This window comes from Oratosquilla oratoria, chromosome 1 (genome assembly GCF_046742065.1).
Source record: "Oratosquilla oratoria isolate Oo_2021 chromosome 1, ASM4674206v1, whole genome shotgun sequence".
NCBI lineage: Eukaryota > Metazoa > Arthropoda > Malacostraca > Stomatopoda > Squillidae > Oratosquilla > Oratosquilla oratoria.
In genome coordinates, this window is record NC_134777.1 from 56,925,186 (window position 1) to 56,985,185 (window position 60,000).

At 40.7% G+C, this 60,000-nt stretch overlaps 2 protein-coding genes across 2 annotated transcripts in view; both read right to left on the reverse strand.

Moving 5' to 3' along the window:
* Positions 1–20,642: 20,642 nt before the first annotated feature.
* On the reverse strand, positions 20,643–48,205 carry LOC143028280 (uncharacterized). The gene is made up of 9 exons (XM_076190146.1): positions 48,201–48,205; positions 47,772–47,982; positions 47,042–47,124; positions 42,762–42,899; positions 42,549–42,630; positions 26,698–27,001; positions 25,286–25,603; positions 24,920–25,039; positions 20,643–24,724 (listed from the first exon to the last, which is right to left on the reverse strand). The coding sequence occupies exons 1-9, from the start codon at positions 48,203–48,205 to the stop codon at positions 24,627–24,629; spliced, it is 1,359 nt and encodes a 452-aa protein (XP_076046261.1). The 3' UTR covers positions 20,643–24,626.
* A 3,870-nt stretch (positions 48,206–52,075) lies between these two features.
* The window catches only part of LOC143028287 (uncharacterized), a 21,865-nt gene continuing 13,940 nt past the window's right edge, over positions 52,076–60,000 (reverse strand). The window contains exons 3-5 of the mRNA XM_076190159.1: positions 56,011–56,160; positions 54,987–55,070; positions 52,076–52,256 (exon numbers count right to left, since the gene is read on the reverse strand). Coding sequence (XP_076046274.1) covers positions 52,076–52,256; positions 54,987–55,070; positions 56,011–56,160 — 415 coding nt within the window. The remainder of the gene's footprint in view (positions 52,257–54,986; positions 55,071–56,010; positions 56,161–60,000) is intronic.

Consider the following 60,000-nt stretch of genomic DNA (forward strand, 5'->3'; position numbering starts at 1 on the left):
CCTTCGACTACATGGATAAAGAGATGATTAAGAAAATAATTACTACATTGATAAGACCGAAACTAGAATATGCTATATCAATGTGGGCACCAAGCACAAAGAAAAACAAAGAAATTAGAAAGAATCTAAAGAGCGGCGACAAAGATGGCACCCACACTATCAAATTTGACATATGAACAAAGATTGGAGAAATTACAGCTGTCAACATTGGAGCAGAGAAGGGAAAGAGGCAACTTGTTGACCATCTTCAGTATCATGAAAGGGATGGAAGTTCTCAATAGAGATGACCTATTGAAATGGGTCTAGAGAAACAAGAGCACATGATAAGAAGCTAAAGAAGGACAGTTACAGAAGAGACCTGAAAAAGAACAGTTTCTCGCACAGAGTGACCGATGTCTGGAACAAACTAAACAGTGAAACGGTGAATGCCAGAACTATACAAGAGTTCAAGAATAAACTGGTTGTGGAGAGATATGAAAGTCACAACGAGCATAACTCCCGTCCCGTAAAATACAACTAACTAACTGACAAGACCTAAACTAGAATATGTCGCAACATTTTGGGCACCCAGCACAAAGAAGAACATATGAAAATTAGAAAGAGTCCAAAGAGCAACAACAAAAATGGCACCTACACTGTCAAATCTGACATGTGAACAAAGATTGGAGAAATTACATCTGTCAACACTGGAACAGAGAAGAGAAAGAGGTGATTTATTGACCATTTACAGAATTATGAAAGGAATGGAAATCCTCGATAGAGATGACTTATTAAAGTGGGACAGAAGAGAAACAAGAGGACACAAAAAGAAATTAAAGAAGGACACTTATAGAAGAGACCTGAAAAAGAATAGCTTTCCACATAGTGATTGATGTCTGGAACAAACTGAACGGAGAAACAGTGAATGCCAAAACTATACACAATTTTAAGGATAAACTGGATGCAGAGATACGAAAACAGGTCACTATGAGCATAGCTCTTGTCCTATAAAATACAACTAGGTAAATGCACACAACTCAAAAAGGATAACTACAGAAGAGACCTGAAAAAAAAATAGCTTCCCACATAGAGTGATAGATGTATGGAACAAATTGGATGAGGAAATAGTGTGTGCAAACACTGCAACAATTTAAGAACAAACTTGATCTTGCAAGATACAAAAACTGGTCACCACGAGAATAGCTCCCCTTCCCGTATAATACAACTAGGTAAATACACACACAGGCTTAGCTTCCCTTTACCGTACACATACACGGGCTTAGCTCCCCTTTACCGTAAGATACACCTAGGTAAATATACACACAAATACTTTTCAAGAATTTAAGAACAAACTTGATGCTGAAAGATACAAAGATGGGTCACTATAAGCATAGCTCCCTTCCCGTATAATACAACTAGGTAAATGCACATACACACACATGCATCCATACATACACATGCATAAAGATATGTTGTCTGTATGTGTACAGTTAATGACACAAGTACTTGTATACTGTATGTATGACTATATATGTATGTATATTTCTTGGAAAGAAGCTATTTTGCAAACAAGATCTGAGAAAGTTAAGTGAAGGTAACATTATCAAGCTTGTTCTAGAAATTATGTTTTTTTGCAAAACTCTTTAAAGAGTGAAGGTCTTTAACATGCCTGAAGTATTGGAGTTTTAGTTATTGCCTTAATTTCTACCTACTGAAGACCCATGGTCTCAACAAAAGCCAGTGACACCCCTCAGCCCTTCCAATAGAGTCCCCCGAAAAGAAATATTGGGACTGTTGTCTGTACATGATTAGTGTAATTTTGTTTCCATCACCAGCTGGTAAGAGATGGGGAGCAGCCAGTCATCAGCTTTTGTTCTTTGAAATAATGGAAGGAAAACTATGAAATTTAAAGAACTTGGGCCCAACCCAGAGACCAAATACAGCACTAAGGCTGCACTTCTGCAGTCAGTCAGTCAGTCTGTTGCTGTTGGTCTGTCTTGTTAGAGACCTGCAGGTCTCCTGCATTTCTGCATGGAATGGTGGATTACAGGGAGACTGTTGTCTCTGATGCCTGTCATGCAGGGCCACCACTTACAGGCACCCAGTGTTGGACTTTAGCTATTTTCAAAGAATTTTACAACTTTTTACCCTTTATATCAGTCGGTGAATATATATCTTTGTATATCCACAATTTTGTGATTTTTCCAACCTAGAGGATGATTAAAGGTGAAACATGCAGAATAAAAGTATGTTAAGTGCCCTCACACCTTTGAAAGGTAGTGCAGATTTTGTACAAGCTTGATGATGCACTGTCACTGTATACATATATAAAGCATATGTGTAAAAGTGTGCATACATACATGTAAGTAATGTATGTATAAAAGATATGTTTGTATCCATAAGTGCTAAGATAGGAGGAGGCATGAACAGATATGGGATGGTGGTATACTTAGCCAGCTCTCTTGTATGAGGGGTGGCCATGTCAGAACATACCATCTCACACCCACATTGCCCCTTCTATCTATGCTCCTATGGATATCTACATGAAAAAACTTTGTTTTTGTGTGTATGTAGATGTGTGTGATTCACCATGGTTTTGGATCACATGTTGGACTTGTGATCGACACTGTGTGTGTGTGTAGAATGGATATATGCATATGTGTGTGTATGTGTGTAAATTGGGTGGTGCCAAATGGCAGGCAGTTGTAACAACTGGTAAAGGAATATTTGCACACATGGTATCATAAATGACATGTGATTAAAGGATAAATGCTGAATTTAGGCATGAGAAAAAGGGGGCTTGGAAGAACAAAATCTGCTGTGCCTTCTTATTGTATTCATGGTTAATATTGATAATTACAATGTTCCGTCACTTTTCAGTCATGTGATAGAATATCTCCAGGGCCCCCAGGTCAACAAGATATTAGAGAAAACATGGCTAGCCCTGAATAGGTAAATGCATGAATTGCCACTCTGTACATGAAATGTCATGAGAGACTGCTCAAAAATGGATTTTGGAGAACAGTATGTAACTCCTATGTAGAGCAACAGCTGAAAATGTTGGTTCCTTGGTCAATCCATCTGTTGTCCTAGATCTTGCACAAGAACCACCCCAAGGGATCTGAAAATGCCCATCAAGTCAGCCCATAGGTCACTCAGATCATGTCATTTCGTTTTCTCTACTGAGGAATGCATTCTGTTTGTGGAAAAGTGAAGGGTCTGTCAGCTTTCAGGTCATTACTGAAAAGACCCAAAATATTTGTTTTACCCCTAGATAATGTGCATGCAGCATCAGCCATGGTGTGGGTTGCTATTATGCTTTTTGTAGTTTTTTGTTTGATGGCTTAAGTGTGGTCATCACATTTTAAACCCAATGTTTTAAAACAAGGACTTCAGCATTTATAAATTCCAAGCAGTTTTGATTATAATATTTACCATGATAGAAAACTGAGCATTTGCTGACAGGAACCATACCACCCAAGAACAGCAAATAGAATTTTAATGATTTCCCACATCCCTGGCATCTTTGATGAAACTGATAGACATAGTTTACAATGATTAGAGAGGAGAGGATTGGAGAGACTGCAAAGTAAAGTAGATTTAGATAAATTTCTTGAGCTCTACCTAAGGAATGTGGAATTGTACACAAGGATATCATTAAGTTGTGAAAGGCATACCAGAGTGGAACCTTAAATTTAAGTAATGTTGATAGAAAATATATTGTTTCAAGATTTCTTTAGTTGATTTGTGTGAAGATTGAGTATTTACATTTGTATATACAAGTGTTCGTGTATATGCATGCACCCTTGCCAACATAGGAACCTGTTATATGCCTGAGGACTAGCTGTTAGGATCTGGCAACCCTAGGGTGTGGCATTCTGTGAGTGAATGTTTCACAATTGTAACCGATTGAAATTGAATGTGTGGTTGATATAATTTTGCCTGTATCACCTAGGTTTGTCAAGCATTGCCAGGCATACACCAGGTCTGTATGTGGGCAGTGGTGCATGTAGAGAATTGTGTATGTACAAGTGTATGTGCATGTAATCATTGTTTATATGCATTCTATATGTGCAAATGTATGCATTATGCACATGACTGTAAACATGTGTAAATATATGTATATATTCAAATACAAACATGTTTGCATGTATATATAATGAGGTTTTCTGTGATGGAAGGTACAAACAGGCCATGGATAACTTGGAAGATGTGAACAGAATTTGGAGCAAGCATCACTTTGTTCCCAGTGGAAAGTATAGAAGTGCCACAAGTACTGATGATCAAGCAAACATTAACATTATAATTTCAATGCATAACCTTCACATTTTGGTACTAGATTTCCTCCCCCCTTCCTCATCAAAAGCTAATGTAACACAATTTTGAATAAGTTATTCAGCTAAAGACAGTCCTCTTTTAATCAAGACCCCATATTTACCTAATTTCACCCTGTATCTGAATGTGATTATTTGGCATATACTACAACAACAAAAATCTAAAAGATACATAACGTAACAGTTATACAACTTTAACAGTTATTACAACTAACTTCAGTTGCAATAATAATTGTTGCCTCGTGTTACACTCGGTGGAAACCTACAGCCTTACAGTGGCTGGCAATGGTCCTTGGACCCTCCTACAGATATCTCTGGGAAGAAACTGGATTATTGTCTGTGTTGTATTAATGTAGGATTGTTTGTGTCAACAGCTGAAAGTAGGAGAACAGTCACTAATTGTCAGTTCTCCTTATATGGTAAAGGTAGCAAAAATACAGTGTAAGTTAATAAAGGTTTAGTCAAGAAATTAAGTGCCAGCTCCAAGCCCAGATAGAGGAGATGGGGTTGGCAGGTTTTGAAAATAGACAAAAAGGAAACTACTGTCCATCTTGCAGGACAGTTCTGGGTAGTTTGATCATACTATTAGTTAAGCCAGAAAACTGGGGCATGTTTAAATCTTCCATTACTTAGAAACTATTATTATATACATATATTTATATATGCCATTATATACCTAAGTATAACATACATGGACCTATTTTTGTCATGTATACAATGATTTCAGGTTCTTTATGTAAAAGTAATTATAGATATATACCCTAAATTCCTCCATTTCACAAGGAAAAGGAGAGTGGTGATCGTATTTTGTTAATCTTAATGAAATTATATTGTAAAGTTGAACCCAAATATTTACAAATGAAATACACAGTGAAGTTTGACAGTTTATGCACAAATCTTGTATAATACATTTTTGTTGTTGCAATTTTATTTTTCTTTAAAAGAAGATTTAATTGTGAGCAGATACTCTTCAAATTTGACAGTAAAAATGGTATTTGACAAGTGAAAGTTAAACAGTAAATCAAAATGAATGAATGAAGTGGTACATTCTTCCGGCCCACTAAATTTAACACACCACCAGCTGATACCACCGCCGCCAGCACACCTCCTACTCCCACATTTAAACAACCTCCAGTACTGCACCTTTGTGCACTTACACCTCTTCCATTCCTCACCCACACCTGCTCGCACCTTCCAGCATTGCCTGTACCTTTACTATACCCAAAACCCACTGCACATTACTCACACATTCACTTAACCTTCTTTACCATACTTTTATCCACTGTGTTACTACTATTGTACATACAGTATACACTACCACCACCCTTGCACACACTACCCACCAGCTGTTGTTTTCACTAAAAGTCCCTCGTGACATCACCCACTGCCACCACCACCACATGCCCCCAACCAGCACAGCAGTCACTGCTACTATAGGTACACACACTGCCACCACTACTTAATCTAATGCTACCATCATGGCAGTCATTACCATTACACAACATGGCCATCACCATCACGCCCACTGCCACCGCCACACTCTTGGCCACCACGACAGAACCCATGGCCATTGCCACACTTTCCATCACTACCACTTCACTTACACTCCTCTCTCTCCCACTGCTACCTCCACAGAAGCAGCCACCACTACTACAGTTGCCCCCACAGGCCCTTCACTCTTAACAAAATCAAAAGACAAAGGTTAGCAAGACATTGTCATACCTGATACCAACAAATCAAAATTCCAGAGCAACGCACAAGTATCCTGCTGCACCATGAATGTAGGCAGAACTGTCATCATTGCATACGGAGACCAGGTTCTTGCATGCTTGACTGTCTTGTGTTCTTCACTGTTGCGGGTGTCTTTCCAAGTGTCGTCATCATCACCTGCCTTCCATTGATACTTGTCCATTGGTTGTGTCTGAATTTGGAGTGTTCTGTGGGTGCCACACAAACATGAGCACATACACACATGCATACCCACTCACATACATACATACACTTATACATATAAATGATAGATGGGAGAGATGGGACTCTATTGGCATAGCGCCTTTCCTGTATACTACAACTAGGTAAATGCTTGTGTATACACATGCACATGCATACGGTTTACTACAATTAGGTAAACACACACACATACATATGCACAAACACATGTGCACACATGCATACTCACACACTTGTACCACATTGGTACAACACTGGTACTACATTTTTTCACACATCGCATACACCACTTAATTATGGGTGAGGGAGGTCAAGTAGGACCTGCCATTCACTCTTGTTAATGAGTGGTGAAATGTCACAGCTGGCAAGTGTATGGTCAAGTGAGTTGGCGGTGCGAGTACCCAGGCTGTGATGATGATAGTTAAACGCGGCCTCAGTGAGCAGGCGTAGGCCAGGTCTCCCTCTGCTGTATAAAGTCTATTGTTGTTTGAAGGGTCAGCGCCACCCTATTATACATAAATATTGTTATTAAATATAATGTTCTTATGTACAAAGTGTGAAATAAAGTTTTACACGAACTGGGGTTTTATTGTGTACCCATGACCCAATAGATGGTGTGAGACTGCTTAACTTCCTTTTGGGTACAAGGTCACATACTCCAAAGTAGAGTAATGGTATCAATAGACTGAATATTTTGCATTCTCTGTTTCTGGTGTAAACAGAGTCATGCTCCACAGGATAAGAGAAATGAGACCTCTTGTGGATATCACTGGAGCATTCAAACTGTAGAGGGGGAAATAAAAAATTGCCTGACTGACTGAAGGAGGGAGATGGATGGGGGAATTTTTTTGCATGGGGGGTAGGGGGGCAGCTACCAGTAGTATGACTATCACTGGGAAAAGTTGTTACCTAATCAGTCAATCTTAAGCTTTTACCAAAAATCCAAAGTTCAATTGGGAATTTTTGCACAGCAACCCCAATCCTATAAAGAGATTGTAACCTAATAACTAAAAGTACAAACTGAAATCTATTCTACCCTAATACTAACTACTCAAAACAACACCAAACCTAATGTGAACCTCATAGACCTTTAAGTGCCCCCCATCAAACCCAATTAGAATGAAAGAATACATATCAAGTTTTGACACACCTCCCACCCACAAAATATATATATATATATATATATATATATATATTTTTTTTTTTTTGGGGGGGGGGGATGTACAAGGGGAGAGAGTGACAGCAGGCTGGAGGTGAGCATGGGTGAGAGACTGGAGGAAGTGTATAGTTTTAGGTACTTGGGTGCGAAAGTGGCAGGAAAGGGAGGAGTGGGGGTGGAGGTAGAATGTACATTGAGAGAAGCAAGTAAATGCCTTGGTGGATTAAAAAGTGTAATGAGAAATAGACATCTGGGAATGGATGCTAAGAGGAGGTTATATGAAGAAGTGATTGTGCCAACAGCACTGTACAGGGCAGAAACATGAAACATAAGAGAGGAGTTTGAATGTGTTTGAGATGAAATGTCTGAAGTATGAGGGGGGTTGCTAGGCTAGATAGAGTGAGGAGGAGAACAGGGGTGGAAAGGGAGCTGGGAGATAGTTAATGAAAGATCATTAGGATGGTTTGGACACGTGGAAAGAATAAGTGAAGGAAGATTAGTAAAAGAGGTGTGGAAGGCAGAGGTGTGGAAGGAGTGAATTTGAGGGGGCATCCTAGGATGAGATGGATGGGGTGAAAGGGGCATTACAAAAGAGAGGAATGTCTGTTGAGGAAGGATGGGAGAGGATAGAAGATAGGGGTGAATGGAGAAGGGTTGTGTATGGATGATGCTGTGATGCATGAAGGGGATGGGGGGGTGAGGAAGTATGTATGAGAAAAAAATTGACGCAGCCCGAAGGGATTTCTCCCCATCTCCTTTTCTGCATGAGGGGATGGAGAGGGGGGTTCCAGAATTTATGAAGTGGCCTTGCTGTGGATGTGCTGTGTCTTGCGACACTGCTTCTGACCCAGGGCAGTGGACAGGATGCAGGGATGACCCGTCATCCAGGAGGTGCCAAGATAAGAGGGAGGGTGGAGAGGAGTGGAATATGTAGGGAATGGAATGGATGGGAGTAGTTTCTATGCCTTGTTCTTTTTGGCTAACCCCCCATGTAAGGGGGAAAAGCCTTTGGTAAATGTATGTGTGTATACATATATATATATATATATCTAAGTCTAAAAAATATTCTAAAAAACACTGTGGAAGTCGGGGACAGGTGGTATTACGGTGACACTTTGTCCTAAAATTATTCTAGAAAATGCGCTTGGGTAAGTCGGGGTCAGGTGGTATTCTTCTTCTTCGCGTTCCTCTTCTTCTTCTTTGCGTTCCTCTTCTTCTTCTTCTTCTTCACATTCTTCTTCTTCTTCGTGTTTTTCTTCACATTCTACTTCGTGTTCTTCTTCGCGTTCTTCTTCGTGCTGGGGATCCCGTGTTGGGGTTCCGCCCTGAGGCCGAGGCCGAAGGGGAAAACGAGGGATTAGAGCGCGGAAAGCTGCCGCCGTAGGCCGCTGTTTGCGCAGCCAAGCCCCCGGCGAAGCCCGCAGCTTGTATATATATATATACATATATATATATCCATCCATCTCCAAGCAAATTGAAAGACTTCTGAGTGCTACAACTAGCACATCTTGTACCACCCCCAAGGGTGCATGACTTAAAACAATCACCATATATCACCCACAGGTTGAGGACCACCAGGCCTCATGTGGATTCCACTCGCAAACCACTCAGGCCAAAAGTACGGGCATCAGAGTCATATATGTGAGACATCTGAAAAATGTCTCAAATTTGGCTGGTTGCCCACAGCATGCCCTTGGGTCTAGGTTGCCCATGTCTACCCCACAGTACACTGTGCTCAATTCTCTACCTCTGGGTTAAGTTTGGGGCAAATCAATCACCTGGGGGTAATTTTGGTGACTGTCTCCAATTCACTCACCATCTCATCCACAGGTCAATGGCCACCAGGCTTCATGTGGATTCCACAAGGACACCACTCAGGCCAAAGGTAAGGGTGACAGAGGTGGAACTGGGAGACATTAGAAAAAGGGGTCAACTTTGGCTGGTTGTCATTGGCATGCCCTTGGGTCCAGGTTTATGTATACCTCACAGTGCAATATGCCTGATTCTCTCCTCTGGGGTAAATCAGTCACCTGACAATTTATAGCAAAATCTGTGGGTCCACTTTTGAGATTTTTCATTTTGGGATCATTTTGGTGACTGTCTCTAGTTCACCCACCATTTCACCCAAGGGTAACCAAGGTTCCTGTGGATTCCACTTGGACACCACTCAGTCCAAAAGTACGGGCACCAGATGCTGAATTGTGAGAAATTGGAAAAAGGCTCAATATTGGCTAGTTGCCACCAGCATGCCTTCAGGTCCAGGTTGCCTATGTCTACCATGCAGTGGCACTGTGCTCCACTCTCTCCCTCTGGAGTAAGTTTGGTGCAAATCAGTCAACTGATGATTTTTAGCAAAATCCTTGGTTGTCGCATTTACCTTGCACTGGTTTTGTTGCATCAATCATTTGTATTGTTGAAGGTTGAACCACCTTGGATGGGTACTATCCAAGAATATTCCTGGAATTCTGTAATGCTCCAAGGAAAAGGTCCAGTTTAAAGATACTTGATCAGAATTAGGCTACATAGGATTTTGGCAAAATTTATCAGTTCACTGATTTGGCCCAAACGTAACCCAGGAGAGAATTGGCTACATTACACCTCGAGGTAGGCGCGAGGTGCCTGGGCCCAAGGGTTTTTGCATGTGTAATGTTCTAGCCTTTCCAGTGGATAAATCAAAATCACAAGACCTTTTGAAAAAGTCTAATAATTCAAATGATTACACTGGCAGACCTTCCTTGTCTGCTTTCCACCTCAAGACTGACAGACCCTCTCTCTGTCGATGGGATACATCTGCAAAATTCTACATCAGCATGATGAATGGTTTACAAGTATTATTACATTTTATTTTGGTGATACAAGTTTTGGATACTAATATATTTTACAATGGTTAGAATGTTTAGTTATTTCTGCTTATCTATATATTATGATTATTAATCTATATTACATAATATATTGTGTATGGGTAAAAGGTGTTCTTAGGAATCTGGGGTACTTCATGGTTTGGTCACGTGAAGGAAGAGGTTGGTGGTGTGTGTGTATGTATGTTCGTATGTGTGTTGCTGTGTAGTTTTCCATTGTGTTGTAATCTGTGAGATTATGGTTACACATGGCAACCATCCAAAGTTGATCCTTTTCTCCCATTTTTCACATTTCTGCCTCTGGCGCTCATACAGTTGGCCTGAACAGTGTCCAAGTGAAATCCACAGGAGCCCTGGCCTCCTTCGACCTGTGGGTGAGATGGTGGCCCAATCTGAGCACATGAAAAAAATTACCCTCTCCCCCCCCAAAAAAAAGGGGGGGGGATTTAGCCCAACATGAACAAGTCGCTGATTTGCCCAAACTTACTTCAGAGGGAGAAAGTCAGGCATAGTGCACGGCAAGGTAGACACAAGGAGCCTGGGCCCAAGGGCCTGTGTGTAGCAACCATCCAAACTTGAGCCTTTTCTCCCATTTTTCACTTTTCCGTCTCTGGCACCCGTACTGTTGGCCTGAGCAGCGTCCAAGTGAAATCCACAGGAGCCTTGGCCTCCCTTGATCTATGAGTGCAATGGTAGCCCAATTGGAGCAGGTGATAAAAATGACACACACACCCAAAAAAAAAAGTATACTCAGGGATTTTGCCTAAAATCGGCAGGTCACCGATGTGGCCCAAACTTATCACAGAGGGAGAGTCAGTCACAGTGCACCATGAGGTAGATGCGAGGAGCTTGACTCCCCCAAAATTGGTAAGGAAAAAAAAAAAAATAATAATAAATAAATAAATAAATAAATAAATAAATAAAATCAAAATTCGTCGTCATCCACAATAGTAAACATTTCAAAGGAATCTTCGATTTACTCCATTGTTGATCATTGTTGATTATCGTTCAAATACAGTACTGTACTTTAATTTAAAAGTATGAACGAGTTGTTAGGTGCGCATGTGATTGACAGATTCAATGAAATTCAACATACATGTTCACCGTGGTTAATTGAAATTTGAGGAAGAATATTTCATGCTTATTATTAAAGAATTTTATCATAACTGATGATTTTATATTCGATTCTCAGAATGTGTGATCTTGTGTTTTATGAAAGCACTGAACCTTGTGGAACTTCACTTGTTACTACTCTCCAGGTTGACATCTTATCCTTCACTACTGTCCCCATGCATTATTCCTTCAAAAAATATTTCATCCATTCTAGTAGTTTGCCTCTCAGTCCTCCAGTGTGCTCCAATTTCCACACAAGTCAACTATGAGGCCCTTTATTACATGCCTTCTCTGGGTTGAGGTACAGACGGTCCACCCACCCCCTTCTCTTTTGCAGCACATCAATCACCTTCAAGTAAAAACTTATAAAGTTCAATGCACACAACCTTCCAGATCTGAAGTCAAACTGACTGACTGTTCATCTTTTCAAGATATTTGGTCCATTGATTTTTCATAATCTCATTTCCACCTTTGTGAATTAGTATCACATTTGTTTTCCAATAAAGCAGCATAATGCCTTCTTTTAATGAACATGTAAGACGACTGTGGATCTTGTCTGCTAGTTGTTCCCTACATTCTTTAAGTATCCAGTTTGAGATCCCATCAGACCATGAAGCTTTTGTCACATCCAATGATCCCAAGAGATTGACCACTTCCCTCACTTCTACATTTATATCTCCTAAACCTGTTTTTTGTTCCCCTCACTTTCCTCCAAAAAAGTGCACTTTTGTAAAGACCAATTAGAAACCTTCATTCATTATTTCTGTCTGAGCTGAGGCTCTTCAAAGACCTCACCACCCACTATTAGCTTGGTGATTACTTCCCTGTGTCTCAATTTACCATTCATAAACCTGTAAAATAATTTTGGTTCATCTTTGCATCTATCAACTAAACCTCTTTCAATATTGCCTTCTTCCTCTCTGTGAATTCTTGCAGTCATTCCTAGTTTGTTTTGTCGTAATTATTTGATCAAAACAGAGAACGTTAGAGAACTTACCTGTTTGAGTTCTCTAACAAATCGTTAGAAATTAATATAAGCTTGAGGCTTCGATGGCTGTAGATCCTTGCCGAGGTTTTATTGTCCTTCTGGTACCAGGGTTGAAGCTAATCTGGCGTTCAGGGACTAAAACTTAGTCTCGTTCGGCTGGAGTTCTAATGAGCCTACAAAACGGTTTCGAAGCCATGGGACAACTGATACGTCAAGTAAGTTCTCAAGTTCCCGATTTGTTAATCAAATTACAACATAGGCTTAAATAAATAATAAAGAGGGAGGGGAGTTTAATAATATATTAATTAAAATTACGATAGTGTGGTACGAAGTTACAGGAAAGATTCCCGATTCGAAAATTAAACAAGCTTTCGGGAAATTGCCTTAGCTCAAGGTAAACAATGCCATTCCCGTAACAACAATTACCATAGCCTCCCCAACAAAAAGAAAGTGTTTAAAAAATATAACACTTTCGAACAAAATTTATAAAGTTTTTTCTTGCTAGAGACCTTACTAGGTCTCTAGAGGCCAGTGCAGTCCCACGAGTCGGCCTCACAGAGGTTGGTTCCAGAAAGACACAATCGTCTTGTAAAGAGTTAACCTCTGCGTCTGAGACCTCTTCAAAGGGTTCAGACTCTCTAGCCTGAACATTAGGAACCCCAGGGTTCCGGAAATGTTTCCACAATACGAACTAAGGGCCAGAAGGGTCTGGTCTTGAAGGGGAGTTTCAAAAAGGCAATATCTCCCTTTTCCCAGCTTCTAGAACTGTGATATGCAGCTCTATCCCTTTCCCTTAAGCTGACCAAGTACTCTGTCAACCATCGTTGCTTGAACTCTTCATAAAAATAATCCCTACAGTCCATAACCAAGTTGAGAAGATAAGGGTAGTCTTCTCCTGATTCCCATTCAGGGACTTGTTCCAAGTCTCCAAACATCAAGGAAGGAATGGTCCTTCCAATAAGAAAATTATTTGGGGTAATAACATCTACCTCATTTTCACAAGAACGATAAGTTAGTGGTCTATTGTTCAAATTTTTTTGAACATCGGACAAAAGAGTGGTAATCTCTGCCAGGGAAGGAACAGACCTACCCAATACCTTGTACAAACATTGTTTCACTGTCTGTATTAACCTTTCCCAAGTGGCACCATACCAAGCAGCATAAACAGGAATGGTTCTATGCTGAACAGGGGAAGTTTTAAATTTCTCTTCAAATTCAGAAGATAAAAGTTGTTCAATAACATTTCCCGCTTGAACAAAAGATTTAGCATTGTCAGAATAAACAGCAGAAGGAATTCCATACCTGTTAGCAAACCTAACAAAAGCCAAAATAAACTCAGGAGTGGACATAGTATTCACAACTTCTAAATGAACTGCTCTAGTATTGAAACATGTAAAGATAAGAATGTATATTTTAACCTTCTCTCCATTCCTGTCTCTAACCCATAAATGTCCAGTGTAGTCTACACCAGTATGGGCAAAGGGCACACTTAGATTCACCCTAGAGGCAGGTAAAGAGGAAGGAGAAGGATAATTAACTGCACGGGAATTGTATTTCCTACAAACTATACAATCCTTCAAAATGCTTAAAACAGCTTGTCTGGCCTTAAGTATCCAAAATCCATACATACGAAGGAAATTAAGTGTGGCTTGTAGTCCCATATGCATAACTTGACAATGAGCAAAGAAAATTAGGATCTTAGTTAAATGATGATATTTGGACAAGAGAAGGGGATTGACAACCTCATATTTGAGGTTGATGTTCTTGTCGATTCTGCCCTTGGACCTAATCAAACCATTCTTGTCCAAGAACAAGTTCATTTGACTTACCAAAGGAGGTACGTCATTAGTGTTGGAATTCTGCAAATAAGCCAATTCAGCAGGAAAGGAATCCCTTTGCATAATACTCATCAAATAATTAGATGCTGCCTTAACAGGGTCAGCATTAGACTTCTTGAACAGAAAGACAGCCTTAAAAATCAAAGAAGTGTGATGAAGAAGTTTACTATAGGAAGAAAACTTAGAGACATCTATTAGAGGAGGAGTGTCAACTTGTACAACAGCAGCATTGACAATGTCTCCCTTGAAACAGGAGGGAATACATCCCAAGTGACCCTTTGGCCAAGTATGAGGAGGCCACAACAACCATTCAGGTCCATGAACCCACCGATTAAATTTTTTCCTTGAACACCTTAGCACTACAAGGTTTAGTTAGGAAATCAGCCATATTATGTTCAGAAGTAACATAAGTAAAGGAAATGGGTGTGAACTTGGCCTTGAAAATTTCCAAAAGATTGGAAATTTCCTTCAATCTATTATTGACAAATATATTTTTCTTAAGAGCCTTGTTGGTCAGGATCCAAGAAAGGGCAACTTGACTATCAACAAAAAGAACCACTGATTCAACCAGTGGTGCAGACACCAGTCCTTCCTCAATAATAGTGTTGAGGCATCTTGACCTTGGCAAATAGAAGAGAGGTATTAGACTTCTTTAATTCTCTTCCTTCTTGCCCTACATATATGGCACATCCATAGGCTTCCTTGGAAGCATCAGCAAATACAAATAATTTAATGGGAAATTCTGTACAAAAGGTTTTCCTTTTAAAGGATAGGTTATTAACCTCCCTAAAATTTTCACATAACTTGTTCCATCTAACAAGTAACTCTCTATCCAATTTCCCATCCCAATCCACCATCTTTTGGCACATCTCTCTAATAAGGATTTTTCCATGCAAGAGCATAGAAGAGAAAACCCTAAAGGATCAAATACAGAAGACAAGGAAGATAAAACTTGTCTTTTGGTCGAGGCATTCTGGTCAAGGGAAACATCCTTGATTCTCAAAGTATCATGATCCTTATTATAAATATAACCCAAGACTTTAACCTCCTCTTTATTGCAAACTACCTCTTGATCAAGAACAGAAAGAACAGAAGACGAATTGCATGTCCACTCCCTGAGAGGTAAACCTCCATTGAGCATGATCTCATTAATCTTCTCGACCATTGCAGGGAGGGAACAAAGCTCATTAGTAGTGTAGACCAAATTGTCTACATAAAATTTATCCTTTATTAAGGAGGCAGTTAGAGAGTCAGGCTGCAAAGAAAGATGGTGTTGGATAATGAAATTTAGAAAGAAAGGAGAGCAAATGAAGCCAAAAATGATAGTATTATACCTGAAGGGTATATACTGGTCGTTAATCCTCCTGAAAAAACAGAACCTGTTACAATCAGCCTCATCCTTCAAATGGATCTGCAAGAAGGCTTTCATAACATCAGCCAAAATTACATGATTATTGGTCTTGAAATACAACAAGAGAGAGAGAAGGTTGTTCATCAAGTCAACTCCCGGGAATGCAGCTTCATTTAAGGAAGCCTTTCCTACCTTGAGAGAACAATTGAAAACTGGCCTTATTCTAGAAGTGGAAAGATCATCATCCTTCAACACATGTCTATGGGGTATAAAGATTTGTCCAGGGACTCTTTTAGTTACTGGCTCAATAATACCCAAGGCCTCTTGCTGGTCAAACACAGCTTCATAATCCTCTCTAAGCCCCTTTTGCTCAAGTTTGTCATAAACCCTTTGAGCTACAGCTAGAGATATCTTAAGGTTAGAGGGAACAAGATCCACCAAATCCTTTTTCCACGGGATCTTCACATAGTAATGTCCATTCTTGAAGGAAATGGACTGTTTAAATTCATCAATGTGTAAATTATCAATATCCAGGGTCTGTTCCTCTTTAATACCGATGGACTCTAAAGAATAGAAATTGTCAAGACCATACTCAACATTAGAATTAATAAAAACTTCCTGCAAAGGATCAAATTGAGAACTTACAGGTTCTAAACAGAAGTTGACAAGAAACCTTTCTTTGCCTAACCTTTTGGGAGGAAAATATTTAACAGTCTTACAAGACTGAGTAAGGGAAGTGCCTTTCTCAGTTTTCTTTAGAGAAACTCCATTGGTCTTGAAAGAAGAATTATAGAAAACAAGTGAATCTCCATGATATTCCTCTAAGCAATTATAAGAATCCACTCCAAGGTCAGAGTCTGGTTTTATCCTCAAAGGCCTCTCCTTGCATTTGAAACTATCAGCTTCTCACTAGGAGGGATATATTGAGCCCCAGTCCTGTATGGAATGTAACCATTAGCAAGTTTGATAACCTTGCATGACGGGCTACCATACAAGGGGGCACTTTCTATTGAAAAGTTTGAGAAGTTTTGAAGAATATCATTTCCCAGAATCCCTAAAACGTTCAGTTGGTCTACCTTCACCTTTGGAAAACTTGGCGAGACAAAAAAATTGGTGATTATTCATACTAAGTAGTATAGAAGATAAGGAAGGAATTTGTAAGGACAAGTTGAATCCTTCAATGGCAAAGAACAAACTGAACAAATTCATCCCTGGAGGGAGTTTTAAGTTAGCAGTGTAGTTAAAACCTCTTTTATTCATTAGAGGTAAACCAAAGGAAGAAACTAACTTGTCCATAGGAGGACTTAAACAAGGTCCAACTTTGTCCTCTACAAATTCCTTATTAATGATAGAAAACTGTGCTCCAGTGTCCAACAAAAAGAGACATTGGGCAGTTCTCTTTCCTCTGCTAATAGGAAGGGAGACCAAAGGAACAATGGAATCTGTTGAATTATGAAAATTAAACACTTTCCCTTCAGAAAGTGGTGTCTTATAAGTCACAGGACACATGGCTCCATGGTGCTCAGGTTTGTTGCAAACAAAACATTTATAAGGCAGAGCAGCCTTTAACCCAGGGCATTTCAAAGAACCATGTCCATGATTTAGGCATCTATTGCACAGTCCTAACTGAGATGCTCTAACTTTCCTGTGCTCAAGGGATTTATATGAAGTACACTTCGAACTAGCATGGTCGAAAGCGGGGCAAACTTTACATTACAAAGGATTACAAAGGCGGAGCATGCCGACAGGAGACCTTTTTGTCCATATCTAGGTCGGATGCAAAAAAAAATCATAATAATAATAAAATAATAAATAAAAACTATAATAATGTAAATAACAAATAAAATACATAAATAAATGCATAGGTATAGTTAAATAATAAACAAACAGGTAAATTGTAAATAATAAATTAACATATAACAAATAATAAATGAAAATCAGACAGACAAATGATGATAAAACAAAAATAATATAAAATAAATTATAATCATTACAGCATCTTGCTTAGGTGTTTATCTAAATGATTCTTAAAGCTTCGAACTGAACTACATTGCACTACCTGTGCAGGAAGTTTATTCCAATCATTAACTACATGGTTGGCAAAGTTGTTTCTACCTACTTCCAAATTGAATCTATTTCCGGACAGTTTGAGACCATTGTTTCTTGGGATTAGAATTGGCCTTAAAGGAGCCATCAACTCCCTTACTGGAATCAACTGATTTTCTCAAGGAAATTTCCCTGAAAGCAAGGGAGATGGTAGTAAGGCTTCTTTTAGGTTTGACTCCAAGATCATCTGATCCCATTTTGAGTCTAACCAAAACTGACTGGTAAACTTCCTTGATTTGGTTAAAATTAGGGTAATTAGAAGTAATCACCCGAGACAATTCAATAAGAAAAAATTTAGGCAATTTAATTAAAATTAATTTACTTATTAAGAGGAGGCCCTCGCTTCCTGGCCTAGTGAAATCTACCCCAATTCCCTTAAGGTCTTGTAGCTTGGAATCTACAGACCTAATGTAACTTTCAAGGTCTCTCAAGAGTGAGACCTCCGGTGCATTGATAATGGAAATCAACACCTTATCAAGAATTTCTTCCTTGTTGAAATATAACTCATCAAGAAGAAGGAAAGCAGAGTCAAAACTTGAATCATCCACTGGTAAGTTCTCTACTAAATGGAAAGCCTCCCCTCTGAGGTATCCCTTCAAATAAATTAACTTCTGACTATTAGTCAGATTGGGGATACCAGCTAAGGCATTCTGAAAACCTTTTTTAAAGTTTAAATAGGCAAAGGGATTGCTAGAATTATTCTCGAAATGTTGAAGAATAATAGGAGGAAGAGGAAGTTTTACAGAATTATCAGTGGACTTTAGTTTTTCACCTTTTAGAGATTCAAAAACTACCCTTAACTCTTGTCTCCGTTCCTTATACGGAGACAATTGCAGAAGAACGGACAGGCGGTAAGCTCTGGATGTCTCCATATCCTTGTCCTTTTCTTCTTCAGGGAGCAAGGCATTAATTTCCTCATCCAGATCTTGTATTTTTGAGAGGAAATTCTCAATCGGAATTAACACATCGTCAAGGACGGAAATAGATAAAGAATCAGATGTATCTTGAAGAGCTTTGAAGTCCTTAGAGATAAGCCCCTTTTTATGAGCTCTCTGTCTTCGGAGTCTTTGCAAAACTTCCGAAGCGGACAATGTCTTATCGTGGCTAGCCATAACGATGCCAACCCAACTATTCGTTACAAATACACGAGCAAAATAGTCGTGCCAAAAAACCGTCTTATGGACTAAGCACAACGTAGAAATTAAGTAAAATAATTTTTATTTAAATACTAGCTTAAATCGGATAAAGGCAACAAATCAAAGAAACCACGACAATACAACAATTGAGGCCACCAAGAATAGAGAACTATTCGGAAATTTCAGAATGTTCACGAGAAAAACAAGGTACCAAAGAAACGGTTTTGAAGCCACGGGACAACTGATACTTCAAGTAAGTTCTCAAGTTCCCGATTTGTTAATCAAATTACAACATAGGCTTAAATAAATAATAACGAGGGAGGGGAGTTTAATAATATATTAATTAAAATTATGATAGTATGGTACGAAGTTACAGGAAAGATTTCAGATTCGAAAATTAAACAAGCTTTCGGGAAATTGTCGTAGCTCAAGATAAACAATGCCATTCCCGTAACAACAATTATCACAGTTTGTAAGCTTCTTTTGTTTTATTGATTCTTCTCTTCCTCAAGCCACATCCTTGGCCTTTTTTGCAATCTCACTTTCTTGTCTCACTGCTTCTGACCCAGATCAGTGGGCGAGATGCAGGGATGACCCGTCACCCAGGAGGAGCCAAGAAAAGAGAGAGGGAGTGGTGGTGAATGGGAGTGGAGTATATGGGGATGAAATGGGTGTGAGTGGATCTATGCCTTTGACTTTAGCTACCTCCCAAGTAAAGGGAAAAAAGCTGTTGGTATTTTTTCTGTTAAACCAGTCCTGTTTCTGCTTTTTCCTCCCACTAGTCTTTGGCTCACTCCCCAGTTATAAATATCAAGAAAGACTTCCCATTTCCTCTTTATTCCTGTGGTATCCATGAATTCCTCCAAGTTTTTGGTGGAAAAGAAAAAAATTAAGAAAGTGCATACATTGAGCTCTCATATAAAAACAGCACTCATATCCAGTATCTAATGGTTTATAGCAAGGGCTAATATGGAGAACATGGAAACATTTCAGGGTCTCTCTTGACTACAGAAACAAAACTATACTTGAAAAAATAAAATAAAATAAAATTCATAAAATGCCATATTCTTAAAAAAAAAAAATGCAAAACTGGCACATCTGTCTGCACACAGGCATGCTGCATCTGAAAACAATCAGTTATGAGGGCTGATGCTAGGCCTAATATGTCATGCTAGCATGGCTACCTATGAGCAGAAAAAGGTTTATGTGAATGGGTTAACAACCAATCAACCCTTAATTGGGGTTTGGCCAAGTGAAACCACACACATAGCTCAAGTCAAGGGCTTTGAGGTGAAGCACAGCATCCCCACACCAGAGCCTGAGACAAGGAAACACAGTTTGCATGAGAAGTTTTATTTTTTCTTTACCATTCATGAAAAATATAATCAACACAAATACAATACCAACTAGCTCACATAAGGCCAGTTCAGTCACAGTCCATGCAGACTATCTATTAAAACACAATACTTTTAATGACCTCAGCAAGAGACTAAGGACTTAGTCTGCACAAAAACAACAAACAATAAAATATATTTGGAGAGAGTGCAGGAGGCAGTGGACTGAATGGAGTCATTAAACTGATGAATATGTTGCCACCATGGAAGTGTAACTTTAGTTGGGAGGTCTGCAAAGTACTGAAATGCACTCAAATCATGGAAACTGGCTGTTCTATAACTAAAGTAATTTTCCTCAAGCAGCTTTCCCTACCCTTAGTAGATTTTGTGGGGAAACTTCCAAAAATTAAACGAGAAAGAATCTTCTGGGAGAATGTTTTTCATCAACTTGGCTATCAGGGGTCACAAGTAGTCGAGAATGTTTTTCTGGATCGAATGACAGTAATATCTTTTAAGTTAACATGATTATAATTTATGGGCCATATTTGCTTCCATTGCTGGGCAACCAAATCTAGTGCTTTGTTTTGGGGTCTGTCATTAAAATACACCTTGTACCAGGAGTATTTATGTTGAATTTTTGGTCAGTTAAAACTTGTATTTCTCTTGCCATAAAGCAGCCTTGGGAATAGTATATTGCCCCAATGGAAACAACAATGACATATACAATTTAATTTACATACATACATATACTAACAGCTTTTTCCCCTTTACAAGGGAGGTAGCCAAAAAGCAAAGTCATAAAATCTATTCCCACCCATTCCATCCCCACATTCTCCACTCCCATTCACCCCACTTCCTCCCTCTTATCTTGGCTCCTCTTGGATGACAAGTCATCCCTGCATCTTGCTGACTGCCCTGGGTCAGAGGCAATGTAGCAAGACAGAGCACATCCACAGTAAGACCGTTTCATTAAATTGACGACCTCTCTCTCTGTCTTCTCATGCATAAAAATAGATGTGGAGAAATCCCTTTGGTCTGTGTCAAAAATATAATTCAAACATACTCCCCCTCCAATCCCCACTCTCTTCCATGTATCCTAACATCACCCATACACAACCATTCTTCACTTACCCCTATCTTCTGTATTCTCCCCACTTCCTCAACAGACATTCCCCTTTCCCAATGTCCCTTTTATCACATCTATCCATCTCATCATTGGTTGCCCACCATGTTTATTCCTTTCGCCTATGCCTTCCACCCATCCTTTACTAATCTTTCTTCACTCATTCTTTCCATGTGTCCAAACCATCCCAATACTCTTTCATCAAACCTATCTCCCAACTCCCTTTCCACCCCCATTCTCTTCCTTACCTTCTTGTTTCTCATTCTATTTAGCCTGGTAACCCCTACCATAGTTCTCAGGCATTTCACCTCAAACACATTCAAACTCTTCCTCTCTTATGTTCCATGTTTCTGCCCCATACAGTGCTGTTGGCATACAATTTCCTCTTAGCATCCATTCCCAAATGTCTATTTCATTGCACTTTTTAATTCCTCAAGGTATTTACTTGCTTCTCTCAATCTACATTCTATCTCCACCTTCACTCCTCCCTTTCCTGCCACATTCGCACCCAAGTATCTAAAGCTATCTACTTCCTCCAGTTTCTCCCTTAATATTTACTTCCAATTTGCTGCCGCAATCTCCCCTTGTATATCTCATCACCTTACTTTTACTCACATTTATCTTTAACTTCCTTCTTTCAAACACCTTCCCAAGTTCCCAAACTCCATCACTAACTTCCATAATCCCTCCTCTGATCCTGTCACAAGTGCAGTGTTGTCAGCAAACAACAACTGGCTTATCTCCCATTTTTCTCCTTTTTCTTTAACTATCTCCAATCACCAGCCAATTACCCTTGTATTTACCTCTCACATCACCCCATCCATGTATAAGTTGAACAACCAAGGCAACATAACCCATCCCTGGCAAAGTCCCACCTTTACCTCAAACCACTCACTCTCTCCATTTCTAATTCTAACACAGGCTCTACTACATACAAACATACATACATATACCAAAGGCCCTCTCCCTCTTACAAGGGAGGTAGCCAAAAAACATAGGCATAAAATCCACTCCCACCCATTCCATCCCCACATACTCCACTCCCATCCACCCCCTCCCTCCCTCTTATTTTGGTTCCTCCTAGATGACAGGTCATCCCTGCATCTCGCCCACTGCCCTGGGTCAGAAACAGTGTTGCAAGACACAGCACATCCACAGCAAGGCCACTTCATTAAATTGGCGACCCTCCTCTCTGTCCCCTCATGCAGAAATGAAGATGGAGAGAGGTCCCTTCAGACTGCATCAATTTATTTTCCACACATACTCCCTCACCCTCCATCCCTCCCCCACAGGCTCTATTACTCTCGTAAAAACTCTTGATTGCTCTTAACAGCTTTCCTCCTATCCCATACAGCTGCAATACCTCCCACATTGCCTTCCTGTCAACTCTGTCATAAGCCTTTTCCAAATCCATAAAGGCCCAAAAAACATCCTTACCTTTTCCTAAAGTTTTCTCACATATCTGTCTTACCACAAAAATCTGGTCCACACAACCCCTACCTGTCCTAAACCCACACTATTCCTTGCCAATTACTCCCTCTGTTCCTCTTCCAATCAAAACCCTCCTATAAGCCTTCCCAACTACACAAACTGATCCCTCTGAAGCTACTACACTCACACTTGTCCCCTTTTCCAGCACTCTACCCTCTTTTAGACAAACATTAAACCTCACCAGCCAGTCCACCATCACTATACCTCCCTTTTTTAGACATTCTTCATTTACAGTCATAAGATAGTAGAACAATACCATGTTGATAAAAAAAAAATCCTGCAAAAATTCAAGTTATACCAAAAACACAAAAGAAATAAAAACATAAATGAATCAAAAGGGTCAATGAAACAAAGGCATCAATGAATCAAACAAGAGTAAATGAATCAAAGGAGTCAATTAATTAAACAAACAAGTAAACAAAGACAAAGGAAACAAGTTTATATACCAAAAGGCCTCTTCCACTAGCAAGTAAATAGAGTTGACAAGGAGAAAACTCTTTGGACTGTACCAGTTTATCCTCCATTTACAATCATTCTTCATTCACTCCTATCTCTTGCCTCCTCCCTTCCCTACTCAATGGACATTCCCCATTGGCCCAAGGCCCTGTTCACCCTACCCATCCATCCCATTCTTGGTCATCTTCTCAACTTCACTCCATCCACCTTTGCCTTTCACATTCTTTTTGCTAGTCTTTCTTCAATATTTTTTCAATATGCCCAAAATCCAATCTGCCAGCTGTCTTTCTAACCGTGCTCTGATAAAAATAAATAAATAAAATCTCATAAATGAGATAAAATTAAGTGAAATTCAATCAAATGCAATTATATAAAATCTAATGAAAACCAAGTTTAGTGAAATCATACAAGCATACACCAAAAGGCCTATAAGGTAGTGGGTAGGTAGGTGGCCAAATGAAATGAAACAAGGGGATAAATATAAAACATCAACTAGATACATTTTATGATGGCAATACCCACTCACCACCTCAGGGATGAAAAGTGAACGGGTCTTTCAGAGTGGTTGTACTTTGACTTAACCACCCACAGGTACACACATATGATGGCATCTGTTGGCCACCTCATTGAGCAAGTTTTACGAATAAAAACTACACCTAACTATTTATTCCTAGTAGCTTCTTTATAAATTGGATTCTTGCCTATGACAGATCAATCTTTCTTTATCAGAAAAGGGGATGGAATAAGTTATTCCACATTTTGAACACCATGATACAGATTTTTTTTTTATTACTATACTATTCAATCCTGTAACTCCCCCTGAACTAAATAATAGACTGCCATTAGAATAAAATCAACAAATTGACCACTAGGCTAATAACCTGAGACTAGACAGCAGAAGTCTGAGTGAATGGAGTGATAGGATGTATAGGACACAGGTACTCATGTACAGATACAAGTCATGAGTCATTGTGTGAGTGATCACTGAAGGCAACTGTGGTATAATTGGTAAGCCTGCCTACCCAGCAAGTGGTAGGTCTTGGGCTTGATTCCCAAGCAGTGCCACCATTTCAATGATATTTCCTGTCCAACATGGCACATTGAGTAGGATCCCATAGTGCTGCACACTCTCTGACTGTCCCTCAGAGGGCAGGGCCTAGGGGGTAGATGTGCAAGTGATCACTGGGGGTGACCATGGTGTAATCAGTAAGCACACCTACCCAGCAAGTGGGAGGTCTCAGGTTCAATTCCCAGGATATGGCAGTTTTTCAGTGATGGTCCCTATCCAACAGGCATTAACTCAAATGTTAACACCTGTCTCACATTAAATCAGAATCTACAGTACTGTCCATGGTACACATACATTGTTGAAATGCTGTCCTGTTTCTCACAGTGAAAACTGGAAGTTCCTTAAAGTTTCTCCCGTAGGAAAACATGCAAGATGCTTAATAGTCCTCCAGATGCAGTATGTTGACTCCATACTGCAGCACCAGGGGACTCTCTACCTCCTGAAATAAAAACAAAATAGAGGATTCATGTGTTTGTCACCTACTGTAGATGGCTGTCACCATACCAACAAAGTAATGATAATAACTGCTGCCCTAAGTTTCACCATTTGGATCCTCCCCTCATTATTCACAAATAAATTATACAACCCAGCCTAAACCTACATATAGGCAAAACCCAGGGAAATAGTTATTTACCTGGACAGTAGAGTTGATGTGTATGCAAGGACAGGATTGGGCTCTTCACATGCCATAGATGGTCTATGACCCGCTGGGCTACACTGTCAAAGAGTTCCCATTTGGTGGAGGAGCAATACCCTGCCAACCATTAAACAAATTAAGGTAAGGAATAAACTTTAAAAATATTAATTAAATTAGTACATCAAATGTTCATGACTGCAAATGGAAAATCATGAATTTGGACTCATTACAATTAAATTTCTTTTCTACTGTAAAATATGAGCATTAGCAAGTATCTAGTTATGGGTTTTGATGCATCACAACTGTGCTATTAATATTCAGTTCCTTTACTACTGTGAACTGCAAATACTAATATTCCCTAACCTGCACTAGTTTGCGTGGGTATGAATGCATGACAGTGAACTGTGTCATAGAGGTCTTGTAAACACTTTGACCCTTCCTTGTTTCCAGTGATGCGATTACAAAGGGCTGGTTTGGCAAGATGATCATCTTCCCCAGACTCTGTCATTTTTGAAGACTGAGTGCCTTTCTTGGTGACTCCTTTGATTTCCTGGACACCTTCCAACTGTTTGCTGCCTTTTGCAGATTTCTTTTCTACTTGCAGGACTTCTGCTTTTTTATCACTACTATTACTAGGAACACCATTTGTATTATTTGTTTCTGCTTTGTTCGACTGGAAATCTGAAAGGTGATGCTGTATTTCAGGGTCCCAATATTGATTATGTTGGACAAGGGGTAAACAAATTAACAAAAGCAAATACTCTACACAAACACAAATATAACAACATAACTGAAGAAACATCGAATGATGATTCAATGGTTACCCTGTCCCATGCTGCACTGTTTGTCACCAAAAAGTGAGTGTGTGTGTTTGTGTGTATTTACCTAATTGTATCACACAGGAGTGGAGCAACACTTGCTGGGTCCCATCTGCTATTCTCTGATTTTTTTTTTTATCATACCTAGCCTCAAATTCATGTACAATTCAAACTTAATCTATATCCTTGATTTCCAATTATTATATTTTGATTTGAACTTGTGTACTGTTTGAGCTTGGGCTATATCACCTTCTAAGCTATTCAAAGTATTTATGGATCTATTTGGAAACCTGTATTTCTTCACATCCTTTAGATGTGGTCTTTCTTAATTTGCTCCTATAACATCTTACAGCCCTTCCATCTTTCATCAGGAGATATACATGTGTGTGTGTGTAGGAATCAAAGTTTATACAGAGATCTTGAGCCTTGTACAAAGACTGAGTGAAAGCCTTATGGTGTTAGTATGGGTCTGTTTTTATGTTACCAACTAACAAAAGGAGGACAGCAGTTGCCAGTTATTAATTCCTTCTATGTAAAATGTAGGGTGAAATAGTTGACACTGATATGAGAGAGATCTTGGGCTCAGTTTGGAGACTGACTACAAGCTCCTCTGGGCAGAACTTCTAGAAGGATTGAAGTGGGGGTGTTGATGGGTTCTTAAGTAAGGAGACAGTTCTCTCCATGGTCTGTTTCACAAAACCACCATGAGCAGGTACCCACCATTTATCTCATCGATGGAGTAGCGTGTAATGATGATATATGTAAACCAATGGTGCATATGATGATGACAATATGAATTAATGGAATGATATATGATGGTAAAATATTGAATCAATAAAATAGCATATGATGAAATACTAAATCAGTAGAGCAGCACAGACTTACATTGATGTAATTATATCTTTATAATCAATCTTCTATACGATACACAAAATCTGCATGATTAAACAAACTCACCTCCTTGTTGATCTGAATCTACAACACCTGGTAAATGGTAGGTTTCTATATTATTTTCATTATCTATTTGCATTTTCTTCTGTCCATCTGCATCTTCTATGTAGTTTTTATCATCTGTTTGACTTTTCTTTTTATTGTCTGTGCCATTGTCATTATATTCTGTCTCTTTGGTGTAAGCAGGCAGGATATGTTGTGTCTTGCATGCAACTCTCACAAAGAATGTGAACTTGTTTGGACAGTAGAAGGGACTCTCTAGGCGCCAAGTTGTCGAGGTTGAACAAGAACCCATACGTAACTGAATCACCTGTTTTTTATACAAAATATTTAATTTGAGCAGTTTGTGGTGTTTCTACTGCAGCTTCCATATTGGATCTAATACTACTCTTCTTTTCTGCCAAATGTTGTCCATGAAAAATATCAAGTATAGTCAACAGAACTAAATTAAGCATATCATTAGCAAATATTTCATGCATATTTGGACTTTGTTCAGTGATACACTGCAAATCATATGAATTACCCTGGTGCAAGTGATCTGCCTATCATTCTTGGGCTGCTTTATTTACATATACATACTAAAGACCCTTTCCCCTAAATAAGGGAGATAGCCTAGTCATACCACACATACACACAACTGGCAGAGAGACGGCGACGATTGGACTCCAGAAAAAAACTAAATCTTCGTGGATTCAATGATGACAGAGCACCTGTGTTATATTAGTAGGGAAGGGGAAAGCTCGTGGTGTAGTGGGAAGGTGAAGAAAAAGGAGAAGGGGGGGGATTACTGATGAAAATGGAAGAAAATGAGGAAGGAGATGAATGGGCCCCGGAAGTCAGAAGGAATGTCAACAAAAGGTGTGCAGACAATAGTAAAAATATAAAAAATAGAAAATATAGATTAGAGCAGCACAATGGACGGTGAAGATAATTATTTCCATGGATTTAATGAAGATGACACCCCCCCTCCCGATTAGCAAGTCTAGAGGAAAAACTAGCAAAAATGAACGAACAGTGCAAGGTTAGGTTCAATAAAATTTAACTGATTACATAGAGTTGATAAATTGGAAGAACAAAAGGAGAACCAAAACCTAAAAAAGAAATAGAAGAATTAAAAAGACAGTTAAAAGAAGTAATGGATGAGAATGAGGAAATAAAGAATAATAATAAAGAGAATAAAGAGTCCATAGAAAAAGAGGTAAGTAGTTGGAAAAAGGTTCAGGAAAATATCAAAATTGAATTAAGAGATATAGTGAAACAACAAATGAATACACTAAGGACACAGTTATTAAAGTGATGAGAGGGAGGGAGAACATAGTAAGAGACTTTGCAGATAAAAAGAAATGTATAATTATGTTAGGAATGGAAGAGAAACATAACCCAAATAGGACTACAAGAGTAAGAGAGAAAGAGTGAATAGGGTACTAAGAATATTTCAAGAAGGTGAACAGGAAATAGGGAAAGAAATTTAAGAAATATATAGACTTTGGAAATACAATGTAGACAAGACCAGACCAATTAAAGTCAAATTCAGGTCACAAACAACAGCAGAGAATGTCTTATCAAAAACAGGAAAACTAGCAAAAAGTGATCAGTATAGACAGGTATGGATAGAAAGATAGATGAATAAAGAGGAAAGAGAGGAAGAGAAAACAAAAAGAATCAAAGCTAGGGAGGGAAAAAAACGAGAACAGAACAGTCAGACAATGAGAAATTCTATTAGATAGTGGATATGAAAGAGAGGAAAGGGTTCATAGGAGAGAAAAACAGAAGGGGAACAGAAAACACGATGGAGGTAGCAGAAAATTAAAAGTGTCCTTCACAAATATAAATGGATTAATAACAGGCTTGAATGAACTGAATTACCTAATGGAAAAGGAATCTGACATAATGGGAATTGTGGAGACAAAATTGAAAGGTCCATTACCACCCAACAGTGTAGGACATGGTGCATATAATTATTGTATTAGAAACAGAAAAGTAAAACAAGGTGATGGAGTTATGTTCCTGACTAAGGATATAAATGTGAGGAATGTTACATATGGAAAGAATAGAGTGGAAATGATCATGATGGAAATAGAGGACAGGGACAAGAAGAGCAGGAAATGTGTGGTAAATTATGTGCCTCCTAAAATGGCTTCGTGGGAAGAGAGAGAACACAAAAATATGTTAGAAGACACAAGGATAACACTAAATAAGATAATGGATGATGGAGGAAGAATAATTACGATGGGCGACTTTAATTGTAAAGAAATCTACTGGGAAGAAATGACAGTGAAGGGTGGAGACGACCTATGGGGAAATGTACTACTTGATATGATTATAGAACATACAATGACACAATGGATACAAGAGAATACTAGGTATAGAAATGAGGAAGAGCCATCGAGACTAGACCTAATAATCACATCAGAACCTGAAATTGTGGACAAGATTGAATATAAGACTAAGTAAGTGACCACATTGTCACGTCACACTGGGTTCATACTCGTGATGTGACATATTTATTCCTTGAGCATAATTACACTGTGTTATGCTACCCCTTTGTGTGAGAATGAACAATGACTCCTTGTCCGCTAAGGCCGTTGACCTGGAACGCGCGCGAAAGCTCTCGTAAGCAAGCGGCGGAGTGATACGAAGCCAACGCCGCCCGCTAGCTGAGGTCAAGGGGCGCGTGAATCGAGAAGGCGAAGTAGTGCCTCCCCTCCCTTCTACCTCATTATCTTGTAGGTTAAGGTATAAGCTAGGGAATTATTGTGAACCCTCTCCATACATAAATAAAGGAAGTAATGGATGTGTGGAGTTGGGTGGATAGGGATAGGAAATGTATTTTAAGATAAGTTGGCATTGGGCAATAGCACTTGTGTTGTGCGGTTGGGGTATAAATCAGGGGGTGAGGTCACCCACGCTGCTCCCTCCGCACTCGACCTCTGCGCATTGTCGGTACTTGTAAGTAAGAGATATTCTCATTAGTTGTGTTAATAAATATTTCGGTGATTTTGTATATCTTCTTTCTTTATCCTGGCGTGTTGGACGTATCTATAAAGAGGCGATTATTCTCTGAGACTCTGGATTGTATGAATTACTCAAACTCTGTTTTAGAGTTTGATGTAACACACAAAAACTGAGCTTAGGGCATGACATAAATGGGGGCCTGACCGGGATACACTCCGCCGCCAGATAGAGGAATTAGTGTATGCAAAAGCATTGAAAATTATTTTCAAGTAAAAACGCAAGCCGCCAAGCGATCAAAACCGTGATCGATCATACAAACGCAAGCAGATTGGCTTCATTGTTTACATTTCAGCAACGCGTTACCTATGGTATTGTAGTTGTTTTCTTCTTTTATACGATGTCTTACCCAAACACCCCAGCTAGTTCTAGGAGTAGCCCTAGTTTTGAAGGATTCCCACAGGTGAGAGAAGGGGAAAGTGACATAGAAAGCAGGAGAGGGAGCCCTCACACTGGTGATATAGAATTCGAACAAAGTAGGAGGCTAAGGAGCGAGAGATACTTCGAACCGGGGGAAGACGAAAATGACAGCATTAGGTATTATAACGCAAGGAGCAATTTTAGTGAGGGTGAAGTAGAAGGGAACATACGTAGGATGCAAGAGACAGAAATTCATTATTATGGGGAAGTCCCCCAATCCAGAAATTATGACATAGAAGATAGAAAAAGTGAGGTTAGATCAGGGGGTAGACTAGTCAGTAAGGAAAGGGAATATACCTACAGACAAAGGCCGGACACACCACAAGAAACAGGTAGACACTATTATAGAGTGGAAGGTAGGGAGACCCCAAAAATGGGAAGAAGATATAGTATGGAGTCAGATAGGATTGGTTATGAACGGTTCCCACAAGAGAGGGAAAACTACTATGACATGATAGACGACATGGACAGGTTTAGGATAGGGAGGGATCCCAGAGTAGAATCGGGGAACGAATATTATCCTAGGAGAGGACTGGAGACATGGGGGGACACGAGTGGGTGTGGAACAGGACATCACACTCACCAACAAGTGGGGACCTGTAGTGGGGGAAATGACGTCGACAATATCATTAAAGCTTCTCACATTATAGCTAAATTTAATGAAGAGGACCCAGATTTGTTTTTTTCGTCATTTGAAGGCCTGGCTAAACAATTAGGATGGAGAAGAAACATTTGGCCAGTCATGATAAGATCAAGCCTCCCCCCTAGGGCATTAGCAGTGTATAATATGTTTGACGGGGAGGGAGTCTATAATTATAGTCAGATTAAAGATGAAATATTAAAGGTATATGAGGTTACCCCGGAGTACTTCAGGAAAAAGTTTAGGGAAGAGGAAAAGGATGTCAGCAAGGGCTACATCGCCATGGCCAGGAAACTAAAGGGCGATCTCGCGAGATGATGGAAGCCTGGATTCAGACATTGATAACCTAAATCTGTTCTATGATTTGGACAGATCAAACACTAGTGAGGCGGAGGAGAAGTCCTTATCCTCACTAGAGGGAGAAATGCGGGAAGAGGTCAGAGCGCTGCTACGCGAGAATGCCAATGTGTTTTCCCCATACCCCACCGTTACACAGGCGATACACCACGACGTCGTCCTAGAAGATGGAGCGAAACCCGTGAGGCAAGCCCCGTATAGACTGTCGCCCCAGAAGAAGCGAATCATGGAGGAGGAAGTCAGGCAGCTCATGGAACAAGGGTTGGTGGAACCAAGCACGAGCCCCTGGGCTTCGCCTGCTGTGTTGGTTCCGAAACCCGGAGGTGAGTGGAGGTTGTGTGTTGACTACCGCCGTCTGAATGCTGTGACCAAGGCAGACCCCTACCCCCTTCCACGAATTGATGACCTCATTGAGGAGGTTGCAGCAGCTAGGTTCCTGTCCAAGCTGGATCTAATGAAGGGATATCACCAAATCCCCCTTACAAGTAGAGCATCGGAGGTCTCCGCATTTGTTACTCCACAAGGGCACTTTCAATATAAAGTTACCCCCTTTGGAATGAGGAATAGCGGAGCATCCTTCCAGCGCCTGGTCAATTGGATAGTTGAGGGGTTACCCGGTGTCAAGGCTTACTCAGATGACATCGTAGTTTTCTCTGACAATTGGGAGGATCACCTTCACAGGCTAAAGGAGTTGCTTGGCAGGTTGGCCCAAGCCCATCTCACCGTAAATTTGAAAAAGAGCTCCTTTGGCAGGAGTACCATCGAGTACTTGGGCCACCAAGTTGGCCAGAATTGCATCTCACCAGTGGAAGCTAAGGTGAAGGACATTGCAGAGTTCCAGGTCCCAAAGACGAAGAAGGGGATCCGAAGATTCTTGGGTATGGTGAACTACTATAGAAGGTATTGTCCAAACCTCGCTGATGTGACCGCTCCCTTGACCCGCATGCTCTCTTGTAACCCTTTCAGGTGGAATGAAGGCGCAAATGCAGCTATTGATGAGTGCAAGAGGCTTCTCTCAAGTCGTCCCGTCTTGGTAGCTCCTGACTATAGCAGGACCTTTTTCATCTTATGTGATGCAAGCCAAGCGGCTGTAGGTGCCATGTTGGCTCAGGAAAGGGATGGTTCCATGCGACCTATTTCTTTTATGTCTCAAGTCCTCAAGGATTATCAGACTAGGTATTCCACAATTGAGAAGGAGGCCCTCAGCCTCGTGTTAGCGCTAAAGAAATTCCAGGTGTTTTTAGATGGTAAGGTAATAGTCCTTAGTGATCATAATCCTCTTAAGTACATTATAGAAGGGAAGACTAAGAGTGATAGGTTGGCTCGGTGGGCGCTAGCACTCCAGGGTCACGATTTAAATCTTAAACATATTTCAGGGAAGAGTAACATGATCGCTGATGCCCTATCACGCCCAGACACAAAATGTTCAACCCTCGCTTCGCAGGTTTGAACATTTTTTTTTGGTGAAGGGGGATGTATGTCACGTCACACTGGGTTCATACTCGTGATGTGACATATTTATTCCTTGAGCATAATTACACTGTGTTATGCTACCCCTTTGTGTGAGAATGAACAATGACTCCTTGTCCGCTAAGGCCGTTGACCTGGAACGCGCGCGAAAGCTCTCGTAAGCAAGCGGCGGAGTGATACGAAGCCAACGCCGCCCGCTAGCTGAGGTCAAGGGGCGCGTGAATCGAGAAGGCGAAGTAGTGCCTCCCCTCCCTTCTACCTCATTATCTTGTAGGTTAAGGTATAAGCTAGGGAATTATTGTGAACCCTCTCCATACATAAATAAAGGAAGTAATGGATGTGTGGAGTTGGGTGGATAGGGATAGGAAATGTATTTTAAGATAAGTTGGCATTGGGCAATAGCACTTGTGTTGTGCGGTTGGGGTATAAATCAGGGGGTGAGGTCACCCACGCTGCTCCCTCCGCACTCGACCTCTGCGCATTGTCGGTACTTGTAAGTAAGAGATATTCTCATTAGTTGTGTTAATAAATATTTCGGTGATTTTGTATATCTTCTTTCTTTATCCTGGCGTGTTGGACGTATCTATAAAGAGGCGATTATTCTCTGAGACTCTGGATTGTATGAATTACTCAAACTCTGTTTTAGAGTTTGATGTAACACACAAAAACTGAGCTTAGGGCATGACACCCATATTAGTAGAACTGGAACTAAATGAAGAAAAATACATGAGAAAAAACAAACAATATAGAAAGGGAAGAATGATGTATGGAAAAACAAATTTTGATCAAATAAGAGAATTCTTTCAAAGAGCAGACTGGGAAAGGATATACAAAGAGGAAACAACAGCAGAAGAGAAATGGAAAATTTTGACAATAATTTATAGGGGAGTGGAAAAGTATGTTCCAAGACAAAAACAAGAAAAAGGATACGAAAAATGTTGGTACAACAAAAGATGTAGAGAGTTAAAAGATAAAAGGGATTAAGTTTAGATAAAATGGAGGAAAGAAACAAAAAAAACAAAAAAAAAGGAAAATATATACTGATTATAGAAATGAATATGTTCAAGTGTGCAAAGAAGAAAAGAGAAAAAACGAAAAGGATGTCATAGAAAAATGTAAAGATCAACCAAAACTATTTTATAGATTTGTAAACAACAAACTGAAAAACAAACAAGAATTAGTGAAACTACGACATGGAGTTGAATACACAGAGGAAATAGAAATGGCAGAAATTATGAACAAGCATATTAAATCAGTGTTTACAAGGGAGAACATACAAATGAGAGATGACAAGTGGGAGGGGAAAGTACCCCCTATGAAAGAGATAGAAGTAACAAAGAATGAAATAATGAATCACTTAAGTAATCTCAATGTCATAAAATTGCATGGTCCAGATGAAATGGTAAACTGGATTTTGAGAGAATGCAGGGACAAACTAACAAAATACATAGTCTAATAAGCAGTTCATTGAAAGAAGGAAAAGTTCCAGAAGATTGGAAAAGAGCAAATGTAGTACCAATATATAAGGGAGGGAACAAAGAAGACCCTACAAACTATAGACCAGTCTCCCTTACAAGTACAGTAGCAAAAATTTGTGAAAGAATTATCAAAATTTGATAGGTAAAGCATCTGGAAAAAAAATGAACTAAATCCGAGGCAGTTTGGATTTAGACAAGGAAGATCATGTGTCACAAACCTGATGTGTTTCTATTCAAGGCTAATAGATATAACACAGGAAAGAGATGGATGGGCTGATTGTGCCTTTCTAGACCTGAAAAAAACTTGACAAGGTACCACATAAGAAATTGCTTAAGAAATTAGAAACTGTAGGAGGAATACAGGGCAAACTACCAAAGTGGATGGAAGACTTCTTGGATGAAAGAAAAATGAGTGGTGATGAGAGGCAAACATTCTAATTGGGATGAGGTGATTAGTGGAGTTCCACAAGGAACAGTACTGGCCCCAATAATGTTTGCTATATATATTAATTATATGGATGAAGGAATTGAAAGTTATTTGAGCTTCTTCGCAGATGATGCAAAAATGTAATTTTCGCAGGAAAATTAATTTTTCCCTGATACAAACCTGAGGTACTCCTTACACTAGGATACTCTCGCGTAGCGCGAATATTTCTACTGCGAAATTAAAATCCTCACTCTGTGGGTCTGGGCAACGCTTATCCTCAGTAAGGGGCCCCATTGGGGCAAGGGGGGGGGCCCTTGCCCTCCACCACAAGTCTCGCACACTATAACCATTCTCTGAGCCAGGTATGATTTAAGCACAAGGTTGTCAGGCAAGGAGAAGGAACTGTTTAGAGGGGTGGTTGAGGAGGGCCATTAAAGGTAAGGAGTACCTCAGGTTTGTATCAGGGAAAAATTAATTTTCCTGCGAAAATTACATTTGTTCCGAAGAATACAAACTCTTCGGTACTCCTTACACTAGGAGACTCGGACTTAGGAGGGAAGGAAGTTGTTATCTAGCCTGGGAAACCGCTGTAAGGAAAATCTAGTGTGCTAAGACTATGTTGACCAGACCCCTATACATTCCCCTCACTTTGAAGTGCACCCCTTTCTGTTCCCTGGAGTGGAGACAGAAAGGTTATAATCACTTTTGTACCACTGAAGGGCTTGAATTGATTCCCTTGGAATGCTAGAGAGCCCGCGGGTGAGGTAAGGGAATGTAAGAGTATGAGAAGGACTATAGAAAGTTATCCCTGCAGTTGCCGAGCCAGAACCTGGATGAGTTGTCAGGGTCGGCTGTGTGCTCTTGAGGAGGGGTATATCATTTTCAGGACTTCTTGGGCGGCCACTATGGGGCCCAAAGATAAGTTCCCTAAAGATTCCCGCATAACTTCTTTGAGGTAAAAGGAAGTGAACGTATTCTGGCTTTTCCATATACCTGCTTGAAGAACCTGGTTGACTGACCGATTCTTTCTGATGACTAGGGAGGTCCCTACTGCCCTCAGGTCATGGGCAATCTGTGTGGTCCATGTCGCAGGCTCTGCGGATGACTTCCATTGTCCAGTAAGAAAAGGAATTCTTAGTGATGGGCTACCTTTAGTAGAGATGAACAACCACTTTAATTCTGGTCGAAGATGTTCGGTTCTCTTGAGGTAGGTCCGGATGGCTTGTACCGGGCATAGAACTGTTTCAGTCTATTCTCCCCCTGCAAATTCGTCTAAGGATGGAACACTAAAGGACCAGAATCTAGGGTCGGATTTGGCAGGATCTTTGTTTTGGCAATGAATTGAGGCATGAAAGTGAAGGAGACCTCTTTCCATCCTTTGGAATGGGCGACTCTATAAGAGATGGCATGTAACTCCCCTACTCTCTTGGAAGATGTCAGGGCTAGCAGAAAAAACTGTCCTCTAGGAGAGGTCCTTCAGATGTGCCTCTCGGAGAGGTTCGTAAGGGGGACCCCTCAGAGAGTTCAGGACTAATGCCACATCCCGCGGAGGAGAACTGATTTCCCTGGGGGGGGCATGATCTTTGAAGTGCCTGAAGAGCATGGAAATTTCCTGTGAAAGGGCTAGGACCATGCCCTTCAGAGAAAACACCTGATTTAGAGCTGCCCTATAGCTTTGTACTGCCGAGAGGGAGATCTTCCTGGACTTCCTGAGGACGTGGAAGGAGGCGATCTCAGGAATGGTGGCTCGAACTGGGACTAACTTCCTGGAGTGGCACCATTTGCAAAGGCGCATTTCCCTTGATAAAGGTTAGCTGAGGATGAGCAAATAGGAGCGGACATGTCCTCAACCACTTCTCTGGGAAAACCCTTCTTTAGGAGGATCTGGACCATAGTCTGAACGCGTGAAGATTGAGTGCTGAAGGGTTCTTGTGCCAAGGCCCGTTGATGGGTGGATACAGAAGATCTGGTCTTCCCTGAAGGGCCAGAGGCTCTTCTACTGCTAGCTCGAGGGCGTCCGGAAACCATGGGGCTTCGGGCCACCAAGGAGCGATCAAAGTCATCCGAAGGTAGGATGCGTGTCTTGCTCTGAGGTACCTTCTGGAGCAAGGGAAATGGTGGGAAAGCGTAGGAGTCCAGGTTGTCCCAACTGTGCAGAAGAGCGTTTTCTCCTGCTGTCAGAGGATCCAGGAAAGGGCTGAAATATTGGGAGTTGGTGATTCCATCTCATTGCAAAAAGGTCCACTAGAGGGGAGCCCCATTTGCTGAGGATGAAGTTCGCTACTTCTCGATAGAGGGACCATTCTGTGTTGATTATCTGATTCTTCCTGCCGAGGTGGTCCGCCCAGACATTCCTCTTCCCCGGGATGTAACGGGCTTTGAGTGACACCTGGAGATTCTTGGCTAGGTTGAGGATGTCCATCATCAGAAGGCATAGTTCCTGGGAGACTGTGCCCCCCTTGCTCGTTCAGGTAGGGTACTACCGAGGAGTTGTCCGACATTATGCCCACTACTTTTCCTGAGACTTGATCCTTGAAGTGACGGAGAGCCAGGAGTACTGCTTTCAACTCAAGCCAATTGATATGGGCTGTCCGCTCGACTGTGGACCAGGAACCGCTGATGTGATCGTCGTTGAGGTGGGCTCCCCAGCCCTCCTTGGAGGCATCGGAGAACAGGAGGACTTCGGGGGGAGATGGGCCGAGGGGCATCCCCATGAGAAGGTTGCATGGGCCTTCCACCAGAGAAGAGAATCCTTGACTTCTTCGGTGAGGGAGATGTGTTGTAGGGGTTCTCCCTCTTGCGGGGCCCATTGAGACTTGAGGAGCCACTGTAGCGGTCGCATTCTTTGTCTACTCCAGGGGATTAATTTCTATATGGAGGCCATATGGCCCAGGAGGATTTGGCATTGTGTAGCCGTCAGGAACCTGGTCGATAGTGCCTGTGCAACTAGAGAAGCGAGATTCGGGATCCCCTTTCCTACTAGGAAGGATTCCATTAGGGAGGAGTCCAGGACCATACCCAGGTACGTGACTCTCTGTTCTGGTAAGAAATCTGACTTTTCCGGGTTGACTACTGTGCCCAATTTCAGGACAAAGGTTAGGACCATTCTCAGGTGTTCTGGCATAGCTGGGCGGAATGCATCTTGGAGGTCCAGCGACACCATGAAGTTCCCTTCCCTGATAGACGCCCTTACGGACTCTGGGGAGGCCATTCGGAACTTTGTCAGGGAAAAGGAACTTGTTGAGTGGAGACAAATAGATGACTGGTCTCCACACCCCTGTTGTCTTTTCTACTAGGAATAGCCGTGAGAAGAACCCTGGGTCCGGAGTCGAGACTTCCACTAAAGTTCCTGTCTGGAGCAAAACGGAGGATTCCTCCGCTAGGGCCCGCCCGCGAGCCGAGTCCGGGTGGAAGCTGCTGACTTGGATGGGATAGAGGGAGAGGTTTGGGACAGTGGAAAAGGGAAGACAATAGCCCGTCTTAATGACTCAGTAGGTCCAGTCTTCCGCCCCGGCCTCTTCCCATGCTCTCCAGTAGAGGGAGAGGCAACCCCCTATCCTGTGCAGAGGGGCTGGCGAATTCCTAGGAGTCCTGTGGGGGAGTCCGGAGCCTCTATAATGTTTGCGTCTAGGATCTCGGAGTCCACCATATCCGGGGGAATCAGCGTGTGGGTGAGCATAAATCTCCCTGAGGAGGGGGTCACTGGGGTCCCCGAGGATGGTGTCTCTCCTGCGGGACTCGAAGTTGGCCCAGGACGTTGAGAGACAGGAAACCTGATGCTTCAGGGCTCTGCTCGCGCTTGCCAAAAAGCCTGGAGGTCGCATTCTTCCTGGGGTTGTAGTGCGGGTAAGAACCCCCACGCCGAGGCAAGGAGGCGTTCTAGCCAGGAGTTCACCGCCAGGGACAGAGCCAGTGATTGAAGGTGGTTGCTGACTTCCCTGCCAGAGAGGAGGACGTTTCGTCTGCGCAGCGACTCGGCGTCCGCCTTAACCAGCTCTGGTAACCTCGCCGGGATCGAGGCTGCTCCGAGGGTTGACCCCGATGGGGTGTAGAAGCGCTTCTGGTGTTCCAATGGGACCGGAAGCCAACGCGTCTTCTCGGTCGTCCTTGTTGCGAGAGCGTCGGAGGCCTGGGCCATGGCTCTCGCCGTCTGCGTACTCCATGGAAGGTGGAGGGGAGGAGGCTGGGCTTTCTGAGAGTTGGCCGTCATGAAGATGTCAGACTCGAATGTGGCTTCCTCTTCTTTCGGGTGGCCCAGTCGATTCGCCCTCCGAACCCTCGCGAGGACGTCCGAGAAGGAAGGTGGGACCACCATCGAGGATTCCGACTGGGAAACGGGAGGGGAAAGGGAGCGTGGCCCCCCCCCCCCTACGGAGCTGTGGACATCGTCGTCGGCGTAGGAGGGGTCGGGACGGGCAGAGAGGAACCTCACGCTACCATCCCGGTCACTGATGGGTACAGAGGGGGGCCGAGCAAGTGGAAGATGGTCGAGGGGGGCCCTTGGGGGCGGTGACTCCTCACGAGCTTCCGTGCGGTGCACGAACCGCGCTTGAGAAGCGCGGAAAAAGCTGGCGACAATCGAAGCGGATTGCTTGATTTTCGGCACCGACGTAAACATGGAGAGATGTTAACGCGGTCACTACTGCGAAGAGAATGGTTATAGTGTGCGAGACTTGTGGTGGAGGGCAAGGGCCCCCCCCCCTTGCCCCAATGGGGCCCCTTACTGAGGATAAGCGTTGCCCAGACCCACAGAGTGAGGATTTTAATTTCGCAGTAGAAATATTCGCGCTACGCGAGAGTATCCTAGTGTAAGGAGTACCGAAGAGTTTGTATTCTTCGGAACAAATGTTGAAAAAAGTGAACACCGAAGATGATTGTGAATCACTGTAAAGCGATCTCAATAAAGTATGGGAATGGAGTAGGAAGTGGGAGATGGAATTCAACATTAAGAAGTGTAGTATAATGGAATTTGGATGAAGCAAAAAAAAAAGAATAGTGGGATATACATTGGGAGAGGAAGAAATTAAAAAAGTGGAAAAAGAGAAGGACCTAGGAGTCATTATTATGAATAATATGTCCCCTGAGAAACATATATACAAAATTTTTGGAGAAACTTATAACTTAATAAGACCAATCAAAGTAGCATTTACATACCTGGACAGAGAAATGGTGAAGAAAATACTAATCACTTTGATAAGACCAAAATAGTATGCAGCGACGACATGGTCACCAAGTACAAAAAAATGTATAACAAAACTTGAAAGAATACAAAGAGCAATTACAAAGTTGGCACCAATGCTCTCAGAACTATCTTATGAGGAGAGGCTGGCCAAACTTGAACTACAGACATTAGAGCAAAGAAGCGAGAGGAGACTTGACAACTATTTATAGAATCATGAAAGGCATGGAAACTATTGATAGAGAGGATCTAATAAAATAGGATAGTAGAGATACAAGAGGACATGGAAAGAAAATCAAGAAAGAAAACTATAGAAAAGACCTGAAAAAGAACAGCTTTCCCTTCAGGAAACAGATTAGATGAGAATGTGGTGTGTACAAAAATGATACACGAATTTTAAAAACAATCTAGATAAAACGAGATATGGAGACAGGACACCACAAGCATAGCTCCCCTTCCCATAAAATACAACTAGGTAAATACACACACACACTTCATACACATCAAAACTCATTTAATGTCCCTGCCATCTCAATACCTTGTGGATGAAGGCTCATCCCTATCCCCTACTACACAGCTCAGATCAAAAGCAATGGAGTAAGACATATGCTCCACAGCAGGACCCAAAAGCTAGAGCTGGTTTACCCCTGCCACTTTATATGGTGATTTCCACTCCTTATCCACTCAAGAAAATTTACTGAGCAGATGAGAGAATCCCATAACCCCTTCCATATGATGATGCCTACATAGGCATCATGAGGCACGAGTAGGTATATGAGGATGCTGGTGTTGGTGTCTTGATTATATTTATTTTGTAGTTGTAGCTGAGTGACCCCCATATTCTGTGAACTGGCTTGATCATATTTTCTGTGGTTATTAATATTCAGAGTGAAAGAGAACAAATAATACAGCTATAACTTTATATTTATATTGTGATGCATCACTGAATCATCGTACATCAGGCAGCTGATGCTGCCCACAAGAATTTGAGTTGTACTTAATAGATTAAGGCCGTATGACCTACCAAAGCATTTCAGTTAAGTTCTGTGTGTTCTTTGTTAGTATGTGGGTGAGTTGAGTTTATTATCTATCCAGGCTCACCTTAGTAAACATACACATGTACACCAAAAGGCCCTTTCCCCCCTCATAACAGGAGTGACCAACTCAAAGTGTATATCCATTCTTCACCTATCCAAAACCCCTTTGATGTTCCATCTATCTTAGCTCCTTGTTGATGAAGGGTCATCTCTGTCCCTGGTCCACTGCTCAGGTTAGAAGCAATGAAGCAAGAAACAGTGCCTTGTAAGACCTGAAGCTAATTTAACCCAACCCATCACTTCATCACATGGTTCAAGGGAACAACAGTAGTATAAAAGTATCATCCAATACTGGCCTCTAAACTCCATACTACACCTAACTCCCCTAGATGTATACCCAACTGTAAAATTCACCCCACATTTTGCACAACCACAATAATAGGACTGTATTCAGGCCACCATCCAGCTTTCAGTACCAACACAAAATAAGTCTGGCCATAGAATCAAATTGCCCCAGGTCCAATCACCAAACAGAAGACACAGAATCCTACACTGCCTACTCTAGCCTTACCCATACAACAACACATTATCTCTTCTTTGAGTGATTTATAAACCAAAATCCAGTGGTCACTGCTGGTTACCTGGGTGCCTTGGGTCCTGCAAGAAAGACCAAAGACAACCTACTGGTTGATTGATTGATAATGATAGCTTCAAGAAGAAGGCTAAGTAAGTCTATTATAGTCTGCACTCCAAGGAGTCTGTTCAGGATGTGGCATATGTTGTGATCTACCAGCCATTCTGCCAAATCAACCTTAATAAATGCCTCTCTCTCTCACTCTCTCTCTGTCTCTCTCTCTCTCTTATTTCCCATCTATGTGTTATTTGAAATATATTTATTTTTGTATAATATAATGATTATAACTTTTTAGGATTATAACAGCGATTACCCACCCCATCCTATTTATCTCACCTGTGACAACTTGGCAACATGGGGAAAAAGCACATTATACCATACAGCTTCCTTTACTATGTACACATACATACATACATACATATGCCAAGGGCTCTCTCCCTTACAAGGGAGGTAGCTGAAGTCAAAAGGAATAATTCCACTCCCATCCATTTCATCCCCACTCATTCCACCCCTATTCACCACCCCTCCCTCCCTTTTATCTTGGCTCCTTCTGGATAACAGGTCATCCCTGCATCTTGCCCATCGCCCTGGGTCAGAAGCAATGCAGCAAGACACAGCACATCCACAGCAAGGCTGCTTTATTTAATTGGCAACCCCCCTCTCCATCCCCTCATTGAAGAAGGGGAGAAGTCCCTTTGGGCTGTGTCAAAATATCATTCACACAGAATCACTCCCTAACCTCTCCCCCCCCATCCCCCACCCACTCTTTTCCATGCATCACAGTACAAACTCATTCTCCATCACTCCATCTTCTGCCAACTCACTTCCTTCCTCAACAGACCTCCCCCTCTTGCTCAATGCCCCTTTTACCCCATCCACCCATCTCATCCTCAGTCGTCCACTTAAGTTCACTCTATCCACCTCTGCCTTCCACACTTCTTTTACTAATCTTTCTTCACTTATGTACTATGTGCACAATATAAAAAATCAAATAGCACATAGGAAATAAGAGAAGGAGAGGAATGTACATGGCTAGTAGTAAATCATGACATATGCCACACTCTGAATGGACTCCTTGGAGCATAGACTTTAGTGCTCCTGAAAAGTGCATCAGAGAAAAAAGAAAGAAAAGAAAAAAAAATAAACTAAAGAAAAAATAATAAATATTAGTATTAATAATAATTACGTACAGTAGAGCCTTACCGATATGGAAACAACTTCAGTATTTTTCTCAAGCTTAGCTATCTGTTTTCCAACGTGACTGAGCGTCTTCGATATGGCATCACTTTTTCGGGTAATAATTGAGAAAGGAAAATAGTTATTAGCACAAGTTTCTTCATTCACACAACATGAAAAATAAATAATTCAATGTTTCAATCAATCCAAACCCTTTTATACTGGAACAAGATGTCTAACTTTGTGGGTCCTTCATCAGGAGGAGCCTTGAAGTCCCTGAAGAGAAGAAAAGTCCCAGGTCTGTCTCCAAAAGGTGTCTTTGTTGTATGATTGACCCGATGAGCTGTCAAGAAGAACACCCTGATGAACCTGCAGAATCTGGAGGTTTGGAAGTTAATCTGGTGTAATATACAATGTTATGAGGTTTCTATATCATAAGAGGTTCTCTATCTGTATATTGGAAAAACAAAGTTTACATTCAATGTATAATTCCTATGATCTTTTGATATCAAACTTTGGAAATGCAAAGGCAATGGAAACAAAGCTAAAGACTGCATAAATTGAAAGATATTAATGCTAGGAATAACACTGAAGGACAGGAAAAGAGCAAACTAGTGATACTGTAGAGGAGCAGAAGTGAAACTGAATGACATAGCAAGTATCCAGAGGGGGGAAGCATTACTGACTGGATGCCACAAAATGGAAACCTGAGTGAAGGGGATAGGATGTGATAGCGAAGTTTTTTGGGAGTGATGTGGCTGAGAGTTGCTCAATTGTGCAGCTTATGGAGGAAGTTAAGTAGTGGATTTTGAATGTCTGATTCAGTGACATAACAATTAAAATTACGGACACTAACATAAAACATTTTCTCTGAATAAGGGTTTTGGACAACAGAAGGAAAACAATTCAAAAGAACCACAATGATCTACACTTCCACAGCTAGGTTCGCAAATCAGTAAAACATAAAACACTTTACACGCTACACAAAAAACATTGAGAGAAATAACATGTCCACCCCAATCATTCAGTGATGTGCTGCCAATACTGCATGGTAAATATAGGAATATCATAATTAAGTCACACCCTTATAAAGGGGGAAATACCCATTAGCGCATATTTATGTATGAGAAACTCCTTAATACTCTGAAATGCTAAATTTACAATCACTGTAAAATCCTGGCTATGATCTAGATGTGAAACCTGAGAACTGACAAAAGTTATGGATCTAAGTAGTGCAGAAGATTAGAGAGGTCGCTGCTGGGAATAACACTAACTGGGTGATATTATAAGAGAATCTGCTCCCAAGGATTGGTGCCACCTGCATACATGCTAGTGGCAAGGTCCTTTTGTAGTGGTTTAGCCCCCAACTCTTGGGGCTGGTGAGGTAGTTGTTGTTGTTGTCGTTCCCTAGACTGTCTGTCCGAGCAGTCCCGTCTCCCCAAGGAAGGCCACAGCCGAAACTGGGTTTTCCCACAAATCCTTTATAGAGTGTATGTTGTGTTGTTTGCGTGCATGATTGTGTATAATGCAGTCTTCCATTATGTGTTGTATGGTATGGGGTGAAGTGTTACATCCTGGGCAGGTCCTGGAGCTGCAACGTCTACGTCGTGGGACCACCCCCCAACCCCAAGAGTTGGGGGCCAATCAGCAGCAACCACCCCTGGCCATCAGCTCTACGCAGATGGTGAGGTAGTTCCATGAGAAGCTGTAGATGCCGCCATACCAGGCTTTGACACCACCACACCAGTTTTCGATGGCATCAATTCAGATAAGCCCCTACACAGAATACTTCTCATACCACTAGACATTAGTAAAATTTTCGTTGCCATCTCCTGTCACAATCTCATAAGCAATATATACAACACAAACGTACACAATAATACCAAAAAATGACTGGCCAATTATCTTTCGTAGCGCGCAGTCATCCACAGCTGATAATTGATCCTGGAGAGGCTTAGTTCACAAAACTGGCTGGTCCTATGTACTTTCCCACTACTCTTAGTTAATTAGGTAATCTTTATGGTCCTCTCATTGTTGATGCAAAACTGAATATTTACCAAAAACTTCGCTATTCTAACTTCTTCCCGAATTCTTGGAGGATTAAACAAAATAACCCTCGATAAAATGAGCGTATCAACATTATATCACACTGAAAAGATTTACATTGGACCACGAGTTACCTCCTCTAATGTGTGTATGCTGGGCATCAGCATATTCAAAACACTGCGCAATACTTCCTACCCTTTAGAAAGTCTGTGTTTATCTTTGAATACATAGTAATATAAACATGATCAATGTCAACTCTATTTTTCATCTTGAATGTCAACTTCAAAGGAGTCCTCAGATCTAATGGTACTATGACTTTTCATCCCTCATCATTTTATCACATGAAATTTCATCATCTGACAGTTAACCATTCATCTTTTCATCACAAAGACATTTCATCACTTCACAGTTAAACACCTCGACAGTTAATCATTGCTCATTCCATCATATGACATTTAATCAGATAATCAGTCTTTTTTAACAATAGCTACAGCACATACTGTATGTATACCAATACTGGGGGATTAGTGATTTATATTGGAAAGTGTCAAAACATTTGCTGGAACTAATGTACAATAAAACAAGTAATACCATTCACGGAGTGTAGGTTTAAGGGTATAGACATATTCATGAGCAGATCTAGGCCTGTCACTTAGATCTGTTAACGACCGTTTAAATAGTGGTGGATTATTGACGCAAAGTATCATGGACATGCAACACAATAGAAACACAATGAGTTTAAAATGTATTGTCTTCTAATAATATTTTCAAACAATTTTTTATGCTCCTTGACAGAACATTTATATATAAAATACTATATGTTGATGTAGTTTTCTTAAAATTAACTATCATATATGAAAAATTGCAAGCATTTACAGTTATACGATTGTGGTGAAAAGTAGTACTGATGAAATGTAATGGCGATGAAAAGTCCAGAGGTGAAATGCATTGGTGATGAATTGTCTGATGATGATCTGACACATGATTAAAAGTACAGACGCTCCTCTACTTACGTTCATTCGTTTTACATTTTTTCGATTTTATGTTTGAACCGACTGTAAAAAAAAAATTGTAAAAAAAAAAAAAAAAAAATTGAGTGGTTTTTTTAGTTTAGCGCACTCTCTGTAGTTCAAACGATACTTACGCATGACGCTGCGTCCATTGTTTACATGGCACAAACGACAGACTGAACGTGCCTTGCCTCATCCTCCTCCTCCTCCTCCACCATCTCAATTTATGTTGCTTGAATTTAATTTATTTGAAATTAATGTTATTATTTTACAATGTTATGTGTATAATTAATGATTTAGGGGTGTTTTATAACATACGGTAATAGAATTTACGGATGTATAGTACAGTAACAACTTATGTTCATTTTCAACTTACGTTCGGCCGTTCGGAACGTAACTAAAACGTAAGTTGAGGAGCGTCTGTAGTATGATGATGTGTCGAGTGATTAAATGACAAGTGATGAAATGTCACCTAACCGATCTAACTATAGTAAACCCTTGACATAGCGGACGATATGGGGACAGGGGTCTGTTGTTATATCCAAAGATCCGTTATAACCGAGGATCCGTTATATCCAATGGAAATACAGGACAGATTCGTTATACAGTATCCCGAAGTTTGTCAGGTATTCGAAATTAGTAGGATTAGAAATTACAGTAAACCCTTGATATAACATTTGATATGGGGGACAGGGGTCTATCATTATATCCATTATAACCGAGGATCCCTCACTATAACGGATGAAAATCCTTTACAACGAGTGTTTGTCTGGTCATATTTTTTGTCCGTTATATCTGATATCCGGTATATCGAGATCTGTTATATCGAGGACTTACTGTACATAAAATTTCAAGAAGTCATAGAGTACTGTACTTCTTTTAATCATTTAGTAACTTCTCCTCTGAGAAGGTTCACTATGAAATTTTGTGTTGAAACTTCACTGGTGTCAATTCCTTTAGGCCATACCCAATGGTAGCTTGCACACTGCCATTTAGTAAATGCCAAGAAATAATTCTAGGCATTAGTTTAATACTAACAACTGTAAATTCCTAAATTGTCACTAAAGGCGACGAATTCACTAGAATATCCCCAAAAAGCCACAATCCCCAGATTGTCACTAAATGCATGAAAAAGTCCCAATCTGGGGACAAAATCTTTATAAGAGGGAGCTGTGGACAGAAGTGGAAGATACTGTAGAAGTGATAACAGAGACAAGTGGGCTTTGGCAACCCAAGTAAACAAATAGATTCATTATTTAATTAACAAGGAAAATAAAGTTATAAAATAAATAGATGTAATTAATACACAAGTAAGTGAAGAAGTAAATACTGTGAAGAGATGAAATATACAAGGATGCAGGAGTGTCAGAGTTTGGCATAGTCATGCAACTCATGATGATGTTGCGAGAAAGTCTTGTTTAGCAATGGATTTCAAGCAATTGATGACTTGTGTAGAGTACGTACCTTGTAAAGCCATTCTGAGAAAACTTCTGTAAGCTCTCTTCTGTATTAAAATCAGCTTGTATAATTCCCTGGACAACAGTATCCTGCATGTGGGAAAATTACTTATAGATATTTCAACCTACAGAAGCTCCCTACATCATGAAAATTTGAAGAGTATTGCCATTCATTGTTTTAAGTGTACACACAAATATATATCAGTGAAGGAAGAATAACGAGGGAGACAAACCGGTGAATTGTTTGATAAATATGTTATGTGTTTAACACCTCAAGTAATTAATTTTCTTATTTTCAAAAGATTCACATTCCTCCTCTCAATGTATGCTAGTCTTATAGATCAGAAAGGTTCCTAAATGTGCACTCTTTTTTAACATGTGGCATTAGTAACCTACAGTACTTGCATGAAGAGAGAAATTAGTGATTCTCACAAGAAAATTATGTATTCTTTTATGAGTACCTCATCCCCCCCCCCCTACACACACACCCAGCTTGGTAACCTCCGCTCTTGACTCTGTTCTTCCGCTCCTTACAGTCCCCCAGAAAAACCATACCTTCTCCTCATGATTTCCTGTCCCACCACCCAGTGTTGCTTGCCTAACCTCTACTCTATCCCAATTTTCCCCTTGCCCTCACTTCTGTTGTTCTTAACTCCTTCATACACATTCCATTAGTGCTTCTAGTGGTTGTCGTAGTTTCCATTGCCCACATATCAACCACACTTCAGCAGTGTTACCAGTGTCTGCACGTTGACAATCTTCGACGGTGCAGCGCGGTCTTGTAAATAGGTGTTGACTCTCTCCAGGAGAACCTCGACACTGTCCCAATCCTCTTCCCGGCGCGACTTGCCCTCCTCCAAGTTTGGTGTGAAGTCACGGTACCCGAGAAGAATTCGAATTCTTTCTTGCTCGCTCTCACTCGTTCTCCTGAGCCACACTCGAAGTCCTCTGTGGATTAAAAGAGTTCTTCAGCAGTGTGGTCATTCATCCATCACAGACACTTAAATATTTTTACCTATACAAGCAGGGTTGCCAGATGAAAATTTAACTGTAAGCCAAGAAACTTAAAAAAAAAAAAAAAAAAAAAAACAGAAATATGCCAAACCATGCTAAAGAACGCAAAAGAAAAAAATGCCAACACATATAAACTTTATTATTATCCATACCTCATAGAATTTTTTTCAGATAAAGATCATCCACATCCTTTTCACTTTCAGGAGTAGAAAAGTTGCCATAAAGCTTCTCAGATGTGAATTAGCATTTCTTGAGGTGCTTGGAGGCGTCTGCAGCCTTTGCCACTGAGCAGTAAGTTCGCTCTTATTCTGACGATTGCATCAAGAAGATCTAGCTGCATTCTGCTTCGAGCCTTTGTTTCAAGATATGCTACAAGTGAAAAAATTCTTTCAACTACAGCATTACTGACTGGAGTTATTAGACAGCTAAGAGCAAAGGTGGCTAGCTCTTTAAATGACTGATGTTCAAGAACACCTACCCAGAATTGTTCAGTGTCTGAAGGTACTCCATTTGTATTGAAAGGAGCTTCTTCTTTCCAATTTGCAAAAGGAAGTTTTTGATATTGTTCTTCAATGATACTTGTGTTTTCTCCTGCTATATGAATGAAAGGCATTTCTGAAAAGGCTGGTCTTGAAAAATGTAATTTTTGCAGGAAAATTAATTTTTCCCTGATACAAACTCCTTGGTACTCCTTACCATAGGTGAGGTTACCAGAGCTGGTCAAAGTGGACGCGGAATCACTACGCAGAAGAAATGTCCTCCTTTCCGGTAGAGAAGTCAGAGACCACATTCAATCCCTGGCTCTGTCCCTTGCGGTGAACTCCTGGCTGGAACGCCTCCTTGCCTCAGTAATGGAGTTCTTACCCGAACTGCAACCCCAGGAAGAATGCGACCTCCAGGCTCTATTGGAAAGTGTGAGCAGAGCCCTGAAGCATCAGGCTGCCTGCCTCTCAACGTCCTGGGCCAACTTCGAGTCCCGCAGGAGAGAAACCATCCTCGGGGACCCCAGTGACCCCCTCCTCAAAGAGATTTATGCTCCATTGAAGAGGGCCCCCCTTCTCATCCACACACTGATTCCCCCGGAAATGGTGGACTCGGCAATCGCAAGCGCGAACCAATTGATGCATAACAGAGCCATCGAGAGAACAGCCGTCCCTAGCTCGAGGCCAAGGACCAGCCCCCCATCATCCCCTAGGTCCTCTCAGACGCAGAGGCAGCCTTTTCATCACCCTAAGAGAGAAGAAAGGCCACCCCCCCATTCAAAGTCGAAAACACAGAATGAAAAGCCCCGCCCCTTTCCGAATAGAGAACAGAGGCGCAAACATCATCGAGGCTCCGCACCCCCTCCCCCCCCGCAGAAAATTCTAGGAATTCGCCTGCCCTCCTGCAGAGGATAGGAGGTTGCCTCTCTCTCTACTGGAGGGCATGGGAGGAGGCCGGGGCAGACGACTGGACCATACAGGTCATCAAGGCAGGCTATCGCCTTCCTTTTCACACCGTCCCCAGCCTCTCCCCCTATCCCATCCAAGTCAGCAGCTACGATCCGGACTCGGATCGCGGGTGGGCCCTAGCGGAGGAAATCTCCGCTCTGCTTCAGAAAGGAGCTCTAGAGGAAGTCTCGACTCCAGACCCAGGGTTCTACTCAAGGCTATTCCTCGTAGCAAAGGCAACAGGGGGGTGGAGACTAGTCATCGATCTGTCTCCTCTCAACACGTTCCTTTCCCTGACGAAGTTCCTAATGGACACCCCAGGGGCCGTAAGGGCGTCTATCAGGGAAGGGGACTTCATGGTGTCACTGGACCTCCAAGATGCCTATTTCCAGATACAAGTGCATCCCTCATCCAGAAAATTCCTCAGAGTCATCCACAAGGGCACCACCTTCCAATTCACCTCCCTATGCTTCGGCCTTTCCACAGCACCCCAAGTCTTCACCAGAGTGTTCAAACTCGTCTCAGCGTGGTCCCACTCCAAAGGAATTCACCTACTCCGTTACCTGGATGATTGGCTGATCCTGGCACAGTCTGCCCAGCTATGCCAAGAACACCTGGGAATGGTCCTAGCCTTCGTCCGCAAATTGGGCACCATAGTCAACCAGACGAAGTCAGATTTCATTCCAAGACAGAGAGTCACATACCTGGATATGGTTCTGGACTCTTCCCTAATGAAGTCCTTCCCAGTAGAGAAGAGAATCCAGAATCTCACTTCTTTCGTTGTACAAGCACTATCGACCGGGTTCCTGACGGCAAAACAGTGCCAAGTCCTCCTGAGCCATATGGCCTCCGTCGAGAGGTTAATCCCCAGGAGCAGACTAAGAATGCGACCGCTACAGTGGCTCCTCAAGTCTCAGTGGTCCCCGCAAGGGGGAAACACCCGACAACGCATCACCCTTACTGGAGAAGTTAAGGATTCTCTTCTCTGGTGGAAGGACCCGTGCAACCTGCTCGTGGGGATGCCCCTCGGCCCATCTCCCCCCGAAGTCCTCCTATTCTCCGATGCCTCCAAGGAGGGCTAGGGAGCCCACCTCAACGACGATCACGTCAGCGGTTCCTGGTCCACAGTCAAGCGGACAGCCCATATCAACTGGCTAGAGTTGAAAGCAGTACTGCTGGCTCTCCGTCACTTCACAGATCAAATCTCGGGGAAAGTAGTGGGCATCATGTTGGACAATTCCTTGGTAGTAGCCTACCTGAACAAGCAAGGTGGCACAGTCTCCCAGGACCTATGCCTTCTGACTATGGACATCCTCAATTTAGCCGAGAATCTCCAAACTTGGAGATTCTCGGCTAAATTGTGTCACTCAGAGCTCGCTACATCCCAGGGAAGAAGAATGTCTGGGCAGACCACCTCCGCAGAAGGAGTCAGGTAATCAGCACAGAATGGTCCCTCCATCGGGAAGTAGCGAACTTCATCATCAACAAATGGGGCTCCCCTCTGGTGGACCTTTTCGCCACCAGATGGAATCAACAGCTCCCAATTTCAGCCCTCTCCCGGATCCGCTGGTGGCAGGAGAGGATGCTCTTCTGCAAAGCTGGGACAATCTCGACACCTACGCTTTCCCACTGTTTCCCTTGCTACAGAAGGTGCTCCAGAGAGTAAGAAACGCATCCAACCTTCGGATGACTTTGATCGCTCCCTGGTGGCCGGAAGCCCCATGGTTTCCAGACGCCCTCAAGCTAGCAGTAGAAGAGCCCCTGGCCCTTCAAGGAAGACCCGACCTTCTACATCAACCGATCAACGGGGCCTGGCACAAGAACCCGTCAGCTCTTGCGCTTCACGCGTAGGGCTCAGGTTTGATAAACTTTTGAAGGTATTTTTTGCTGAAGGAAGTCTATGTGTAAACTGATTGAGAGCTTCTAGCATTGACATGCATCTTTCTTTAACAATTTTTACTTCTTAACAAGCCTCAGTGCTGTTGTTTTTCTGCTTTAGATATTTTTCACATTCCACCAAAAATTTAATACCAAAATCAACCTGTTCAAGGTTTCTTTTATGCCCTTTGCCATCAAATAATCTGCTTTGAAGACTCTTTTCATGTAAAAAGATTTGTTTGTAGAGGTCCTGCACAAATGGTGTAGCAAACTGAAAGTATAATTGGTTTTTGTGGCACATGAATATTTCTTCAAGTTGCCTACTTTGCACCAACTGTAGCATTGCCAGGGTTTACACATGAAAAATATGCCTTAAGTTCTTCCCAGTTCATCAATATGTTCAATAAAACCTTTCCACGAACAAGCCACCAAGGAGAAGAAGGCTTTTCGAATGGGAGAGGCACAGTCTGTGTTGGCTGTGAATCTGGAACCGTATTCATTATCTGAAACAACTCTTTGTTTGCTTCTCGTCATAACTATTATGAAACCAGTTAGGTACTTCTGTCAACATGTAGCCAACATTCCAGGTAGCTTGTCCAGTGCATACTGAATGCATAGTGCTAGAGAATGGCATGTGCATTTGAGCTGTATGCAGGAAGGAGATGCATTTCTAAGCCTAGACCATAAAGAGTTATTGCATCCAACCATCATTACCATGTTTAACATGGTGCATCTAACATGATGTTAGATGCACCATCGGATGCAAACCCAATGCAGTTTCCAAGATTCTGACCATAATTTTTAATTTCATTATCAATTAAATTGAATAGATTTTCACCTGTAGCATCAACAATTGGAAATAAACCAGTCACAATTTCCTTTGTCACATCACTGAAGAATCTAATCAAAATACACAGTTGCTTATGTGTGGAAACATCTGTAGACTCACCACAATCAGGGCATATTTCTTGTTTTCAAAATCACTAATTAGTTCAGCTTTTAGAGTAGGAGAAATAACATCTTTTATCAAACATGAACATTTTGTTCTATGCAATTTAATGTGTTCTAGCGTACTACCTTGTCCAAATTCAGCAATTATTTCACTGTTGTGGTCAACTGCATGTATTGCACTATGTCTATAGTGACTATCACTATGGCAAGTAAGTTTTACTTACAGCCAACTTCAGCTCTGCAGCTTTAATTTTGTCACCTACATCTTTTTTCTGATTTAGTAGTTGTGATATTTATCATATTCAGTTGCATTTGTCCTTTCACCGGTACTTTTTTTTTTTTTTTTTTGCTTCTCAGACTTTTCATGGTTTTGCAAATTACTATCTTGACGAAATGTTACAGTGGCATAATTTGCAGTATGCTGATTCAGTACCATCACTATCTTTCTTAAGCCACAAATGTGTCTTCTCCCAGTTGCTGTAATATTTCCGATTAGTATCATAAAAAGTTTTCCATTTCTTCGATGACATGGCTAGGTAAGGTTGCTGTATCTATATGAACCACACGAAAAAAATCAGTATCACATAATTTATAGAGTACAACTACAATACTATAAAGAACATTTCACATGTAGTTTTCTAATCTCGTGTACAAACTCTCCACAATGTACACTTTCAAGATTGGAGACCAACTAAAAATTAAAGTCGAATCACCAATTTGAAGCATGTACAATCAGTGCTTGCAATGCATATATACTGATATATTGGTATCGTCACAATAAGACATATATATCTATCACGTTTAAGGCATTGTGCACTCTAAGTATCAACTGTTGCAAAGAAAATAAACACAAGGAAACTAAACTAAATCATCCGTAAACACAACGTCAGTCAGCTCGGCTTAATGTTAATGGGGACACGTGAGAAACATACGCCTCTTCTAAGTTCCCGCCTTACGTAAACAAGGCTCAATTCATACGGGGGTCAGAGATCACGAATCCATTACAGAAAGGACGACCTCACGAGACAGAAAGTGTTATGGGCTGATAAGGTACCCAGCGCGCGACGCGATGACGAAAACTAGTATCACTAGTATCACTGTCTAGTGGTGATGATGCCGTCGTCAAACCAATCACCACATAGCCCCCCCTTAAAAATGGCTGTCTAATACGTAAAATCATACACTCAAAATTGTTTTTAATGCAATAACACAGAAAATTTGCATGATACATTCCAATTTATAATAGATTTTGCAAAAGTTGAACTAAATACCACTCTAATACAGCTAATTACAAAGCAATAAAGCATGAGCGAGCTTCACGTATACACGCACACTCAAACACATGTTACTGCGAATTATTACTGGTCACTGCAATTGTGCTAAATTCAAAACTTCATCGCAATAACTTTGGTCAACATTGTTGACCAAACAAACAATAAATGTTTATCGCCAAGTAAATTGGGAAAAGAAACCAAAACAAAGTAAATATGCAAAAAAAGACCAAACGGAAAAAGTATTGTCTATCTAGAAATGTATAAAAAATACTGCCCCAAGCTAATTCAGAATAAGCCAAGAAAAAAGCCAAAACGCCAAATAATTTTTCCCACGCCAAACTGCTTTAAAATAAGCCAGAATTGCAAATTCTGGCGTCAAAAAAGCCAACCTGGCAACTCTGTGTACAAGTACTTCAAAACAAAAGTTAAAGACAGCTAACGTTATCAACATTGCATCCTTGCTTTAATGTTTGGTGACCTAGAGAAAAAATATTTTCATATAAATTTAATGTACAGTTGGTGCTCCAAAAGTGACGAATTTCAGAACATACTCATAGCCATATAATAGACCACTTTGATGGGAAAAAAGTACTAATTGTTAAACAACACGGCTTTCGGCTTTCACTTGGCAAAGGGGTGAATTAGCTAATTTGGAAACCGATATTAAAAAAAATACGACATAAATTGCTGCATAAGTGTATTCAAAATTAAAAACACGACTCTTATTGTTATAATTTTTACTTACTGGTATGTGATAAGGCTTTGTTAATTTGATTATAGGATAAAACTAAAAATAGGTAATTATTTTTACTGAAGTAGGTATGAGCAGTAAAAATAAGAGGATGTTGATTTCGGTTTGTGCATTTTATCTGAGTGTTGAAAAATAATGGATATCACTGTCACGTCCTGTATATGAAGATAATCAGTGAGATAAAAGATAACAACAGTGGTGGCAGACGTACGAAGTGTCTCACCAACTACTATTGACTAGATTACATTATTATGGCGTACGAGGATTAAGACGTTGTTGACTTCTCGAGAACAGCGCGTTGTTCTCGAGGGTAGCCAATCTTTAACCTTTCCTGTAACTTCTGGGGTGCCCCAGGGCACTGTCTTGGGACCTCTTTTCTTCCTTTATTACATTAATGATCTCCCACTATCACTTTCCTCTACTGCTAGACTCGTTGCAGATGATAGTTTAGTATATAGGCAGATAGGAAACTGAGACTATTTCCTTCGACTACAAGATGACCTGCATGCCCTTGAAGACTTGGAAGCTAACTAGCAAATGACAAATAGACCTGACAAATGTCACTACATCAGATTCACGCGCACTAACCAACCCATCCAATTTACCTATACATTTCACAACACAAATCTAGATACATATTCCAACCACAAATACTTAGGGGTCCACATTTCAGCAGAGATGAGGTGGTCCACACATGTGAGCAGCGTCAGGGCCACAGCCAACAAAGCCCCAGGATTCCTACGCAGACATCAAAATCCTTGCTTTTATGGCAATCATTCGGCCACACTTAAAGTATTGCGACATTGTCTGGGATTAACATACTAACAATGACATACAAATTAGATTTCGCACAAAATAAAACAGCAAGATGGATCAGACGCGATTACAGACACACTATATTAGTCATTGCATTAAGATAGGACATTAAACTTGAACCACTTGAAAAAAGAAGACGAATGCACAGATAACAAATGATGATAGAATAACAAACAATTTAGTTGATATAAACAAAGAAACTTACACCCAACAAATACACAAACAACTGGAGGCATCCACAGATACCAAACAAACACCAACATATTCAAGTGATCATTCTTTCCCCGCAGCATCCAAGAATGGAATCATCTCCCATCTCACGTAGTCAATAGTCCCACTTTTGATCATTTTAGAAATAGGATCACACATCACTGCCTCCCTCTCTTCACTCCTAATCCCAGTCCTAACCCTAATTCTGATCCCATCCATAACCCTTATCCTAACCCCATTCCTGGTCTAAATCCTGTCCCTAACCCTTCATTTCTCCGCTCAGTGCCCGCACATTCATATTATGCCACCCGTGAGCGGCCCTCTACGGGTTCTCAAAAAGAAAGTGTTCGATGTTATCCATGATGTCAGAGCAATAGGGGTTCGTTTAAAAAGTAGAGTTGGTTTGGAACAGAATCACCGGAAGTAAAGAGTTTGGAACAGATCCTGAATAAAAAGAGAATAAAAATAATATAATTTGTAACTCTTCCCTTGAACCAGTTTGACAGAGTGCGACAACAGACGGAGACAAATACCCGCCGACATGACGTCATCAATGACAGATCCGTTAAAGTAAGTACTGATTTCGAGTTTTTAGCTCTTATCCCATGATCTTTAAAATACTCTGTGAATCTAGCAACAGTATATTTCTTGCCTGAGCCTGCAGGTGGTTGGCCAGCCGTCGGGCACCAAGGAAGACGTCGAGTTGCCATCATCTTCGAGACCAAAGAAAATGGATTCGCACATAATGATTTGACAGTCTTCATGGCGGGTGAGCCATTCGTTGGCTCGTTGGACCGTTTCACTGAAAAATGGTGGAAGCATCTATTAATGCCAGTAAATCAGACCCCGAAGTGGTGCAGTAGAAATTAATAGAAAACCAAAGAAGGGGATTGCTGTAGAACACATGAGAGTTTTTTCACTAAAAAATATAATAATCATGATAGTAATAATAACAATAATAATAATAATAATAATAATAATAATAATAATAGTAATGATGATAATAATGATAATAATACTAACAATAATAATAATAATAATGATAATGATAATAATAATAATAAATAATAATAATAATAATAATAATAATAATAATAATAATAATAATAGTAATGATGATAATAATGATAATAATACTAACAATAATAATAATAATGATAATAATAATAATAATAATAATAGTAATAATAGTAATAATAATAATAATAAGGATAATAATAATAAACCTTAATATGGACTAGACTGGAATACTCAGCAATGGTATGGTCTCCACACAAAAGTGACAGCTGTAAGCAAGATTGAAAGAATACAGAGAGCGAACAACAACCAGAACGATTCCTAGCTTCGCCGATAAGTCACACGAGGAGAGCCTAGACGCACTTGACCTGCCATTGTTACAGGATCGGAGAGAAAGAGGGGACTTGACCACGGTGTTCTCATCATTGAAGATGGTGGACAAAGTTGACAGAAAGGATCTCTTGGTCTTGGACAGGGACGCAAAAACGAGGTCATGGGAAAAGAAAAAAGAAAAAGTAAAAGCTGATGGATGTGAAAGAGACCGTTCCCCATATAGATGTGTAAACGCCTGGAATATTCTAGAACAGGGGTCACCAAAGTACGGCCCGCGGGCCGGATCCGGCCCGCGACGTCAGTTCATCCGGCCCGCCGACGATACTGGAATTTGCTTGATAAAACGTATGGTACACGAAACTTTGTGATACAATTTAGATTTGAATATTATGTTTAGAGTACTAGGAGATCTTGACGCGTGCGGAGACCTCTTGACTGCTATGTGCCTTAAATTTACTATTGTAAATTTTAAATTATTGTATCTAGATTATTGAACAGAATTATTATGCGGCCCACGCTCGTCATTCTTTCAGTTATCCGGCCTGCAGTGAAAAAAGTTTGGTGACCCCTGGTCTAGAGGATGATTTAGCACAAACTGAAATCATGTCTGAATTTAAAACGAGGTATTATAACTGGAAAATAAGAGACAGGACCCCGGGATATATATATATATATATATATATATATATATATATATATATATATATATATATATATATATGTATATATATATATATATATATCTATATATATAATATATATATATACTGTATATATATATATATACTGTATATATATATAGATATAGAGAGAGAGAGAGAGATAGAGAGATAGAGAGACAGAGAGAGAGAGAGAGAGACAGACAGACAGAGAAAGCGAGAGAGAGAAAGTGAGAGTGAGGACGATAACCGGCGATGGATTGATGGTCTCTCTCTCTCTCTCTTTCTCTCTATCTCTCTTTTTCAAAAGTTGAGTAGAACCCACAATGCGTCGCGCAGTGATGACGGGTCCATCAACTCTCATGAGTCAATTCTCATGAATAAAATCTCACAAGGAGGTACTCACAAGCCGCAACACACGTCATGTCTCACGAGTCGCTACACACAAGTAGAGTCTCACGAATTCACTCACACGCTGAACACACAGATCGATCAGCAGCCAAGCGTGGCAAGCGAGCGAAGGTAATTGGTCAGCTCTCCTGCGATTTGTACTTCACGGGAATCACGAATTAATGAGCGTGTATACTGTGCCATTAATCCCTCAAGATCGTTCGGGTGTCGGCCTGTGCGCTCGCCTAGCCGACTATTACCCTTTCTAGACGTCGCGGTTGTGTAGACAGCCTCGTGGCAATCCGGTGATACTCACCGTCCAGAAAGGATGGAAATTCGAACAATCAAAGTGGCATTTACATACCTGGACGAAGATATGGTGAAGAAAATATTAGTCACTTTGATAAGACCAAAATTGGAGTATGCATCGACGACGTGGTCACCAACTACAAAAAAATGTATAACAAAACTCGAAAGAATACAAAGAGCAATTACGAAATTGGCACCAACACTCTCAGAACTATCATTTGAAGAGGGACTAGCAAAACTTGAGCTACAGACATTAGAACAAAGAAGAGAGAGAGGAGACTTAATAACTATTTACAGAATCATGAAAGGCATATAAACTATTGCACAGGTAGTGCAATGTAGTTTAGCACAGGTAGTGCAATGTAGTTCAGTTCGAAGCTTTAAGAATTATTTAGATAAATACCTAAGTAAGATGCTGTAATTATTATAATTTATGTTATATTATTTGTTTTTGTTTTGTTATAATTTGTCTGTCTGATTTTCATTTATTATTAGTTATATATCAATTTATTATCATTTACTATTTACCTGTTTGTTTGTTATTCAACTATACCAATGCATTTATTTATGTATTTTAATTGTTATTTACATTGTTATAGTTTTAATTTATTATTAATAAGATTTTTTTTTTATCCGACCTAGATATGGATCAAAAGGTCTCCTGTCGGCATGCTTTGCCTTTGTAATCCTTTGTAATCCTTATTGATAGAGAGGATCTAATAGAATGGGATAGTAGAGATACAAGAGGACACGGAAAGAAAATCAAGAAAGACAGTTATAGAAGAAACCTGAAAAAGAAAAGCTTTCCCCACAGGGTAAAAGACGTTTGGAACAAGTTAGATGAAAATGTGGTGTGTGGAAAAACGATACACGAATTTAAAAACAATCTAGATAAAACGAGATATGAAGTCGGGACACCACGAGCATAGCTCCCCATACCGTAAAATACAACTAGGTAAATACAACTACCTAAATACACACACACAATCCACATTTTTGGTAACCGTAAAATTTCCGTTAACTGTTGGGAATTTGATTCCTTTGGGTTCCTTTTCTTCAGTACATAAATCATTGCTGTCATACAAATTGCTTTCTATGAAATACCAAATATTCGCGAGCATATGAATAGTGGGAGCTAAATCGTATAGTATGGGTGTTCCAGTGATTTATTGAAGAGAAATTTGAACGGGTGAGTTCCTTTACCTACAATAGATTTGGCGGTCGTCAATATCTAGCGACTTCCGGGTCGGGGGGGGGGGGGTTAGGCCGGGACTGAAATCGCGAACAAATGGAAGTTTTTATTTTTACTTCTTATCACTTCTATCAGATTATTATTTCCTACCTCGAATTTCTGAGACAATATTTTGTAACAAATGCCCTGTACTATAAATTGTAAGGAACAAACCTTTATTACATGCGTTCATTTATTCATTTGCCTATTTATATATTTAATAATTTCTTTAAAAATTGACACGTGAAATGGCAATACTTTCCCCATTCCATTTCAACTTATTTTATTCATTCGACGGAAATATAAATATTCAGAAGCACATCGTTACAATACTGACCCTTCTTTATACACTTTTCGCACTTTTATAACCGTCACAGATCAAAATAACCAATTTCCACTGTGAATCAGACGAGGAAGGGGGAGGGGGTGACATTCTGGCACGTGATGAAAAACTGCCACAGGGTAGTACAAAAAATTGAGAGCTAATGGGTTGATCACCCATTTATCACAGTAATACTAAAATCTAACATTTATTCGAGATTGACTTCAGAGCGAGGTTCTAGCTAGTGGGAAGAAAGCCCGTTGCCGTCGTCGTCGTCGTCATCGTCATCATCATCATCATCATCATCATCATCATCATCATCGTCATCGTCATCGTCATCGTCATCATCATCATCATTATTATTATTATTATTATTATTAT

Excerpts from the sequence above, each read along its gene's own strand:
- LOC143028280 (XM_076190146.1), bottom strand. Across the intron at positions 42,900-47,041 it reads TCTCAGAATGGCTTTACAAG|ATTCTGCAGGTTCATCAGGG; the intron begins GTACGTACTCTA and ends CCAAACCTCCAG. Across the intron at positions 24,725-24,919 it reads ACATCAACTCTACTGTCCAG|GAGGTAGAGAGTCCCCTGGT; the intron begins GTAAATAACTAT and ends TTTTTATTTCAG.